The sequence below is a fragment of the Ictidomys tridecemlineatus genome, unplaced genomic scaffold, assembly GCF_052094955.1.
Source record: "Ictidomys tridecemlineatus isolate mIctTri1 unplaced genomic scaffold, mIctTri1.hap1 Scaffold_58, whole genome shotgun sequence".
Taxonomy (NCBI): Eukaryota; Metazoa; Chordata; class Mammalia; order Rodentia; family Sciuridae; genus Ictidomys; species Ictidomys tridecemlineatus.
In genome coordinates, this window is record NW_027523917.1 from 1,318,933 (window position 1) to 1,379,880 (window position 60,948).

Below are 60,948 nucleotides of genomic sequence, written 5' to 3' on the forward strand. Positions count from 1 at the left end.
GAAATCATAGTTCAATCTAAAGTGATTTCTACTAAGAAATCTTTACTTGGGCATTTCTTTTGGTCTCATTTTTCCATTCGGCCAGGAAACAAAATATTCTTCAGTTTTACAGTTCTACAGTTCTACAGTTTGTAAAGTGGCCTCTTAGGAATCCTGTGGTTATACTTCCTCACAGTGCAGATCTAAAAGGCCCAAATCTAACTTTCCAACTAGTTTCAGAGGTCTGGCAGTATTATTTCGAGAAACAGAAAATAATGTCTTGTCCATTCCAAAATGAATAGAACAAAAATGAAGCTCACTCATGGTTTAGTGCCCACAATATTTACAACAATACAGTGCATACACAACCTTCAAGGCACCATCTATCAATGACATGGCCATCCAACAGAGGAGCCAAAACAACTGCAGGGAGCTATCTGAGGTCTCCTGCCATGATCCCAGTGCTGGGGGACAGCCAGTTCTTTAAATTACCTTTCACGAGGAAACAGGAAATGTTTTTCATTGATTTAAATGAGCATTCCAAGTCCCAAACCAAATTATGTTTGGTAAATTTTTGTAGATAAGGGCAACATTGTTCTGTTTGAGTGTAGGACAAGAATATATACATGACGAAGAATTGGGAATGAAGGTGATGGGGCAGAAAACTCTTTGGGATTTTAAATGGGAGCAAAGGTCTCAAAAATGGTAATGGTGGGCTGGGGATATGGCTCAAGTAGTAGTGCGCTCGCCTGGCATGCGTGCAGCACGGGTTTGATCCTCAGCACCACATACAAAAAAAAAGAGGCTGTGTCTTCCGAAAACTAAAAAATAAATATTAAAAAGAAAATTCTCTCTCTCTCTCAAAAATGGTAATGCAAGTGAGTCTATGCTTTAGAATGTCATTAAGATCCATTTGCTCACGTCAGAAATCAGCAAATGTGTGATGTGGTAAGTTTGAACACCTATTGCTGAGATCGGTGAGAAACTGCACAGCTCTGAAGACCAGAGCCTGTATACCACAGGCAGGTTATCAAAAATGTTGGACAATCTGAAGGAAAGCTGGTTCTTGTCTCCAGGCATTCCAATAGATGTCACAAAGAATCACAAACCAAATATGTAGCGGCAGGGGAAAGAAGAAACAAAGGAAACACTATATACATTCTTGGCTGAGCTAATAATGCACATTTTGTTGATTATTATTCTCTGAAAATCTCTACATTTTTAGTGTTTGATTGATGCTTGTGCATGAGGCATACTCACCTCCTGGCGAGTTCAATGTCATTAAATTGACTTTGGGCCCCAGGTAGGAAATTCAGCAGTTAGGTTAAAAAGTGTTCTATAGTATATTTCATAATTATTGAATGTGTCTCTAAGAATTACCAAAGAGTTAATTAACTAATCAGAAACCCCTTATTTCTAACAAGTTGCTAATTTATTCCAATTCTTCTTCCAAGATCAATTTATTTTTCCGTTTCTATACTTATTTATTCAATTTATTTAAGTCAGGCTTTCACTCCTTCTCTTTTGAGTATTGCCTTTAACTGTTCAAAGTTGGCCTGAAGTTGAGCCTCTGCCTTAATGCCAGATAAAGAGTCCTGAAATTTTCATCTTATTTCTCCTGCTCAAACACTCTTTTCTGTGTGCACTTCAATTTTAACAGAATAATACTCAAATTCTTTGGAGTCCAATTTTTAAAATAGATCAAAATGCCAACATATCATGCAGTACAGTAAGAGTCTACATTGAAGGAAAATGAAAAGCCAACATGCCTTCCACTCTGCTTGTAGCACATGAAGTTGCTGGATTCAGATGGACTTTGCTCATTATCACATTCCTGGTGCTCAGTAGCTAATCCTTTCTAAACTTTACATCTCCTTTAGCTTATATCCCACCCTTTGGGTTTTGTTGCAGATTCTGCTTTTTTTTTTTTTCAATTTGCCCTTAATATTCCCTAGTGGAACTCCACAAAGATTAATATGGGACTGTAGGAAAATTTTGTACGAGCCATCAATGGTGTCCTTCCTTTACAACTTCTAAAGTTTTCTCTGTCTTTCTTCTTTTTTTAACATGTTTTAGTTGTAGTTGGACACAATACCTTTATTTTATTTATTTATTTTATGTTGTGCTGAGGATCAAACCCAGGGCTTAATCATGCTAGGTGAATGCTCTACCCCTGAGCCACAACCCCAGCCCTCTACAATTTTCTTTTGATATCTTAAACCCAGATGGTTGAAGGAAGCCTCTATTAGGCTTCCTTCTATTTGCAATTTGTGTAGACTTGACTTGCTCATGTCCTGCATGGGCGAGGAGGGTGGGTACCCCTAGCAGTGATGGGCTGGCTGTGCAATAAAAGTTATGAAACTAATATATCAAGAAATTAAAGACAAACAGGCAAGAATATATGTAAGCAGTTGCATGGTCAGTTGAACCTACTAGAAGGGTCTAGCTTCTAACAAAGAAGAAGCCTGTGCCTGCTTTATTTATAGTGGTACAGATCAAAGGGGATCAGTATGTATAAGGTTTCCATGTGGGAGGAGTCTTTTCTTGGTTCTTGCTTCTCCAGGTGGCAGGGATGCCACAATAAACAGGTTATTTGTCCTTTGGCAGGTGATGCCCATCTCCAGGAGGCTCTTTGATCCTAAGGCTATCAGTTAGGACAGCATGATCCAGGCATTCTTGTGGTGGAGATAGGGGGGGGTATTCCACCTAGGAGTTTCTGAAAGAGTGTCCTCTCTGCCTTAATGACTAGAACAAATAAATATTTATATATAATTATATATATTTTATATATATAGCCTTCAACAGACTTGGTCAAAGATGATTCTTTATCTCAATACTCTGAGTCTAGGAAATTTAGAATGTTACAATATTTGTTTTATGAGTTGGAATTTTTAAAGGAGTCATTTGACTGATAAGAAACCACTTGGAAATAAATTCAGTACTAATATATAGTCACTGTAAATGAAATAAAATCCACAATTATAAATAAACCCATGGCTATCACTTGGATAAATGTCCACCAAAAGCCTATGTCTTAAAGAATTGGTTATCAGCCTTTAGTGTTTCAGGGAGATGGTGGACCCTTTAGGAGGTTGGGCCTATTGGAGGGAAGTTAGGTCATTGGAGCAATGCCCTTGGAGGGTAATTGAGATCCCAGACCTTTCTTGTCTCTCTGGGATCTCTGGCAAACTTGCAGGAGTGCTGCATATTCCCACCATGATGGACTGCCTCACCTCAGGCCCAAAGGCCATGGGGCCATGCAACCATCTGAAACTGTAAGCCAAATGAACCTTTCCTTATTAATGAAGATTATCTCAGTTATTTGGTCACAGCATTGGAAAGCTGACTAACACCTATTAACGTCAACTGATTCAGTTAATTCCCAAGATGATTCCACCTGGGAGTCCCTACATGAGATGGCACTCCTTTGTGTGCAAATATGTTTGTATGAAAACAGAAGAACTCTAAATGTGTCACCATGACTCTTACCTAGCTATGCCTACTTCTCTCCTAAGAGGCCTCATATTTTAAGGAAGAAAGTCAGCCACCGGGCAGAGATTATTGTCTGGCTTATAGAGCTGAGTACTGCTGTCTGCATCAATAGGGAAACATTTTAACATTCGAGCTCTAGAAAGAGTTTGAAAATCAACTAAAATCAAGACCTTTATCCCTGGCTTTCATCACCTTTTTCATTAGCCCGACCCTGTGCAGTTCCTTTTCCATTTCTATTATTTTCAACCAAGGCCTTGGGTTTCCAAATCTTTATTCTTTTGAGCCCCTAGATATTTCTTCCCATTTTATTCCACCGAACTCCACCTCATACTCAATCTGTCCACCCCAGGCTCACAAGTCCTTGCCTGAAGTATGGTCACATCTTTTTGATGAAGCCAGAGCTGCATCCTGTCTGCATTCCATCACTTCTAAGCAATTCCTTGTTCTTCCTTCTATAGGGGATTGTAGGCTGATTATTAAATCAGATTCTTGCATATACCCTGTACTAAGATTTACTTCCCATTTGATCCCCAACTGGGGTAATTTTCAGATATTTAAAAATATTCACACATGGCTTAAAGCTTTGACAGCACCACTAAACCTCACCATCTTCCACCCATGTCAAGATACAATCAACATCATAGCCTCTCAGTTACTTGCTTTTCTCCATTTCTTTCATCCATCTACTCCCATGGCCACACCCTAAAACTTGCCATCCCCAAAACTATCCCTTTTCTGATGCTTTATATTTCAGTACCTCATTCCTTACCCACTTTGTTTGGTGATGTTTGTCACTCATTCTCTTCCCTTCAGTTTTTGGACATTCCCTTTTGCACACTCTATCAGCAATTCTCTGATCTTTCACCTTTTTCTATTGAGCCTAGACCTCTTCATAAATTCCACTTTTCCTGTAACTCCATTAGGCTTATCTCATTATATATTTCATTATATACTCCAGTTGTCAAATCTTGCTAAAGAAACCCACAACTTAAAATATATAGCATCCTACCTCTGGACTCTCATCAGATACTGAACATATAATTGGATGCTATTTTACCATCCAAGTGACATATATTATGCTAAAAATTGAACTTACTCTATCAAAATTTGGTTAAACCTGAGTGAAGAATTTGTTGTTGACTTTCACAAATTGCTGTTTGTAAGATGTTTAAAATCATTATCTTTTTTGCATTTAAAAATGAATAAATGTCATGCTATATTTGGCATGTATCTTCTAGACCAGGAATGGAAAATATACTTCTTTGTCATGTCAATTTCAATTGCTTAGAGTACCAGTAACTCATTTGTATTGACTACTGAACATATAATGAATAATTTGGTTAACAGGATTTGGACATTAGAGGATTAGAGAAGGTAGACTGTTTTCCAAGCAGTGCTTAGATGATATGTATTCAACCATCAGGTTTCAGCTTAAACAGTATTTCCTCAATGACAATTTATCTTGAAACTTGATCTAGATCCTTATCATAGCTCTTAACTAATATCCCTGCCCTAACAGACTAACAGGTTCCCTACGAGAACTTTTCTATCATGCTTACCATGGTATCCTATGCTTAAGTGTCTAGCAAATGCTTAATAAATATTTGCTGAATAAGCTGCATGGTTCTAACCTGCAAACCTGCTTTGCACATACTTTTTCTAGCCAACAAAAGCCATTTGTTGTCTCCCTAAAGACACCATATATCCCAATTTTCATTCCTGCCATATGCTCAACACTTATAAATGAACTTTTATTAAAGATACTTCAATGCCATTTGTTAGACACTTTAATATTTTACATGTTTTCAATGTACATTGTACCAAAATTTCTATAAATAAATAACTTTGTACATAAAAGTAATACTTCCTCTTTCACATTGCCTCTCAGGAGCAGCAAATTCACATATTTTGTGGAAGTAACATTTATCAGTTAACAGTTGAGGACAAAACAATGGATCAATGATGACCTCTGGAACAATGATGACCTCTGACAGGAAAATCTGATATAGGCAGCCATTTGGCTAATATCTCCCTTCAGCTTTTTGGCTAAAGAAATGTACTTTGAGATTTTCTTAAGGACCTTATTTGTTTCAATGTAATTTTCAGTGAATTACATATTGGCACTCACAAGACGGTTAACTACAGGTCTCAAAAGTGCAAACACACCCAGGTCTAGGGCTAAATCTTACGTAATCCACACCCAGTCCCATCTGTGTGAAGGAAGGGCATGGGTGGGCCTGCTCAGGCTCCTCAGTAGACATGAGCTAGCCCTGGAAGGTGAGAACTTGATCTTTTTTACCCCCAATGTAATATTATATTGGCAGAATTAAAACGTCACTATTGAAAAATCCACAGGTACCAACACCAGCAGCCTTTGCCTTAATAAAAAGCCTCAGCTAACAATCCGGCAACATGGACAAGACCACATTTGCTTTTAACAAAAAGTGAGCTTCAGAGAAGGGAGAAAGTCCTACCATCCTAACCCATAGTTTGTGGTGGATTAGCAACCTTCACTCCACCCCTCAAATAAGCAAGCCTCCAGGGAAAAGCCCCTCACAGCAAAGACACATTGCAGGAGCCACCAACGCAGGCCAAACATGACTACAAAGAGCACACAACACCAAGGACTCCCTGTCATTCCAAACCCACAAGGAACCCCAGGAAACAAATGTGGTTTTTGTCTCTAAATTCCCGCCATGCACTAAGGCACCAGAACTCTTCCTAACCCCCCCTCCAAGGAAACAGCAACCTTATAGGAAAATAATATTGTCAAAATTGTATAATTCTGTTGTTAACCATGCACTAAAGATTAAAATAGCCTCTGTCAAGGATATATAATATATAGGAAATTTCTGAAAACTCTTATGTACAACCGTATCAAATACTTTTTTCTGCCTTTTGTACACAAATAGCCTCTTGCATTTCTGTGCTTCAGATGTGAGTCCTCTGCCCGGCTTGTACTCCACATGGAAGTGACAACTATGTACTGCTCAGCGACGCTGACCCTAAGCTGCCTCCCGGGCTCTCCTTCCCGTGGACACTGGTGTGACAGGAGCTGAGGTAGACAGAGCCTAGCTTTGAGGGCGCTGACAGCAGTGGTCCCCTCCATTTCCCAGGGAGCTATCCTGTCAGTGGAGTGGACTCAGGACTGGAGTCACATGCATGGGGGAGGTGGCCATTGTAAAGGAGCTGGGCTTTGCTGAGTGCTGGGCTTCGCTGGGGACAGCAGGAAAGGCCAAGAAGGCCTCTGGGAGCTCCGTGCTGCCTGAAGGGAATGCAGGGCAGGGCTGCAGGTCTGCGGGGTCTGTGTCACACAGACTCACTATAGAGTACAGGCGGAGCCCCCTGGGGAAAGAGAAGGCCTTCAGAGCCAAGTTCCAGCATGACCATCTGTGGTGGCTAGTGCAGCTGCCAGGGAGGCCAGGAGGACAGTAAGGGATCACCTTTTACATCTAGGGACACTGCCAGCTTCCTCAAGGATGTCAGCATTCTGTCGTGGTTTCTGGGGTAGAGGGACCCATCCCTGGCCCCGCTGGGAGGCTGATGTGGAGAGTCTCCTTGGTCGCCCTGGCTGGGATCCTGGCCACGCAGTGCACTTGGCTGTGTGCTGTCCCTGAATGTGGGCTGAGGGTGGGGGGCCTGCTCCTTGGAGTAACTGTCCACGTCAGCATTGCAGTCACTGCACACGAGAGGGCCACTGGGTTCTGAAGGAGAGATGGGCCAGGTCAGAGCAACCCCCACAGAACAGGCCACCCACGCGCACCCAAGTGGGGTCCTGCCCCTCGGCCCTGCAAATGCCTTCTCCCCAAAGACCTTCACAGAAAAGGCTGGGCACATGCCACACTGTTAGTGGAGATGGGGTCCTTCTTGCTCACATGCCCCAGATTAAGCAAATCTTGTACTTAGAGAATGTAGTCATGCTACTGTGATCAGAGGCAGGCAAAAAAAAAAAATAGATAAAAGAAAAACCCCAACAATTGAATTAGGTACCATGCAGGGTTAAAAGTTTTCTGAACAATTAGAAATTTAACCTCAAAACAGCCTTGGTGAACTGATACTAAAACCCCCTATGTTGCTTATTATTCTGGAAAATTCTTGCTCAGGTTTACTGTACCATGAATAGTAACTAACAGACACACTCCTCTAGAATTAAAAGGACACCAGGCAAGAGCTTCCTGTTTATATACTAAATCCCAAATTTAGAGAGTGCTAGACGGAAATGTAGGTGCCTCCCCTCTTCATTTAGTGAGTGGGTCAACCCAGATTTTGATTTCAAAAAGGCATTGTTTTTCCTGGTGGAAGCATCACCTACCCATCTTAGGTGGACCAGGTGTTCCAGTGGCTTTTTCTGTTACTTTCCAGGGCTCTTTACTGTATCTAACACAGAGCTTGGGCTGCCTCCGCATGATGCTGTGGACGTCAACCTCTGAAGAGGCCTGCATCTCTCAGACACACACCTGCAACAGACTCCCCAGGTTAGAAACTGCAGAGGACGTCTCAGTGAGCTTGCGGAGCAGGATGGGTGGGGCTGCTGCTATAGTCTCTCTATCAGTGGTGAGTTACTACTGTGCCACCATGAAGCTGGCAATGGGCCTGTTTTCTAGTACCACTTTCCCAGCAGTCCTTGAGCATCTGCAGCCATGTTAGAGGAGCAGCTCTCTCAGGCCCAGCCTACAGCTCAGCAAGCGCTCATAATCTCCCACCAACTGAAATAGCGCCCCCTGCAGAGATCTTTCCCTGCGAGTCTAGAATACAGAGCAGGTTTAGGCACTGCCCCTGCACTTGCATCCCTTGGTACCTTCATGGTGCTGGAGCCCCCACAGAAATCCCAAAATCCAGGGATGCTCAAGTCCCTTATATATAATAACACACCATTTGCACATAACCTAAATACACTGTCCCATGTAAGTAACCTGTAGATTAAGCATTGGGACTAATAAAATGTAACTTTGTGTGCACAGCTGTTGGACTGTGTTTTGGGGGAATAATGGCCAGGAGAAGAAGGCTGCATGTTCATGCACCTTCTCTGCCCTGGATATTTCTAGTGTGTAGAGACTCGAACCCACAGATACCAAGGGCCAACTGTGGAAGCACAGCTTGGTTTCAGGGCCTGGGGTTTCCCTTCAGCTGTTTCTGACAGTGATCCTACCTTACCCCGACTGGGAGGCTTACTGCTAAGCCCGATGGTGACCTTCCTGGGAGACAGGATGTTGAAACCTCTGCAGAGCTTTCACAGACCAGGACTGAGCCGAACAGCAGAGTCCTAGGCCAGCAGCTGCCTTGTTCACCTAATGCTCCCTCCCACCTAATGCCAGACACCTGAATAGGGAGCTAGAGGCCATCTCCACCGATGGAGGACAGTCACCTAGATAGAGCTCCATCTCACTGTGTCAGAGGCCTTACCGTTGCTCTCAATGTGCTCTTTGGCCCAGTGGCGACCCTCAGTCCTGATTGAGGTTTCTTGCCAGTCAGAAAGGGTCCCCTGAGAAGAGAGGTAGCTTGGAACATCTTGTGGCACAATGGTTTCATCTGCAAGGAGATAAGACAATGAAGTATTCAGGATTTCGGTGACAACAGATGCAGATGTGCATTCACTGTCAGGCCCCGAACAGGATCCCCTGGCAACAGCCATCCAGGCTGTGCAGAGACCAAGAGTCAGTGCAGGTAGGAGGCCCTCCCAGACCTGAGCTGAACCTGAGCCCAGGTCAAAAGCATGTGAGACCACAAAAGATGGGGAAGAGTGACAGGAAGGGAGACAGAACTAATAAATCCACAGCACTGTGATGTTTCAGGGACAATCCACTTTCGCTTATGAAGAGGACATCAGCAGGAAGTTTTTTTTTTTTTAATTTTTACTTGTCAATAGACCTTTAGTTTATCTATTTATATGCTGTGCTAAGGATCGAACCCAGTGCCTCACTTATGCCAGGCAAGTGCACTACCACTGAGCCCTAGCCCCAGCCCCAAGGCAGTTCCATTTCTGGCTCTGCCCTGAGTATGAACCCAGTGTCAGCAGGACCAAGGCTTCAGGTCTCCAGAACCACATTCCTAGAGGTCCTGAAGTTCCCAGAGCATGAGAGCTTTTGACAAAGAGTGTGGACCTGGCTTCTCCTGCCCTGGAAATGAACGGCCACTGTGCCCACCTGTGTTGGTGATGCTGTAATCCTCGCTCTTCTTCCTGGTTTGGTAGATGATGCACACCCACACCAGCAACGTCAGAACAATGCTGCACACCATGGCGATGGTGAAGATGCCATGGTAGTCCTTCCTGCAGCTAGGCATGGGCAAGATGCTCAGCTGGCTGTGAGTGTGCTCCATGCCTAGCGTGTTGGACATCTCGCAGGTATACTGGCCCGCGTCCTCCAGCACCATGTTCTGGACCACCAGTAGCTGGTTGCCAGGGGTGAAGTGGTGCCTGTCGGTGAGGCTCAGGGGGCGGTTCCCCTTGAGCCAGGTGATGCGGGCGGAGGGGCTGCCAGTCGCTGTGCACTGGAGGGCCACTCTCTCCCCCACAGACACGACGAAGTCTTCCAAGGGTACCACCAAGGATGGGGTCTCTGCAAGAGATCAAGAGATGGCATGCTCACTCTGGGGCCTCAGTGCTGTGGGTCTGCTTGTTTCTCTAGACATGGCATAATCCCACCTGAGGGCTTTCGTCAGTGTGGCAAGCTTTTCAGAAGATGGCTGATCTCTGGTCGTAAAGGTTCCTGTTCTCAAAATGTCCTGTGTCCCTGTTCTTGACTAAGACCACACTCCTCCTGCATGCTCATTGGTCACCAGTTACTCAAGGCTCTGACACCACACTGGCCTTTATTCTTTTTAAAGAGATAGGAGCCAGGGTGGTGGGGCACGCCTGTAATCCCAGCAGCTCAGGAGGCTGAGGCAGGAGGATTGCAAGTTCAAAACCAGCCTCAGCAATTTAGCAAGGCCCTAAGCAACTCAGCGAGACCCTGTCTCTAAATACAATATAAGGCTGGGGATGAGGCTCAGTGGTTGAGTGCCCTGGGTTCAATCCCCAGGACCCCAAACATTTTTTTTAAAAGAGTAAAATACTCCTAAAAGCAGCCCCAAATTTCAAACAGTAGCAACACCTTCCCATAACCCCCAGGGTCCACAGAGCAACTCTGCAGGCCTTCCCCTCAGGGCCATTTCAGACTCATACACATGCACGTGCACACATACCCCCCAGAGTACACCAAGGGTCAAACCTAAGACAGTCAGGGTGGCATTCGCTGACACAGAGCCTGCTGAGTTCTGGGCGGTGCAGGTGTAAACGCCAATGTCATCTATTTTTACATTAGTGATGATAAACACGTCGTCATCTTGCATGACATGCATGCGACACTCCTGAGCCACAGGGAAATATGTGCCTCCGTCCTTCTGCCAGGCAATCTGGGGGTTTGGGTGGCCGGTGGCCACACACTCAAGGGGAGCCATGGTGCCAGTCTGGATGGCAATGTCTCGGGGCATTTTGTTAAATGATGGCAGCACTGGAAAACACACACAAAGGGGGAGGTCAGAGGACAGCTGGCTGCAAATTCTGGGAACACCTCTGGGCAGAGACCCCCAGTGTGAGAGGGCCACTGCTCGATACCTCCCCGCACTGTGCCACCACCATCCCAGGACTGCTGCAGCCACCTCAATCAGGAGCAGTAAGCTTTCCAGAGAAAGTGGCAGCCTCCCCCCACCACGGCCTGGCACTTCCTCCACCTGTCCACTCCAGCTGGGGATGGAGTCTCAAGCTGTGGCTGACATTCTGCCTACTGCACCTCATAGGAAATGGGTCACACAGGTGGGACCATGGGAGTCGGGGACTGAGGCTCGCCTGCCTTTAAAAGCCACCAGGACAGAGCCTAGGAAACAGAAATACCTGCTCACCAAGCTGCAATCACAGAGAGAAGGTCCATGCATCCCCAGGGCAGCCTGAGGGCCATGCTGCTGAGCACACATAGGCAGAAGCACTGGGCTCACTGGCTCAGGCTCAGCAAGCAGTGGGACGCCAGAGTCAGTGTCCAGCTGAATGGCAGGCATCACCACGCTTCCTGTCCAAGCTGCTCTGATCAGCCAGTGGCACTCCCCTGTCATCCCAGTGGCTCAGGAGCCTGAGGCAGAAGGATAGTGTTCATAGCCAGCCTCAGCAACTTAGCAACTCGGTGAGACCCTGTCTCTAAATAAAATATAGGAAAGGACTGGGATGTGGGTAAGCACCCCAGGACCTCATTTACCTGGTGTAGATAACAAATGCCCTGGCAGAGAGTCACTTAGTTGCCTGAGTTTTGAGGTGGCAGTGAGGCCTCTCTCTAAGAATACGCCAAGACAACATGAGTGTGGTCAAGTTTGTTCTGTGGTTGGCGGGACTGACTGAGCGCAGCCCACTGGCACTTCTGATGACCTTCGAGCCAACTCTGTCACTGGCACTTTAATGATTAGAAAAATCTCCCTGTGTTCTCAGGTTGCGGGGAGATGCCCACTCACACTCCTTCCGTCCCCCTCCCAAAATAGCAGCCCTGAAGAGAGAAGCTCTGACAAGCTGGTTTCTGAGTACAGGACCTTGTCCCACCCTTCCCCACACCTGTCCTGCTCTCTGCTGTCTTGAGAGGTGGGGACCTGCCCCTGCCCGGGCTGGCCTGTGCTTCCACAGCAGTGCCACCCACTCAAGGGCACAGCTTCCCCAGGGTCTGGGATGTGGGACCTAGAAACTGGACTGCGTGGTTCCAGAGAAGTTTAAGGCTCAGCTCTGCCTCTCACCCGGCCTCCCAACAGTCACCCAAAGCCCAGGGAGAGGGTGCTTTAACCTGCAGAACCTGCCCTGGGCGAGCCCAGGGTACAGTGCGGTCTGATCGCAGGTCTCGCCTTCGTCCTCTCTGAGGTGGGAAGCTACCAGGGCAGGGTGCCTAGGAGAGACCAACAGGGGGCACCTACCATTCATTGTGAGCCGGGCCTTGTTAGAGTAGGTGGAGCCAAAGTGGTTGGTGATGACACACTGATAGCGACTCTCATGGCCAAAGGTGATCCTACAGAGGTGCAGGGTGGTGGTGTACTCCATCACTTCCCCATCCTGCATGCGCACTTGGGAGAAGTTCTCTGTGTCGGCGTTGGCCAGAACCTCATTGTCCTTATTCCAGGCAAAGGTCATGGGGGAGCTGCTGCTGCTGCTGGCTGCTGAGCACGTGAACCAGATGTCCTTGTCCACCACAGCTGTTGTTGTCTCTGGCTGGGTGAAGATCTGTGGCTTTGGGAAGTAGTCTGGGGAGAGAAGGGCCACCATGAGGAGATAGGGACCAACTGCTGTCACACTCGCACAAAACTGGGCCAGGGACACCAGGCCCCACCCAGGTGAGGCTGTGTGCACGCCCCTGGACTAGAAATGAGCCACCAGTGCTCGGTCACCCAGCCCTCTGGAAGCTTCCTAGAAGCCCACACCCACTGCACCTGTTGACACAGCCACACAAGAGGTGCCACTTGTTGTGGCCACACAAAGGACTCTGGCACAATGGCTTCCAGAACGTTGGGACTCCCAGAAATCTGAACTCCCTTAAAATGATGAAAGTACTGCAAAAAAAAAATGGTCAAAATCAATGGTTCCGATTTCTGGAAAATCAAACACAATGATCCACAGGGTGTGGACTCAAGAAAATGGAAGCCTCTTGGAAATAGATAGGAGATCTCTGGTGTTATGAGTTACCTGAGTCCCACCTGCCTCCACCCCACTCTGTGACAGCCTTGAGACTCAGCAGTTAGCAACAATTGAGGAAGCAGGTGGAGCTTTCCCAAAATCCCCATCTGAGCAGTGTCACTGTGTGACCTGTCAGGCCAAGACCTGGAAAGCCCCACTCATGAGGAAGGCTCACCACAGGAAGCCCTGTCCCCAGGCAACTGATGAAAATAGTGGCCACTGTGTAAACATACCACTGTCCAAGGTGACCGTGCCCTTCAGGGTGAACAGGACAGTGGTCAAGAAACTGAAGGAAAGTCAGGTGGAGGAGATGCCAGCAGCAGGCCCTGTGAGGTCCACCAGAGTCCTGGGAATAAGGAAGTGCATGCCCACGTGCAGGGTGGATACACACCCTTGAAAGGCCTCGGGGGAGCCCTCGTTTCTTGCCTGGGCTGAGATGGCAGACATGCACAAGCAGGAAGTGAGAGCACATGCCAGCATATACATACCCGGCCTGGGTGAAGGACACAGAATTTGCTGATGGGTGTGACTTAAGGACTTCTATGTCCAACACTGGCTACTCACTAGCAAGCCAAGCAGGAACTCAAGGGGTTGTACAGAGCAGGCTCCACAACACTCATCTAGGAGAGTCCCTAAAGGAATGTTGACGGGCCAGTAAGCCCTGGGGGAGGACGGGAAGATCTGACTCTGGACTTGCCATGTCATTTTACTTTTTTGTTTTTTGGTACTGGGGATCGAACCCAGGGTCACTTGACCACGGAGCCCCATCCCCAGCACTATTTTGTACTTTATTAAAGACACGGTCTCACTGAGTTGCTGAGGAACTCCGCTAAGTTGCTGAGGCTGACTTTGAACTCGAGATCCTCCTGCATGGGCTTCCTGAGCAGCTGGGATGGGGCCTGTGCTACCACACCCAGCATATTATTTTATCTTAAATGTCTAATTTTCAACAACAAATTATGAAACAGGACAAAAAAATGTCAATACAAACTGTCCCTGAGGAAACTGAGATCTTGGACTCATTAAACAACATCAGCTATTATAACAATACTTTTTTTTTTTTTTAATTTATTTTTTTTTATTGTTGGTCGTTCAAAACCTTACACAGTTCTTAATACATCATATTTCACAGTTTGATTCAAGCGGGTTATGGACTCCCAACTTTACCCCGTATACAGATTGCTGTATCACATCAGTTACCCTTCCATTGATTGACATATTGCCTTTCTAGTGTCTGATGTATTCTACTGTCAGTCCTATTCTCTACTATCCCCCCTCCCCTCCCCTCCCCTCCCCTTTTCTCTCTCTACCTCTTCTACTGTAAATCATTTCTTCCATTTGTATTATCTTGTCTTACCCCTCCATTACATAGTTCTTGATATATCATATTTCACATTTTGATTCAAGTGGGTTATGCACTCCCATATTACCCCTTATACAGCTTGCAGAATCACATCAGTTTCACTTCCATTGCTTTACATATTGCCATCCTAGTGTCTGTTGTATTCTGCTGCCTTTCCTATCCTCTACTATCCCCCCTCCCCTCCCCTCCTCTCCCCTCTTCTCTCTCTACCCCCCCTACTGTAATTCATTCCTCCCCCTTGTATTATTTTTCCCTTTCCCCTCACTTCCTCTTGTATGTAATTTTGTATAAACCTGATGGTCTCGTTCCATTTCCATGCTATTTCCCTTCTCTCTCCATTTCCCTCCCACCTCTCAACCCTGTTTAATGATGGTCTTCTTCTTGTGCTCTTCTTCCCTAGTCTGTTCTTAATTACTCTCCTTATATCAAAGAAGACATTTGGCATTTGTTTTTTAGGGCTTGGCTAGCCTCGCTTAGCATAATCTGCTCTAATGCCATCCATTTCCCTCCAAATTCTATGATTTTGTCATTTCTTAATGCAGAGTAATACTCCATTGTGTATAAATGCCACATTTTTTTTATCCATTCGTCTATTGAAGGGCATCTAGGTTGGTTCCACAGTCTTCCTATTGTGAATTGTGCTGCTATGAACATTGATGTAGCAGTGTCCCTGTAGCATGCTCTTTTTAGGTCTTTAGGGAATAGACTGAGAAGGGGGATAGCTGGGTCAAATGGTGGTTCCATTCCCAGCTTTCCAAGAAATCTCCATACTGCTTTCCAAATTGGCTGCACCAATTTGCAGTCCCACCAACAATGTACAAGTGTACCCTTTTCCCCACATCCTCGCCAGCACTTATTGTTGTTTGACTTCATAATGGCTGCCAATCTTACTGGAGTGAGATGGTATCTTAGGGTAGTTTTGATTTGCATTTCTCTGACTGCTAGAGATGGTGAGCATTTTTTCATGTACTTGTTGATTGATTGTATGTCCTCCTCTGAGAAGTGTCTGTTCAAGTCCTTGGCCCATTTGTTGATGGGATTATTTGTTATTTTATTGTCTAATTTTCTGAGTTCTTTATATACTCTGGATATTAGGGCTCTATCTGAAGTGTGAGGAGTAAAGATTTGTTCCCATGATGTAGGCTCCCTATTTACCTCTCTTATTGTTTCTTTTGCTGAGAAAAAACTTTTTAGTTTAAGTAAGTCCCATTTGTTGATTCTAGCTGTTAACTCTTGTGCTATGGGTGTCCTATTGAGGAATTTGGAGCCCGACCCCACAGCATGTAGGTCGTAGCCAACTTTCTCTTCTATCAGATGCCGTGTCTCTGATTTGATATCAAGCTCCTTGATCCATTTTGAGTTAACTTTTGTGCATGGCGAGAGAAAGGGATTCAATTTCATTTTGTTGCATATGGATTTCCAATTTTCCCAGCACCATTTGTTGAAGATGCTATCCTTCCTCCATTGCATGCTTTTAGCCCCTTTATCAAATATAAGAAAGTTGTAGTTTTGTGGGTTGGTTTCTGTGTCCTCTATTCTGTACCATTGGTCCACCCGCCTGTTTTGGCACCAGTACCATGCTGTTTTTGTTACTATTGCTCTGTAGTATAGTTTGAAATCTGGAATCGCTATACCACCTGATTCACACTTCCTGCTTAGTATTGTTTTTGCTATTCTGGGTCTTTTATTCTTCCATATGAATTTCATGATTGCTTTCTCCATTTCTACAAGAAATGCCGTTGGGATTTTGATTGGCATCGCATTAAACCTATAGAGAACTTTTTGTAATATCGCCATTTTGATGATGTTAGTTCTGCCTATCCATGAACAGGGTATATTTTTCCATCTTCTAAGGTCTTCTTCAATTTCTCTCTTTAGGGTTCTGTAGTTTTCATTGTATAAGTCTTTCACCTCTTTTGTTAGGTTGATTCCCAAGTATTTTATTCTTTTTGAGGATATTGTGAACGGGGTGGTTGTCCTCGTGTCCATTTCAGAGGATTTGTCGCTGATATACAGGAATGCCTTTGATTTATTCGTGTTGATTTTATATCCTGCCACTTTGCTGAATTCATTTATTAGCTCTAACAGTTTCTTTGTAGACCCTATTGGGTCTGCTAGGTATAGAATCATGTCATCTGCAAATAGTGATAATTTAAGTTCTTCTTTTCCTATTTTTATGCTTTTAATTTCTTTCGTCTGTCTAATTGCTCTGGCCAGTGTTTCGAGAACTATGTTGAACAGAAGTGGTGAGAGAGGGCATCCCTGTCTTGTTCCAGATTTTAGAGGGAATGCCTTCAATTTTTCTCCATTCAGAATGATGCTAGCCTGAGGCTTAGCATAAATTGCTTTTACAATGTTGAGGTATGTTCCTGTTATCCCTAGTTTTTTGAGAGTTTTGAACATAAACGGATGCTGTACTTTGTCAAATGCTTTTTCCGCATCTATCGAGATGATCATATGGTTCTTATTTTTAAGTCTATTGATGTGGTGAATAACATTTATTGATTTCCGTATATTGAACCAGCCTTGCATACCAGGGATGAATCCTACTTGATCATGGTGCACAATTTTTTTGATATGTTTTTGTATCCGATTTGCCAGAATTTTATTGAGGATTTTTGCATTTAGGTTCATTAGAGATATTGGTCTGTAGTTTTCTTTCTTTGAAGTGTCTTTGTCTGGTTTCGGAATCAGGGTGATGTTGGCCTCGTAGAATGAATTTGGAAGTTCTCCCTCTTTTTCTATTTCCTGAAATAGCTTGAAAAGTATTGGTATTAGTTCCTCTTTAAAGGTTTTGTAAAACTCTGCTGTATACCCATCCGGTCCTGGGCTTTTCTTAGATGGTAATCTTTTGATGGTTTCTTCTATTTCCTCAATTGATATTGGTCTGTTTAGGTTGTCTATATCCTCCTGACTCAATCTGGGCAGATTATATGACTTAAGAAATTTATCGATGCCTTCACTATCTTCTATTTTATTGGAGTATAAGGATTCAAAATAATTTCTGATTATCTTCTGTATTTCTGAAGTGTCTGTCGTGATCTTGCCTTTTTCATCCCTTATGCTAGTAATTTGAGTTCTCTCTCTTCTTCTCTTCGCTAGCATGGCTAAGGGTCTGTCAATTTTATTTATCTTTTCAAAGAACCAACTTTTCGTTTTGTCAACTTTTTCAATTGTTTCTTTTGTTTCGATTTCATTAATTTCAGCTCTGATTTTAATTATTTCTTGCCTTCTACTTCTTTTGCAGGAACTGGGGGTGGGGCCGGCTCTGGCCCGCAACCAGCCGCTGGGCCTGCTCTGCCGGTGGTCACAGTTCCGCCTACTTTGCAGGCACTGGGGGAGGGGTCTGTCCTGCCCCTCAGCAGGCCGCTAGGCCTGATCTGCTGGTGGTCACAGTCCCGCCTACCTTGCAGGCACTGGGGGAGAGGATGGGCCTGCCCCACAGAAGGCTGCTGGTGGGTCGCAGGACCCCGTTCCCTGCAGGCGCATGTGTCAGCTCTGTCTCTCCGCAGATTGCTGGGCCTGACCTGCCCGTGGGTCGCTGGTTCTCCTACCTTGCAGGCACTGGGGGTGGGGCCGGCTCCGGCCCACAACCAGCCGCTGGGCCTGCTCTGCAGGTGGTCACAGTCCCGCCTACCTTGCAGGCACTGTGGGAGGGGACGGGCCTGCCCCACAGAAGGCCGCTGGTGGGTCGCAGGACCCCGTTCCCTGCAGGCGCGTGTGTCAGCTCTGTCTCTCCGCAGATTGCTGGGCCTGACCTGCCCGTGGGTCGCCGGTTCTCCTACCTTGCAGGCACTCAACAATACTTGAAAAACTAAAACTATGTCTAAGAGAATTAAAGCATGAGAACACTTTCTTACCTGAGAGAAATGATCAATGAACAGAAACTATAAAAATGAACCACATACAAACCATGGCATTTACAAGTATAGTAACTGAAATTAAAAATCCATCGTTAGGGCAGATACAGCTCATTGGTAGAGTGCTTGGCTTGCATGCACAAGGCCCTGGGTTCAATCCTCAGAACCAAATCAAAACAAAACAAAATCCACCCTAGGGCTAGGGCTGTATCTCTCTGGTAGAGCCCTTGCCTAGGATGGGTGAGGCCCTGGATTCAATCTCCAGGACTACATAAATAAAAAACCTAAGTAAAATAAAGGTATTGTGTCCATCTACAACTAAAAATATTTTAAAAATCCATCCTAGAGGGCTCAGTAGCAGAACTGAGTTTGCAGATGAGTCAGTGAACTTGAGACAGGTCAGCGAAGATATCCAGTCTGAGAATCAAAGAGAATGAGGAAAATACACAGAACTTCAGAGATCTGTGCAAGAGCATCCAGCATGACAACACACAGATCATGCAAGTCCAAGCACAAGACACAAGGAGGAGGGAGAGTATGTTTGAAGCCCTGATGCACACAAACTTATAAACTGGACGAAAAACAGCACCCACATATCTGAAAAGTTTAATTAACTCTAAGCAAAATTCATTCAGAAGGCCTAGGTTCATCATATTCAAGTGTTAAAGGCCAAAGACAAAGCATTTTCAAAACAGCACAAGAAAAACAACTTATCACATACAGGGGATCCTTGAAAATATTTGTAGCTGATTTCTTATCGAAAATCAGGAAGGTCAAGAGGGAGAAATATTCAAAGTATTTAAAAAGTCTGGAAATCTCAGGTGCAGCAAAATTATCTTTCAAAAATAAAGATGAAATTAAAACATTCCCAGATTTTAAAAAATATCCAAACTGAGAGAATTTACTGCTACCAGACCCAACCTACAAGAATTACCTGTGGTGGTGCATGCCTGTAATCTCAGTGGCTCAGGAGGCTGAGGCAGGAGGATCGTGAGTTCAAAGCCAGCCTCAGCAAAAGTAAGGCCCTAAGCAACTCAGTGAGACCCTGTCTCTAAATAAAATACAAGTTAGGGCTGGGGATGTGGCTCAGTGGTTGAGTGCCCCTGAGTTCAATCCCTGGTACCCCCTCCTCCAACAAAACAAAACAGTAAACAAATTAAACACTCTGATCAAAAGGCAAGGAGAACCATAATGGATTAAAAAACTATGACCCAGTATACACTACCTACAAGAGGCAGTTTAGATCCCAAGACAATTAAACAGTCACCCAATATGAGACAAAATATTTTATCATGCAAATGGGTCAATCCATCAGGAAGACATAAAAATTATAAATATATGCACCTAACAGAGCTTTACAAAATGTAGAGTACAACCTGTCAGAACCGAAGAGAAGAACAGACAATGTAACAATAATACTCTTATTTCCAATGAAAAGCTAGGCAGAAAAACTAGGCAGATGGACAAGGAGAAAGAAGACTTGAACAACAGTATAAACCAACTATTCTAATATACACCCGTGGAACTCTCCTCCGAACCATAGCAGAATACTCTTTTGAAATGTACACGGAACAATCTCTAAGATAAGTCAATATTTTAGGTCAAAATATAGGTCCAATAAGTTTAAAAAGATGGAAATCACACAAAGTATCTTTTTTGATGACAATGGAACGACTTTTAAATCCACAGTGAAGAGAGTATTTGGAAAGTAACTTGTTGAAATTAAGCAGTGCACTTCCGTACAGCAGAGAAGAAGTCACAGGGATGCTGGAAGATGCTCTGAGTTAAATGAAAACAATGTGTTTAGTTTTCAAGTCTCGGAAGCTGCGACTAAAATGGTGCTCGTGGACTTATTGCTGAAAATGCCTGTATTAAAGAAGTTTAGGACTAATAATCCAGTTGTTTAACCCAGAAAAAGAAGAATAACTACAACACCACAAGCAGGAAAAAGAAATTAATCACGATTTGAGCAGAAATCAAAGAAGGAGGACAGGAAAATGAGAAAATCACTACAAAACAAAAATTGGTTCTTTGAAAATATCAACAAAATTGAAAAACTTTTAGCTCGACTAGTAGGCAGGAAGGAAAAACAAAAGGCACAAAAAAGGGCACCCTACTACTGTCCTTCTTCCAGCCAAAGGAAAATAGGGAACACACTAAAAACTGTACCCAGCTAACCAGATCACCTGTCTGAAATGACAAACTTCTAAAACTGACTCAAGAAAAAGCAAATTCTGGCTCAACACTAAGGAGACACTTTAGAATTTAAAAATTTTTAAATGTAGAATTAAGAAATTCCTATAAAGAAAAGCTCAGACTCAAGTGAATTCTACCAAACATTTAGAGAGAGAACCAATCCAAAACTTCCAAAGCATTTTTTTCCTCTTTCTTTTTTTGGACAAGTAGATGTAAAGAGAATATCTTCCAACTAATTTTATACAACTATTACTCTAACAACAAACACCTAAGAAAAACATCACACACACACACACACACACACACACACACACACACACACACATCCCAACAACAACCTAGAAAACAACGTCTTTTATAAGTATAGATGCAAAAACTTCAGCAAAAATCCCAGCAAACTGAAATGTACAGCACCTAAAAAGAACCACATACTCTAATCAAGTTAGGTTGATCCCAGGAAAGCAAGGTTTACCATTCAAAAATCAATGTACTAGACCATTATCAATAAAACAAAGGGGGGGGACCCTATACAATCATCTCAGAAACACACACACATAGATTTACACACAAGACAGAATCCAATAGATTTTCATAATAAAAAATTAGGGTTAAGAAAGGAACTTATTCAACCTCATAAAGGTCATCTTTGAAAAACCCACAGTTAATATCACACTTAGCTGGGCTCAGTGGCATGCACCTGTAACCCCAGCAGCTTGGGAGGCTGAGGCAGGATTAAAGCCAGCCTCAGCAATGGCAAGGCACTAAGCAAATCAATGAGATTCTGTCTCTAAATAAAATACAAAATAGGGCTTGGGATGTGGCTCAGTGGTTAAGCACACCTGGGTTCAATCCCTGGTACCTGCCCCCCACAAAAAATCATTGTAAATGGAATTCTTTTCTTGTTTGTTTATTTAGTGCCTTTCAATTGCTGAAGTTGGCTTTGAACTTGCAATACTCCTAACTAAGCCTCCCAAGCTTCTGGAATTATAGGCATGCACCACTGCAACTGGCCCTAAAAATATTTCTAAAAAATTTTTTTGCACAACTGTCTAGAAACTGAAAAACCACCACCACAATTCACAGACTAGAAAATTTTATTTACAAATCATAGACTGGATGAGGTCTAATATTCTGAATATTCTAATATTCAGAACTGACAACTCATAACAAATATAGAATTCTGAATGTGCTAATATTCAGAATTGATAACTCATAACAAAATAGAGAAATGAATAAATGACTCGAGTAACTATTTTTCCAAAGAAGCTATGCATGATCCAATGAGCATCTAGAAAAATTATTCAACATCATAAGTCATTGTGGAAATGTTAAGACTACCATGAAATTCTACTCTGTTCCCACTAGCAAAATCTAAAATAAAAAAGATAGCAAGTGTCTGAAAGCACGAGGAAAAACCAGAATCCCGTACATTGCCAGCAGGTGTGTAAAATCCTGAAGCCACTTTGAAAAAACAGTTTGACAGTTCTTCGGTCACACCTAGAGCTGCCACAGGACCCAAAGATTCCATTCCCAGGTGCAATCCCAAGAGAATTCACATAACTAGTGCATGAATGTTCACACCAACATTAATCATAAAACCCCCAAAGTAAGCACCATCAAATATCCGCCATCTGATGCATGGATGAAACAAAACCTATATCCATACAGCAGGATGTCACTGAGTCACAGAAAAGGAACTGATGCTTTAAAACTATGCTCAGGGGTTGGGGCTGGGGCTGGGGCTCAGTGGTAGAGTGCTCACCTAGCATGTGTGAGGCACTGGGTTTGATCCTCAGCACCACATTAAAAATAAACAAATAAAATAAAGGTGTTGTGCCCAATTATACTTGAAAAAAATATTAAAAATAAAACAAAACTATTCTCAGGCCCCAGATTCAATCCCCCCACTGGGGGAGAAGACCCAGCAAAGTGAGAAAAGGAGAGTTCCTCAGGCCACATGCTGTCCACCAGCACTCATGTTAACTGTCCAGAGCAGGCAGGTCACACACACCCATGGACTAGTGACCGCCATGGCTGGTGGCCAGGAGAAGAGGGAATGCCTGCTAAGGCATGGGGTTGTGGTTTCTTTTAGAAGTGATGAAAATGTTATAAATCAGTGATGACACAAATTTCGAAGACTCTAAATCCAAAGTTCATGTTTTAAAGAGACATATTTTTATGACATGTAAAAATTATATTTGTAACACACACACACACACACACACACACAGAGCTTTACTTAGCAACAATTCACATACACTTAAGCTCACCCATTTCAAGTTCAAAACTGAATGGTCTGTGGTGCATTCAGGAGTAGGTGTCATCATGACCACAGTCAATCTTAAGATATCTTTGTCACCTCATTGAGAAGCACTTTGTAGCTACTCCCCTTCTCTCTCCATCTCTCCCCAGGCTGGAGCACCTCCTAGGGCACTTCCTACCTCTACAGATCTCCCTGTCCTGGGACTTCCCTGTGACTGGGTCATGGAATCTGCGGTTCTTTGTCAGTGACCACTTTCCCTTAGCTTATCATTTTCAAAGTTCATCCAGGCTGTGGGAGGGATGGGACAGGTGGCATTTTATGGCCTGATAATCCTGCAATGTCTGGCTATGCCACCTTCCTCTATTCATCCATCAACTGGTGGGCACTTGGGTGCCCATTTTTTGGCTATTATAAATAGTGCTGCTGTGAACACACATGTGGAAATGTTTCCGTGAAATGTGAATTTGTCCCAGGAGAGGAACTGATCGTAACTGTTAAAATGAGGAACTTCTAAGGCTGCCTTCCAAAGGAACTGCCCATCTTGTACTGTCCCCCAGCAGTGGTGGGACGGGGATTTCAGGTGTGTCCCCTTGTTTGCCAGTGCTGGCTCCTACCTGGCTCTACCTGCCATCTTAGAGGGTGTGAGCTGGTCATGCTTTCTATTTTTTGTTTTTGTTTTTTTAAAGGCATGGGAGAGCGTACAGAGCTGGAAACTTTGATATCCTGACAAGTGTTTTCATGATTCCCATTAACACCAGATGGTTGGGGTTTTTTTGAAGTGGGGGTGGGGGGAAGCCTGAACTGAATCGAAGGGGTGGGCCTGAGAGAGGTGAAATCAACCACTCTAATCCAGAGTCTGCCAGTGCCTGAGGTAAGAGGCTGCTGCAGAAATCCTCCCTGGAAGTCCTCCCTGGATGGTCCGAGGGAAAGGCTGCCCTGTGTCAGGAGCAGGAGGAAGTGGCAGACAGTCTTGTTCCAGGGCGCTGTGGAACGAGATTAATGGTCTAGGGCTCCCTGAGCAATGGGTGATGAACCACGGACGGCACAGCCATTCCGTGCCTAGGGAACCAGAACTGGGCACAGCCTGGGACCCGTTCCCCCCCCCCAAGAGACCCCTAAGAAGGACCAGCACAGTCTGGAGCTCTGCTACCGTGTTCTCCATGCTTACTTCTCCCTGGTCTGAACCAGGCAGGAGGGTGGCCAGGAGGCCACACTAAGCAGGGGTTTGTCTCAGTGGGGTGAAGGGTGAACTCATGGACAGAGGACATTCCTCTTTTATTCCCAGCAGGGAAATGGCTACTGTCAGAGCTAAAAGTAGGTCACAGACATGGCCCAGCAGAACCCCTGTACTTCTAGGTGGGTTTCCGGTTAGGACTGTCCAAGCCAGGATCTGGCAGCAGGAGAGATGTGCAACTGCCCAGCAGGGCCTGATGGGCGTGGAATCCTGTCCTCTCTCCTGCTCCAAGCAAATGCCAGGAACAACTCAAAATCCATCTCAATCTTTGCCCTCGTGTGTGTGGCCGAGAGGCTATGTCATTCCTGTCTGGGCTAGCCCGTGTGTGTGTGTGTGTGTGTGTGTGTGTGTGTGTGTGTGTGTGTGCAGCTGTTCAGCATTTTCTGTACTCTTTGCAACCACACTTGGATTCTGAGCACTCCTGGTCAAAAAAAGATGACATTCTAACAACCAGTAGGAAGGAGCCATCTCTAGCTACCCCTGTATATTTCAGGGGTTTGGCGAAACCGCCAGAGTGCAGGTGAACATGGAGGGACTGCTTTTACTAGAGCGAATGTTCTCCCCAGACCTATCCTTCCTGCGGTGAACCATCATATGGTGCATCAATTCCCAGTGACACCAGGGCACCAGATGTCTCCTGAAACACCAGAAATATCTTCCTGTGACTGATTATTCTGAGTGTCAGTGAGCCCTGCATGCTGCCCTCTAATTAAAAGCACATCCTCCAAGCGTCACAGGAAGCACCTTGTGGTAAATGCCATGTGTGGTTTCAGCGGGAGGTAAACTGCATCCAGGGGCCAATCTGCAGCTGTGGGCTGAGGTTTCCTGAGATCACAGCAATGACTACCACAAGCAGGAGGCCCACCTGGCTTCTTTTCCCTTCATGGAAAAAAAAATCTTCCACGAGGTCTTACCACACACAAATCTTTTTGGTGGTACTGAGAAAATGCTCTGGCCCTTCAGTGACTCTAGTTGGGCACAAGTGGCTATCACGAAGGCCTGCAGTGTTGTGCTTTCAAGCCATGGAGGCAGCCACTTGAGCTGGCACTCACACAGGAAGCTGTCACTGCTGATGTGGCTGAAAGAAAGAAAAAGACACTGAGTGTGAGACTGAGTGGGAACAGTGCAGCTTTAACAGCTGAGAACATTTATTGCCACCCACAGCGTGTGACACCAACACCCGCGAGCTGACTGGGAGATGTCTTCCCCACAGTTTGTTCCTCTCTGCTGGAGGAACAGCGCCTAGAACCTACCTGGAGATTCGCTCCAAGTGCAGCTTCTGACGGGAGTCCGTCAGGGTGGAGCCTAACTCTGCCCTTCTACCGAGCTCCAGGGGGGAGCTGAGACCCCTGGTCCAGAGGCTGCACTTGGCCCTTGTTCTCATACTCTGATTCTGTTACCTTGGGGACACCTTCTCACCTTTTCCTGACCTTGGATACACCTTACAGTGGCAAGGACACTTTCCTGATGAATTCCAAACTCAGTCCCCAGCCCTGGGACTTTGATCTCAACTCTGCAACAAGTTCTAATACGTCTTCTTTTTTCTTTTATGGCTGCTACTTTTTGACTGGCCAAGCTGGGTTCAGGGATTGAACCCAGAGTCACTTAACCACCAAGCACATCCCCAGCTCTTTTTAATTTTTTTATTTAAAGACAGGGTCTCGCTGAGTTGCTCAGTGCCTCACTAAGTTGCTGAGGCTGGCTTTGAACTCGTGATCCTCCTTCCTCAGCCTCCTGAGCCGCTGGGATTGCAGGCAAGCACCACAATACCTGACAAAGCTGCATGTTTTCTTACTTCTGAATGTCAGCCTCCCAGCCACATGTCCCGCCTGCCTGCCCCTCTCTCTACAAGAGCATCACTCAGGAGGTTGGGAGAATGCAGCCCTACTCCATAAATAGTGCTCATTAGTTAACTGCCTCTGCCTAGGGAGCAGGAGAATGTTCAACTTGGGTTTTGTGAGCCTCCAAACAAAACAGAGAATATTTTCTTTTTCATTTCTCAGCAACTGAGGATAAACTTTTCAAACAGAAATCAGAATGGCCATCGGAGCGGACATTCCTTCCTGAGGAGTCACACACCAAGATAAGTCACCCAGAGAGTCTAGGTGCCCTGGTCCTGGGAGAGCCCAGGCTTGAGCTGAAGAGCAGTGGCCAACCTATGAGAAGGGCAGACACAAAGACAGGTGGCTTCCCTGTCATGTCCTTGACACTCAGTGACAGAAATGGGCACAGTAAGCCTAGGAAATCCACACACGTGGTTCTGGCCAATAGTCCAGACTGTTTTTCCAGCTGCTGCATCCCTCAGACCAAAAAAGCAACCATGGGGACTGGCTTTCTGTTCTCTTTCACTCTGAATGTGGTTTTGTTTGTTTGTTAGTTGGTTACTGGGGATTGAACTCAGGGACTCTGGACCACTGAGCAACATCCCCAAGCCCTAGTTTGTATTTTATTTACAGACAGGGTCTCACTGAGTTGCTTAGGGCCTCACTAAGTTGATGAGGCTGGCTTTGAACTCACAATCCTTCTGTCTCAGCCTCCCAAGGACTTCCAATGAGCAAAGAAAGTGTCAAACTAGCAATCAGCAAGGAAGAGTGAACAACCCGTTTCCTCATCATTCCCAGAGGTAAGGTCAGAAGGTACTTCTCTGAAAACTGAAATGATTTATCTTAAAGCCATTATAATAGGGAGGCTAGGCCCAGGGCAGACCATAGAGTAGGCCTGCAGCTTTGGATTGTATTTATCAGGCAGCTGACTTTCTGCATCCTGCTAAGGAGTTACTCTAGGGGTGGGAGGGCAGCTGATGAACAGAAATGGCCCTCCTCACTCCTGTGCAGGGAGGAAAGTGTCCCAGGCACAGCTCCTGTGATTGGCTCGCTGCACCAGGACCTCACCTTCCTGGTGAAGAGCAAGCGGGAACTCCCACTATCAGAATCTCCTCAGGCTCAACCTCCAGGGGCACTTCTACAGTTCTCAAAGGCACTGCGTTGGAAAGCCTGCAGGCAGAGCCTGGGCCAGGGCCCAGGACAGCCTGGCCACACCACCCCATAAGTTAGAGACAAAGGCCAGGCTGAGTAGAAAGAGGGGACTGTGAGCTGCCCAGCCTCCACTGACTTCTGCCCATCTTCAGCACTCGGGCAAAGCTCAACCTCCGCAGCTGCCAACAGACACAACCACCTCTCCTGCTCCCTTTTCCAGCCACCCCAATACTTCACTGGCTAAAAGGGTGCATTTTCATGACTCCAACTAGAAGTGTGTTTCTAATCATTCCTTGTGGAAATTTACCCAGAGGTCCACAAAATGCACACCACAACCTGTCTTGTGCCATTGGGAAAAAAATGGGAATTAACTCTCTGGGCCCTCCATGCAGGGTCCATGCAGCGACTGATGGGAACCCAGGTGGGGACCAAGACTCAGTGCCAGAGCCAGACAGAGTGGAGTTTTGTTGTTGTTTTTATTTTTCTTTGTGAGGTGGGGGTGGGGATGGGTTGCCCAAACTTCCAAAGGGTTTAGTTCTCCCCACTAGACAACAGTCTCCTAAGAACCTAAAAAAGAATCTTTCTCCTTTCTCCCTTCTTTCTCTCCAGATACCCTTTTCCCATTTAATCAGTTATTTCGGACTCCTGACTCATTTGGAAGTTTCACGGAGAGAAAAGTTGTTACAAACTGCACAGATCATACTCACCCATCCCAGGAGGTCTGGACTATTTTTTCTGGCATTGAGGATTAAACTCAGGGGCACTTAACCACTGAGCCGCATCCCCAGCCCTTTTTATTTTTTATTTAGACCAGGATCTCGCTGAGTTGCTTATGGCCTCACTAAGTTGCTGAGGCTGGCTTTGAACTCACGATCCTCCTGCCTCAGCCTTCTGAGCCCAGGAATCTTTTATAAACCAACATTCCCCTCTACTTGCTTTTTCAGTATTCAGCCCTACATCCAGTGCAGAATCATTTGTCAAGAAGAGGAATTGGGAAAATCTGTTCCTCAGAATCTGTCTCACTCACATGGACAAGAGAAGAGTAGCCATGGTTGAAAGTAGGGAAGAAGCCCAGAAGGCTCTCTCCCTGTGTGGCTCTCCACAAAGCCACATGGCCCCAGTGAGCCTGCCGTGAGCTCCCATTTGGAGGTTCTTGATCTTTCTTGGCAAGAGCACCCTTAAGTTCCCAGCACAAGCTCTTCATGGGACAAGTGCTCGAGTACCCCCTCTTCTCAGAGGAATGCTGCCTGCCCTCTTGGGCTCTTTGCCACGGGGATTGGGCCTTTTCCCCATTCCTACCCTCCCTGCCCCAATCAAGGGTCCACCTGGAGTGGCCTCAGGAATGGGATTAGGTCAGGGCACAAAGATGACCACCCTCTGGTATCTGACATTTCGTAGGCATGTCTCAGAATACTCACTCAGTGAGACCTGCAGGGGACTGACATTACAGATGGAACTTACTGGCCACAGAATCAGTGGAATGTGGCAATGGGAAAGGAGTCAAGGCCATCGCTCTGCCTGGGCCATGATAGTGGGGAGCTCCTCTAGCCCCAGTCAGTCACTTGGCACCCCACCTCTGAGCATCCATCAGTGCCCCTGCTGCTCGAACCCACCGGGCTCCTTCAATAAGCCCTTCTCCATGCAGGCTTTTCCCTTTAAGAAAACCCAAGTGAAGAGAATGTGTCCCTGGGGTAACTAAAGGGGTGATCACCCTCTTTTTAGAAAAGAATATACTTGACATTATATAAAACAGCTGTTAGCACACCACAGCCTGCAGGCTGCTGCTGCTGTGCAGTACAAATTCAATGGCACACAGCCTCACCTGTTCCCTTATGTACTATTTATGGCTGCTTTATGCTTTAACAACCTTTCCAAGGAGTTTCTACACAGACCCTGTGGCCCAGGGTCCAAAATATTCACGACATCACCCTTCAAAAAAAAGATTGTCGCTGGGTGTGTGGTGCACACCTGGGATACCAGCAACTCTGGAGGATGAGTCAGGAGGATCTCAAGTTTGAGGCCAGAACTTGTTTTGTCTGCTTGGGGCGGGGGTTGCCCTAACTTCTGAAAAGGTTCAGTTCTTCCTTAGTAATACCCTGTCTCAAAAAGGGCTGGTGATGTGGCTCAGTGGTGTTGCACCCCTGAGTTCCATTCTCAGTACCGCCCCGCCAAAGGAAAAAAATAAAAGGTATTTTCTTCCTATTGATCCCAAGTAAGCACCACTTCTTTTTTGGGGACTGGGGGTAACTGGGGATTGAAATTGAACCCAGAGCACTTAAGCACTGAGCCACATCACCAGCTCTTTTAATTTTTTATTTAGAGACAGGGTCTCACTGAGTTGCTTAGAGCCTCAATAAGTTGCTGAGGCTGGCTTTGAACTTGCAATTCTCCTGCCTCAGCCTCCTAAGCTGCTGGGATGATAGGCGTGCACCACCAAGCCAGCTTCCCCATAGTATTTTTTTAAACAGTTTAACTTGCATCTACCCATAAACGATCATAGCTATTAAAAATGTGAGCGTAAAGCAATTACGAGGGTTTGTTACTTGGAAGTTCTTCCTCATATTCACAAGGGCCCCAGGAAACCTCGGTACTTACAGTTCCTTAAGATTCCTCATCGTGATAAAGGTGTCCAGCTGCACAGACCTGATGGCATTCTCTCCCAGGTCCCTGAAACACAACACAAGGACTTGTGCCAAGAAACCCCAGGTGCCCTTCCAGCCAACCCCGTGTCTGAGCCAGGAGACGCGGAGGTTTTCCGTGACAGCCTTGGTTTCAGGTGACCCAGAGGTGATAACTCCACAGGAGGTGGCTCTCACATGTGTTGACACAGCACGTGCGGTGACACGGGGACCCAACCTGTCTGAAGGGCAGCACAGAGGTGGGTGCAGGCCTGCTCAGCAAGTCAACTGCCACAGGCTCTCCCAGCAGAACCGAGGTTGAACTTGGTGCAGGGGTTGAACTTGGTGCAAAGAGGAAAAAGACTCAAGCCCACCCACTCGAAGGAGCTACCTCAAAAGGATGTGAAGGTCTCAGGGCTGGCTGGTCCCCTTACTCCCAGGGCCAGCCAGAGAAGCTCCCAGTGGGGTACGGTATGTGTCACTCTGCTGGCTGACCTAGTGGGGGTGGCGAGGAGACCAGGGCCCAGGGAGGAGCGGGGGCAGCAGTGACACAGGGCAGCGGAGGGAGGAAGGTATTGTCCGCACACCAGCTGCATTCATGGGAATCACACCAACTGGCCATGTGTTCTGTGACTGCTCTGGCACAGGCAAGATAAGCACCAGCATTGAAGCAGCTGCCGCATCTAAATGGCCTGTTTCTCAGTTTACAAAGATGCCATTCAATCCTAGCTGACTTTGCGGTGGCCACCCTTGGCAGGGCTGGGGGTCAAGCAAGGTCTGGCAAGATACTCACAGGTGCTCCAGGCCTTCCAGCCCCGAGAACACTCTCTTAGCCACGGAATTGATCTTGTTCCCAAACAGAGTCCTGCAGATTCTAAACATCCAGGAAGAGAGAGGGTTGGGGAAAAGGGGGGAGAAAGAATGCACGGTCAGCCTGTCTAGTGAAAGGCAGGGGAAACTGACCTGCACTGAGATCCCAGGGCGGACACACACAGTCCTGCCCCTTCTGAGAGGAAACACTTTTCCCTCTATTAGAATTCAGGAGCAATGGCAGGCTGAAGGTGCATGCACTTTAGGGCCTACAAAGGCCCCCTGCAGACTCCATCTCACTTCGGTCAGAACAGTGATCGTTAAGAATACAACTAACAATAAGTGTTGGTGAGGATGTGGGGAAAAGGCACACTCACACATTCCTGGTGGGACTGCAAATTGGTGCAACCACTCTGGAAAGCAGTCTGGAGATTCCTCAGAAAACTTGGAATGGAACCATCATTTGATCCAGGTATCTCACTCCTTGGTATATATCCAAAAGACTTAAAATCAGCATACTACAGTGACACGGTCACATCAATGTTTATAGCAGCCCCATTCACAATAGCTAAGCTATGGAACCAACCTAGGTGCCCTTCAACAGATGAATGGATAAAGAAAATACAGTATACATACACAATGGCATATTACTTAGCCTTAAAGAATGAAATTATGGCATTTGCAGGTAAAAGGATGGAACTAGAGACTATTGTGTTAAGTGAAATGAGTTCATCCCAAAAAAACAAAGGTCAAATATTCACTCTGATTTGTGAATGCTAGCCCAAAACAAGGGCGGCTGGGGAATAATAGAAATCCATTACATTAGAAAAAGGGAAATGAGGAAAAGGGAAAGGATGGGAATGGGAAAGACAGTGGAATAAATGGGACAGAAATTTCCTGTGTTCATATATGAACACATGACCAGGGAAACTCCACATCATGTCCAACCACAAGAATGGGAAGTTAGACGCCAAGATGATCTGACATATATATGATATATCAAAGTACACTCTACTGTCTTACATAACTAATACGAACAAATAAAATCCATTGGACACACACTTATCCCACCTGGCCCTCTGTCTCCAAGGGCCCCTGAAGGGGGTTGGGGGTGAGGCAGGCAATAGCATCACAAGAGACAGGCTGGGTAGTCTCTCAGTGAGGAAAAACAGAAGGTAATGAAAACACATGGGGGTGTGTGGCAGCCACCTGGGGTTCACGATACTGTTTTGTCTTGTCTGCTGTCATGTTGTGCGAAGGTTTATACATTAGACGGGAAAGAGAAAAGCGGATCTTGGTGCGCAGCTCTAGGTTGACCACCTGTGCTTGGTGTTGAGTGACCACTTAAGGAGGGAACCATGCTGCTTGGATTCCCTCCTCTGCTGGGTTTTCTCCCAGCATCACTGGGAGCTCTGAAGCATGGCTGTGCTGGAAGATGTGGCCATCACACTGCATTGCCCCATCTGGATGGGCTGGCCCCAGTCTGCGGGGCTCCCCTGGGCAGTGTGGAGCATGCCAGCACAGAGGAGCCATGTGGAGATCTTGCGAGGTGGCCTGGGGCTGCCTTTGGAGAGCTTGAGAGGCTGGTCTTGCTGGATCTGCCTCTGAATGGGGAGGTGAGCTACTCCTGAGGTCCTTCCTAGCTCACCACTGGCCAGGCCTAAATGAAGGTATTTTCCCACTATGAGCAGCAGAGCCCTCTGTGACCACCCGGTGGACGTTTCCCTTCCTTGTTCCAGGTTTTGAGCTCAGATAGTCCCTCAAGCCCAGCCATTGATAGTTCTTCAATCTAGCTCTTCCTGGTGCTGCTGGAGTGTTCCTTTCCCCTAGGTGACCTGTCTCTAAATAAAATACAAAATAGGGCTGGGGACATGGCTCAGTGGTTGAGTGCCCCTGAGTTCCATCACTGGTATACAAAGAAAAAAAATGATTGCAGGGACAGTGTGGCAGTGGCTGCCCACCTGGGGATGCTCACTTCAACAGCAGGACCCAGTGTCCTGACAGGCACAGTGTGCAGCTTCTGCTTGGTGACACCACACTATAGGGTTGTCATTCCCTCAGGCACCATCCCATGGGAAGGAGACATTCAACATCAGCTATGCACACATAACACATCAGCTTGGAGTCCAATTCCCACCCAAAGCCATTGGGAATGGAGTTCATAGAACTCTCAGAGAGGCCTTTGGGGCGCCGGCTCTGCCCTCTTCTGCTCTCTTGCCCAGGACGCTGTCGTTCTGTCACTCCCACAGTGAATGCCGTACAAGATGCACAGGTTCTTGAGTCCCTTGAAGGCGCCTTCAGTGATGTGGCTGATGGAGTTGTGGCTGAGGTGCAGGATGCTCAAACTGCCCAGCTTGGCCAGACTCTTCTCATCCAGCCACGTGAGGTTGTTGAAGGACAGGATCCTGGGGAGGTGGAAGGGCTGAAGTCATTATCAGGCCTCACGGAGTTGCTTACAACAGCCCATGGGATCTCCGTGGGCAGGAAGTATCTCACAGTGAATGTGCAGCTAGGTCATCCACCTGGTCTAACAACGGGAATGGCCATGCAGGTCCTCGTGTGGTTAAACTGTGAGGACGGCACAAGGTCACGTAATACAAAACCTCCCTGCTGGTGTCTAGGCTGGTCCTGATTCAGACCTTTCTTGGCAGAGGCCCGACACCATAGGTCCCTTGTGGATAAGATGCTGCCACTCCACGCGCTGGACAGCAGAGGGCGCCATGCATCCCTGCCTGGGACAACCACTGCAGGGCCTCAGCCTCAGGCTGGAGGCTCTGGCCTGAGTGTCACCTACTCTCCCTGTGAGCAGGACAGGACACGCCCCAAATCACCCATTTAGCCTGCATGTGAGACTCCAACCCTCCTCCCAGACACCCTTACATTTCTGACACAACCCTGGCGCTGATCACTTGGCATATGGGTCACCTCTGGTTGAAAAATGGGAAGTTTGGGCTGGGTCAGGAAGAAGAAAAATAGTATCAGTGAAGATTAATGGGTTTTTAAAGGGGGCAGCAGGCAGCCTTCTTTCCCTGCTGGAGAAATAAGTCACGGTGTCTGTCAGTCACAGGACCTGGCAGGAGACCGAAATTATATCCTTACCTGCAATTAAGGAATTTAGCTTAGGGGAGGGGTGGGAAAGCAACCCTCAGCCTGGCTCTGAGGTGACCTGAGAACACGGCAAGCTTCTAGAACTGGTCAAGGCACGCATCAGTGACCCCTGGCCCCTCTAAAGGGCACAGCAGACAGCGGTCCACAGCCAGAAAGGGGAGCAGGGAACTCAAAGCCCCATCAAGGCTCTGAAGCACAGCTTCTCCAAGGAGGTCACACACCCTCTGCCGAGTCGCAGGATGGTGGCTGCTCACCCTAGGAACTAGACAGGTTCAGGACTGTGGGACTCAACACCTGCCCTGCTTCCCCAGGGCTCCTGGCCGAGGACAACAGAGAACCACGCGTCCCTGGAGTTCCCTCATGCGGTCTCTGCCTGAGCAAAGAGCTTGTCATCCAATACCACAAGAGAGATGAAGCAGCACCCTAAAGCACCAGGAGGGCGAATCTAACACTCTAAGTCCAAGGGCAGTGAGCAGGAGGGAGAGGCAGGCTGCTGCATGGCACACACTCTGACCACTGACCCACAGAGACCAAAACGCCAGGTCACCAGAGGGATGCATATGAGCTCTTGATGCGAGGGACACACAACGGGAGGGACCGGGTAAGGACTCTGGCAGTGAGCGCAGCATGAAGTTCCGAGGCCCCCGTGAGTGTGCCTGGAACCCGTAACGCTTGCTCACATTAAGTAACAATTTTTATAGGCCAAGCCTACAACAAGTGGGAAAGGAGAAAACCCTCCCAAACTCTCCTGAAAAATAAAGAAACCCAACCGGACTAAACTAGAGCATTGTAAAACTGAAAACTTCCACCTAGCAAGGACCTGTTCCCCCAACACAAGCAGAGATCTAGAAACGGGTGCACACACGGAAACATGGCCACATTCTCCAACCCTCGGCTACGCAGCTCCAGCTGTGCATGCAGGACAGAGAGGGGACCCAGGTTCCCTCTCCAGGGGTCACCACTGTGGCTGTCAGCTTGGGCAACAGTGACTTCAGGTGCTCTCAGGCCCAGCCTGGGTGTCTCGCCTGGGGATCTTCCAAAGGGATGCGGGGTGGGGGGGGGGCTGTGAGCCTCCATTCACATTCACCTTCTCCACCAGGCACGACAGGTAAAGAGAAGAGCCAGGTCCCCGGGGAAGCTGACCAAGATACAAGCGCTGAGGACACACAAATTTTTTTCACAGTCAGCGGTTCGCCATTGCTCTGTTCATGCTCCCAGTGTGGTTCAAACACACTGTTTCTCTCTCTCTCTCTCTCTCTCTCTCTGATACTGGGGCTTAAACTCAGGGGTGCTCTACCACTGAGCCACATTGCCAGCTTCTTCTTCTTTTTTTTTTTTTGAGATAGGTCCCACTAGTGTACCGAGGCTGGCCTCAAACTTGTGATTCTCTGACTTGGCCTCCCAGGTCACTGGCATTACAGGTGTGCCACACCATGGCCCAGAGGCCTAAGGTACCATCTCTCTCCAAGAAGCTACAGTGAGAAGGGTTCTTTAGGTTGCCCTTCCCAGACAGAGCCCTTGACTTCAGGAGATTTTTTCATACCCAAGAAATCCCTGGGGACAGAGGCTCCTCATGGGGACCGACAGGTTACACCTCTATTAATCCAAAATTAGGATGTAGGAAGGGCCTGGAGCTCAAAGCCCTGACAGTCCTGCTTTGGGCCTGGCTGGCCTGGACATCTATCCTTCTTTCTGCCAGAACAAGGCCACTGGCAGGCCTGCCTCTGAGCTGCCTTTGCCCCCGAGGCCTGCACCCCTTTCTAGTCCACTGCTCTCTGGGCTCTGGAGGATCTACCTCCACACACCAAAGCCGAGAGCACTTACAACTCACACAACTTCTGACAGAAGTTCCACCCGCCTCGGTGGATGTGCAAGATGGAATTGTGGCTGAGGTGCAGCTGGTGCAGGGCCATGAGGCCAAAGAGGGAGCCGCTATTCACTTCCACCAGGCTGTTGTGCTCGAGGTGTCTGCAATGACAGCGCCAGGGTCAAGGGGTCCGACCTTTACCCAATACCCGGAGTGTGCCTGGTCAGCACTCCAATTAGACATGGCGGTCACACTGAGGATGTAAGAGCACAAGGGAAGCTTGGAGACCCCCTGCTGTGCACACACATGATGGAGAGAAGACGGACAGACCCCAGTGGAGGGTCTGAAGGCCAAGACATACTCAGAAAGTTCGGAAGGGCAGGGGACGTTATCCATAAGTCAGTTTTAGCTGAGTCAAAGTGAACCAGACAGATGAGTGGGCAGAGGAGCTCTCAGCAAGGGCAAAGCCAGGAGAGGAACAGAGAGAGAAGGGGAAAAGGGAGGCAGCCCTTATCCTCATCCAACTGATAAAATCTACTGTGCCAGGAGACATGGCATTAGCTCTGGGATCCAATGACTGTATGATTTTTGTTTTTCTGGTACCAGGGATTGAACCCAGGAGTGCTTAACCACTGAGCCTCAGCCCCAGCCCTATTTATATTTTTTATTTAGAGACAGGGTCTCACTGAGTTGCTTAGGGCCTTGCTAAGTTGCTGAGGCTGGCTTTGAACTCATGATCCTCCTCCCTCAGCCTCCTGAGAAGCTGGGATTACAGGTGTGTGCCACTACTCCTGGCTCCATGACAACAAGATTTAAATCTTGATTTTGCCATTTTGATGGCTTAATGAGTCTGAACACCTGTGAAATGGAAATATCCAGAAGAATCCACCTCACGGCGCTATATGGAGAGGGAATACAGAATGTACATCGGGGTTGTGGGCAGTGTGAGGATCTGGCTCCCAACAAACTCATTAAGTATGTACAGTAGGTCCCTGACTTACAATATTCCAACTTGTGATGTTCACACTCTATGAAGGTATGGAGACTAACACACATTCTGCAGAAACTCCACTTGGAATTCCAAATCTAGATCTTTCCTACCTGGTACAATCCTTTCTCAATGCTGGGAGTGGCAGAGAGACGGCTCCCCGTCAGCTCTGTGGTCACCAGAGATAACAGCTGACACTCTACCATGTGTTGTGCTGTAAGCTAGGATGCCCTGGGGACTAGAAATTAAGTGTATTTTCAACTTATGGCATCCTCAGCTCACAGTGGGCTTTTCGGGATATGACCCCATTGAATGAAGAGTATCCGTGTGCCATTCCCTCACGTCTCAGAATCCTCACCAATGACAACTCTGCCCAGACACCTGGTTTCTCTCATGGAAGTTACCGATGCACATTTTGCTCTTTTTTTCTTTTGGTACCAGGGATTGAAGTCAGGGATGCTTAACCACTGAGCCACACCCCCACCCTTTTTTATATTTGATTTAGAGACAGGGTCTCGCTGGACAGGACCTTTGTAAGTTGCTGAGGCTGACCTCAAACTTGCAATCCTCCTGCCTCAGCCTCCTGAGCCACTGGGATTACAGGCACACACCACCATCACCCGCCCTAATTTGTATAAATTCATTCCACATAAAAACGAAATGGTAGAGCCTCACACTGTTTTCTTCTGAAAATTCTCTTCATCCTCAGACCATCATCAACTTAGAACTTCAGATTCTAAATGACAGGCTTGAGGAAGGAAGAGTGTTCTGGAATATGCACCACAGAGCTCCAGCCCAGCTGAAGTGGCAAAGGAGGAGAAGCCACTGGCATCCTGGTCATGCAAAGCAGAGATGCTTCTACACAGTACACTGTGGGGCCTGGACCTAAGCTTCTGGGCTTGGTTTAAGTTATAAAGACAAGTAGTGAAGGAAAGAAGTGGGTAAAGATATTGGTGCAGGTGTGTCAACTTGGAAGTAACCAACCACAAACAGGAAAACCAATAGGAACTGCTGAGACCCAACTGTCTCCTGAGAGAAGAACAGGGATGGGGAGGGAGGTGGAGGGAGGGGATGGACAATGGGTGGGCAGCAGCTGCTTTGTTTACTATCTGATTCATTCACGCAGAGGCATCAACTCTGATGAAAAATAAACAAATTTAAATGTTGAACGACAGCAGATTGCGTTCCTCTGCCTTTTTTTAAATGTTGCCTTTGTTTCTGGCAGGCCTTGGCTCTGATATTGGACACATCTGGCCAAAGATAACGTTCTCTTGATAAAAGCTGCACATCTTGGGCTGGGGATGTGACTCAAGCGGTAGCGCACTCGCCTAGCGTGCGTGCGGCCCAGGTTCGATCCTCAGCACCACATACAAACAAAGATGTTGTGTCCGCCGAGAACTAAGAAAAAATAAATAAATATTAAAATTCTCTCTCTCTTTCTGTCCCCCTCTCTCTCTCACTCTCTTAAAAAAAAAAAGCTGCACATCTGCACCAAGTGCCTTGATGAGCTCACAAGACAAAAATAAATCTCCTGTGATGAACTATATATTTTGGGTCCACCTGCACATCAAGGAAGACTGTCAAACCCAAAATGGGGAGGGAAGGAGCTTCCTGTGGAGTGTAGGAGTGGAGAGGATGTGGGGAAGGATCTGTTCCACAGCGAGAAAGTGGGGGGTGGGAGGAGGCCCAGGAATGGGGCTCCTTCCTGCAACACCTGACCTGATTCACAAAAACCTCCTCCAAGAGATGTTCCTACTCTGCTATGGAAACACCAACAGATTTGGTTGAGTCTGCAGAAACACTGAGTTGGGACCACAGCAAGGCTCAAAGGACAGGTGGCCTTCTGGGCGCGGTGGAGCAGGACTGTCATCGAGGCAGCTCAGGAGGCTGAGGCAGGAGGATCATGAGTTCAAAGCCAGCCTCAGCAAAAGTGAGGCTCTCAGCTACTCAGTGAGACCCTGTCTCTAAATAAAATACAAAATTTATTGGGAATGGGGCTCAGGGTTCGAGTACAATCCCTGGTACCAAAAAGAAAAAAAACAAAAAAGAAAGAAAAAGGAAAGGTGGCCTGCTCTCCACCTAGTGCTCAGCTGAATGGACACACACAGGCTACCCCACTCCCCACAGAGGCAGGTTGCAGAGGCCATGGCCTCACCCTTGGGCTGGAGGCCTGCCAGGGACCGCCCACACTTACAGCACATGCATATTGGACAACCCCCAGAAAGCGCCATCAGTCAGCTTGCTGATGTTGTTTCTCTGGAGCTTCAGCACCTCCAAGCTGTCCAGGCCCTGGAATGTGAGGCCCTGGATCAACTGAATCTGATTCCGATTGAGGTCCCTGAAGAAAAGAAGCCCACAGGCCCGGAGCCTCCCTGTGCACATTCCATACACACACACACACTCCCATGCCGAGTTTCCCAGCCAGTGAGCCAGCGGATATCGAATGCAAGAACATTTGCAGTCAGGGCATCTGTTGGGATCTCCATGTATGGGGCAGAGTGAGCAAGAGCAGTGGGGGACACCCCATGAAGCACACACATTCACTTGCTGGCTCTAGTACTAGAGAGCCTTGGGGGACCAAAAGGACTCTGGGTGGCCTGGAGGGGCAGGGAAGGACACACAGAGCTAATGGGAAAGCCCTGGTTTCCCTGAAGTATTTCTGCAGCATCTTGTGAACCAACCTCCTCAGCATCATGGAGACCTTCCAGGATCCACACCTGCTGAGCCTCAACAACTGTTCTCATCAATTTAAACCAAATTTCCACTACTGGCTTGTTTTCCTGATATTTACTCTTCTAATATTAAAAGGAAGCCGAAAATCAATCAATCAATCAATCAATCAAGAGCCAGGCGTGTTGGCACAGGGCTATAATCCCAGTGGTGTGGGAGGATTGTGAGTTCAGAGCCAGCCTCAGCAACTCAGAGAGGCCCTAAGCAACTCAATGAGATTCTGTCTCTAAATAAAATACAAAATACGGCTGGGGAGGTGGCTCAGTGGTCGAGTGCCCCTGAGTTCAATCCCCAGTACCAAAAAGAAAAAAAAAAAAAAAGCAAGAGACAATCATAAATCATCCACCTTCTAAGATTTAGGAGATAAAAATTGCCATATTCTGCTTACTGCCTCTAGCCATGCTAACTTCCTGCTAAATTCAAGAAATGTCAAGGATACCATCAAGCCTGAGGTACATATTTTACGGGTACCTTAAAAAACAACACTAAAATCTTTGAGATAAATAAACAGAATGCATGCAGCCTAAGCACTAGCCACATTAGCTAACCAGCAGGATTCCTTATGTCATCGAGGAGGACACCAGCATGGACCCATATTCAGTGGACCTCATCCCTGCAAGATGAGGTGGGCCACTGGCACCAGACCCAGCTCCAATCTGCTTTTACTAGGTGTTGCCATAGGGGCATTAATTACGGTTCATGCAGAACTTTACTGGGGGCGGGTGGGGGAGTAGGGGTTGCATTTGGTGCTAGGTCCTTGAGAAAGTTTGGCCCCCATAAAATTGGGCTACAACCTTAATTGAAGTGCTGGTTTCTGTACTCACAGTTGTGTCAGCCTGGGTACTTGAATGCTTTTATAGGAAGCTGGGTGATCCTGTTTTTGCTCAGGCAAAGAAAAAAGCAGCGACCGTGACAGGTCATCAAATGCTCCCAACTCCAGGGTACCAATGTGCTTGCTGGCCAGGTTGCTGGAATGAGTGAGGAGAGAAAATGTCACAGCCATAGGAGGCCTTCCTCGTTCTGTTACAGACACCAGACCCAGCTGGATCTGAGCTGGGAAAACATGCTAAGACACACCCAGAGGGACAGGTTTCCCGAGGAGATGTCTGTTATCACGAGGCTTCAGAGCCTGCCCTGCCATTGCAGGTGGCAAGACTGTCCAAGGTCAACCTCCACTCAGCCCAGAGCACACAGCACCTGTGGCTAGTGGGCCCAAAAAGGCGGGAATGACCATCAGACACCTTCACCCCCAGCCCTGCTGCAAACCTGCCAACCTCGGGCCACACCTGACCCACCACCCTAGGCTGACGAGAAAAGCCCTACACAAAGCACAAAGTCAGCTCAGAGGCCAGGTCAGATTCCATTCCACAATTTGGGGAATCAGTCTTTAATCCTGAAGTGGGTCTCATTTTTGGACTTACATAATAAGTGTGTACAAGCCAATTCCTTAAAATGATTTTAAATACCTGAAAGAAACCCTCTAGTTAAAGAGACCTAAGCCAAGTTCTTTTAAAAGAAAGCCATACCATGCCTGTAATAACAGTAGCCCGGGAAGCTGAGGCAGGAGGAATGAGAGTTCAAAGCCAGCCTCAGCAAAAGCGAGGTCCTAAGCAACTCAGTGAGACCCTGTCTCTAAATAAAATACAAAATAGGGCTGGGGATGGGGCTCAGTGGTTAAGCACCCCTGGTTCAATCCCTGGTACCCCAGCCTCTGCCAAAAAAAAGACAAGAAATACTTTTTCAGGGCCATCTCCTTTGACCATGCCGAGTGGATGGACTGCAGTGTACAACACAGACATGTGCATCACACTGTGTGCAAAGCATAGCAAGCAGTGGAAAATAAAAGGAAAAAAAATAAATGGAATAAAATAAATCAGTATTCCTATGGGAAGTTACCCCTCAACACCTTTTTTACTTCTTTTCCTAGACAAAATTTTGGTGTTTTTTTTTTTTAAAAAAAAAAAAAAAAAAAAACATCAATAACAACAACAAAAAAAAACAGCACCTAAGTGAAAAAAAAAGAAAGCCCAGGGATTCTTCTACCCTGGGGGGAAGGAACAAGGCTCCTCTGGATTCTTTACCAGGTAGAGCCCCAGCACAGGGCACATGAGGATTCTCTAAAAATTGGGCTGGACTGTTTGTTCTTGACATTCCAGATTAGAGAACAGCCTCTGGGATGAAGATAGAGCAGCCACAAGCTGCCAAAAGAGAAAATCCCTCCTGCTTTCTTGCAGGGACAGAAAGTCAGTGCAATTCTGTTTAGCAGTGGTGATTTCTTGGTTCTGAGAAAGGGAGTGTTGAGCAGCAGCTGGACACCTCGGGACAGTCTCCACTTGAGACTTAACAAAGGCCGATTTCGGCATCTTGATGCAGCCTGAAAATGACTTGGAAAATCTAGGGGCCAAGGTTCATCTTCCCTGAAGGGATTGTTCATGACCACCTCTAAACAGGACTTGCAAATGAGCTCCAAAATGACGCAGAAACAGTGATGACAAAGGGAATGGAAACTCACTCAGATTGGAAATGTCTCTTCAGATTCTTCCCCAGAGAAACACTTTTCTACCCACAGGCCAGGGGTGCTGCAGGTTTTATCATTTTTACTCCTGTCTACCATCCACACTGCAGGTAAGATGGGGCCTGAACACAGGTAAGAGACACATCAGCACAGTCCTGAGAACACACAGAACCAGGAGCCGCCTTCCCAGACAGATCCTGTGAGCTGTCTGATCACTGTGTGACGCTAGGAAGAAAGAGCCTGGAGAGTCTGCAAAGCACTCTCTCTGCAGTGTGGGCCTCTAAGCTCCCCTGAGCCTTCTCTCCGAGCTCTGCTGGGAAGCAGCCCAGTAAATTGGAGTAAAAGCAGGCTCTATGGTCAGGGCAGACCTCAGAGTCTTGAACTCTTCTGTCTTAGGGGTGAGCTTCCTGGACAGGAGAGTCCACCTCTCCCTGCCCAAGGTGTCCACCTTGGGTGTAACACAGACGAATACTATGGGACTAGAAATGTTCCATCAGTGGGCATCAGAGGCCAATCCCTCCTGCCTTGCACCATCCCCAGGGCTGAAAAATTGTTATGGTTTGGATGTGAGGTATCCCCCAAAAGCTCACGTGTGAGATGGTGCAAGAAGGTCCAGGAGAAATGACTGTTTTGTGAGAGCCTTAACCCAACCAGTGAATGAATTCCTGATGGGATTAACTGGGTAATGGCTGGAGGCTAGTGGGTGTGGCTGGAGGATGGGGCATGGGGGCATGGCTTTGAAGTCTCTTTTTGTCTCTGGAGAGTGGAGTCTCTCTCTGCTTCCTGATCACCACGTGAGCTGCTTCCCTCCACCACATTTTTCCTCCATGATGTCCTGCCTCCCCTCGAGCCCTGAGGAATGGAGCCTGCTATCTATGGATGGAGACGTCTGAAACTGTCAGCCCCCAAATAAACTTTTCCTCCTCTACAATTTTCTGGTTTGGTTTTTTTTAGTCACACAGTAGTGAAAAAGCTGACCAAAGCAGAAGTGAAATATGCAGACTGTGTACAGACCTGGGCAACGGAGGCCTCCAGCTGATCTAGAAACAGAGGGACAGTCCCAGCCACAGAAGTACTTACAGCTCACTTATGTACAGTCCAGGGGGAAAGCATCCGCTCCAGAATTCCATGATATTACTCAAACTCAGATCCAACACTTCCAAGGAAAGGTAGGCCTTCAGCTGGCTCCCGTTCATGCTGTGGATCCTGTTGTGTTGCCTGAAACACACAAGTGGAGGTGACTCGTGCATTTCTTTTTGCAGAGTAACTACAAGAGCCAGGCATACTGGCGGAGGCCTGTAATCCCAGTGGCTCAGGAGGCTGAGGCAGGAGGACCTTGAGTGCAAAGCCAGCCTCAGCAACTTAGTGAGGCCCTAAACAACTCAGTGAGACCCTGTGTCTAAATCAAATATAATAAGTGTAAGAATTCTCTTTCCTATTTTACTAGTTGTTTGCTCTTTCATAACATGATCCTCTAGTGACACTCAAAATGAGTTTTCCTGTTGTTCTTCCCATCCATGATCAGCTGCTGGCTTCAGAGAGTATGCTGGATTTTCTCATATGGGACAAGCTGTTTTCAAAAGTAGGGGGCAAGAACACAGGGTTGATCTCTAAGTACACAATCATGGCATGACCTGCATCTACCTACATACCCACCATAAAGGATGTACCAGTGCAATTGGGCAGCTCCAAACCAATAGCCTTCTGCAATCTTCAAGACCCAGTCCACTGCCATGAGATAAAAGGCTTGTAGGCATGAGTCCATGTTTAGTCATATGGCTGTGTGCAGTATTGGGGATTAAACCCATGGTCTTATTGATGCTAGGAAAGTGCTCCACCACTGAGCCACATCCTCAGCCCTCTCTGGTCAGTTTAATCCAACTTCACAAATCACTACGCACTTTCACAAATCACTACTGACACCTCCAATGTGCCAGGCATGGACACATACAGGAGATTAAACACACACTCAACACACACACACACACACACCCACACACACCCACACACAGATAAAATCATGGTAATCCTCATACTTTGCTGGTGGGACTGCATTTGACCCAGTTACCCCACTCCTCAGTATAATACCCAAAGGACTTAAAATCAGCATACTACAATGACACAGTCACATCTATGTTTATAATAGCTCAATTCACAAAATCTCAGCTATGGAACCAACCTAGATGCCCTTCAAAAGATGAATGGATAAAGATAATGTGTTATATATACACAATGGAATATTACTCAGCCTTAAAGAAGAATGGAATCTTGGCATTTGCTAGTAAATGGGGAGAAATGGAGACTATTATCCTAAGTGAATGAAACACACCAATTCCAAGAAAAACAAAGGCTGAATGTTCTTTCTGATATGCAGGTGCTAATTCAAAATGGCAGGTGAGTAGGGAAGAATAGAGGTACTTTGGATTAGGCAGAGGGGAACAAAGGGAAGGGAGGGTGTTTGGGGGGTAGGAAGGATAGTACAAGAATGGGACATTATTACCCCATGTGCATACATAATTACATGACTGGTGTGATTCCACATCATGTACAACCAGAAGAAATTATACTCCATTTATGTTGGATGTTTCAAAATGCATTGTACTGTCATGTAAAACAAATTTTAAAAAATAAAATCATTAGAAAAAATTTTTAAAAATAAAATCCTGGGACTCTGCAAAGGGAGAGAGGAGCTCACTGCTGGGTCTCACTGGAATCAAATCCCCTGCAGCTCTAATGGTGTTGTTCCTCAGTTTTCTCATCTAAATGATGCAGCCGAAACCTGTCATTTCTGGAATATGGGCAACCCAACTTAAAACCATGCTAAAGGGATAGCAGACACTAAGGCAAGTGCTCTGAGGGTGTCCTTCCCACCTAGGAAGGCACTGTCCACTATGATTTATTTTCATCTTTAACCCTCGAGGCCTCTGACAAACCCCAAATCTAACCAAGGGACCAGCAGCCATTAATCAGGACAAAGGTAACTAATGCTAAGCGGGGCAGGGCCATGGGCCTGTTGTGAACATGGCTCTGCCTTTCAGATTCAAACTGGGTCAGGAAATGCATGAGAATCTGCTTGGTTGCCAGGCGCAGTGCTGCCTCTCATCTCAGTGGCTCTGAAGGCTGAGGCAGGAAAATCACAGGGTCAAAGCCAGCCTCAGCAACTTAGTGAGGCCCTGAGCAACTCAGTGAGACTCTGTCTCTAATTAAATACAACATAGGGCTGGGGATGGGGCTCAGTGGTCGAGTGCCCCTGAGTTCAATCTCTGGTACCCACCCTCCTTTCCCCACCTTAAAAAAGAATCTGCAAGGTAGCAGTGCTGTCCTGAGGGTTCTAGGCACACACTTCTGCCAGGTTGAGAAAAGAGGGGCAGCTGTCCAGCCAATCGGAGCCAGGAAGCCTGCCGTCGCTTACCAAGTGGCATCTCCTTTAAACCAACACTTGAACATTGGTTCCAACAAGGCAGGAACGAGGACCTCTTTCCCTGAATTTTGGGGGCCTCCCTCAGCTCCTTTTGTTGTTGTTGGTGTTTTTTTTTCTTTTCACAAGTCTCCCAGGCCCTAAATTCAAAACTAGATTTACAAGGGCCCAACTCTGCTGACAGGGGGAGCCTCCTTCTAATGAAAAGACCCTTCCCTCAACCTCCCCTCAAAGTAATTGCATTCCTTTGTACAAGGAACTTGAGGCTCCATGGACTGGTATTGTTTTTGGGGGGGTGGGGAACTGCATAACTGTATATATAGAATCCCTAGAACTGACAACAACAGAGAACAAATGTCCTGATCAAAACGTGGGCAAAGGGAACCTGGGGCTGGGGCTCTTGCCTAGTATGTGTGAGGCACTGGGTTCGCCTCAGCACCATATAAAAATAAATAATTTTTTTAAAAATTGGCAAAGGACTTTATAGACATTTCTCCAAAGAGGACCAAGTAGCCAACAAACCCATGCAACCATGTTTGATGCATGTTTGGTGCATGCCTGTCACCCCACTTGGATGACAGGCATGCACCACCATCCTTGGTGCCTTTCTTATTTTTTGAGACAGGATGTCACTAAGTTGCTGAGGCTGGCCTCAAACTTGTAATCCTGGGCTGGGGTTATAGCTCAGAGCTTGCCTGGCATGTAGAAGCCCTGGTCCAATTCCCAGCACACGACATACACACAACTTGTGATCCTCCTGCCTCAGCCTTCCAAGAGGCTGGAGGGAGGGTTATAGGTGTGCACCACTCCACCTGGCTCATTTCCATATTTCCTAACACATTTGCTTATTGATTAGTCTTCTTTTAGTCTGGCTGGTGGATGGTCCAGCAGGCAATTCCTCCACCAGAAGAATAGTATGGTTCTTTATCGTGAGGAAAGAAAACATACCCACCTCAACTGTAGCCATAGATTCTACACTGAATACAGACACAGAGCTCCACCATCTGAGAGTACCACTCAATTTTTGAAGACAACTATTATTTCACACTTCCAGGGATAAATAGCATGCTCAAGAGATGATTTTTCACCTGAATCTTCATGATGTCTGAAAAGGCTGGGCCTTCTGCTACATATTAGGAAGTTTTAACAGCAGGGGAGTGAAGAGAAAGGAAAAAGGCCTCATTTATTCTCACTCCTTAGGCAAGAATAAATAAATGCTCCAGCCCCCACACAGGTAGGCACACGTGTGCATGTGTAGTCATTTTGAAGAATGCTAGCAACTATTTATTACTCAGTATGATTTCACCTGTGCCTCAAGACTAATTACCGACAGTCCCAGCTCAGGTCCCAAGGCCAAGACTAATTTTCCAAAATTAAAGTCTAGGTCTCTTTCCCCCCTTGCTTTCAGGCTGATCCCTTAGGGAGACTTTAATTATTCACCCAGCCCCGGGGGGTAGAGGCTTTGGCTGCCTCCCCTACAAGACCTGCTCTTAAATTACACTTTAATGTGAATTGATCTCTGCACTATAGATAGTGTAAAGAAGATTGATCTCTTCTCTCTCTCTCTCTCAGATTGATCTCCTCTCTCTCTCTCTCTCTCTCTCTCTCTCTCTCTCTCTCTCTCTCTCTCTCTCTTTCTTTTTCTAGAGGGTTTGCTAGAGAGTTAGGTATTCCCATTTATTTTATGTCACTAGCAGATCCAGCCAGGAAGAGGGCTCAGGCTGTTGCTGCCAGTGATCTCTCCAGCTCCTCACTTGCCTCACTATGAGAGAGGTCACCCACAGGACAGCAGGTTGCTTTCCTCCCAGGCTGTGTTCTCTGGGACTTACAATTTATCAGGATGTTAAATATCGCATCCCTTTTATTTAATCAGTTTTTCTTCAGCTAAGAGTTCACAGAAAATTAGAGGACTTAGAACCATCTTAGCTATTTTTATTTAATTTATTCATACTCTAAGTCTTCCAGGTACATTTGTTAATAGGAGAGAAAAATTTTCCTCAAAAGCAAATGACAGCCATGCGCAGTTGCTCATGAATGTAATTGCAGTGGCTGGGGAGGCTGAGGCAGGAGGATGGCAAGTTCAAAGACAGCCTTAGCAACTTAGTGAGACCCCAACAACTCAGCAAAAAATATTTAGACATAAAATATTTTTTTATGAAAAAGGCTGGGATGTGGCTCAGTCATTAAATACACCTGGGTTCAATACCTGGTACAAAACAACAACAACAAAAAGCAAATGACATTTTCAGATATGTGGACACCAGAGGCTGAAAGGAAGGGAATACAGGAAGTGAATGCTGATGGGTGGAGGGTGTGAAGAGGGTCTCTTTTTGGGGTGGTAAAAATGTTTTAGCATTAGATACTGGTTATGGTTGGACACCATTGAGAAGGTACTAAAAGCTGAACTGTATATACCTCAAAGTAGTTAAAATGTTGAGTTCATTAATTTCATCTCAATAAAAAAAATCCAAAGAGCCCAAGTGCAGTGGTGCACACCTGTCATCCCAGGCTGAGGCAGAAGGATCATGAGTTCAAAGCCAGCCTCAGCAACTTAAGTGAGATCCCCTGTCTCTAAATAAAATACAAAAAAGGGCTGAAGATATGGCTCAGTGGTTAAGGGCCCCTGGGTTCAATCTGCAGTAACCACCCCACCCCCCCAAATTTTTTTTCAAAATTAGAAATATTTCAGCGTGTTTAAACACACACACACACACACACACACACACACACACACACACACCTAAGGATTTTTGACAGCAATTTCACAAAGTCACAAGTAACTGTGTCAACCTGGTTTTTGTTTTTATCTCCCACCTGGTGGACACAGGTCGGGGAGAGCAAAGGAGGTGGCAGGGTGAAGAGGCAAGTTCTGACAGGTACCATCACCACCTGGAGAGGAGGTCGGGCAGACACAGCCAGGGTGGCCTCTGCATGAGGTTCAGAGTGAAAATCAGTTTTCAGCCTGCTTTCCTCCCAGGACTGAAAACCAATCAGTCCTCCACACCACAACCAACCTCCTCCATGGCGTAAGTGCAGAACTGCCGCAGGAAAAGCAGAAATGTTTCTTTAGCAGAAATGTTGCTTATGCCTCAGACAAAATTACTGTTGCCATGGAAACTGTAACTTGAGTTTCCTGAACTTTGAATTTAAAAAAAAAAAAATCTCAAATGTGAAATTCGACTGACAGACACTGCTCCCAGTTAACAAAAGGCTGTTTCTTTTTCTGAGAACTATTTTTATGAAATTAGTGACCTCGCTTCAACCCAATCCTATTAAAAGCTTTCCTGGAGTTTTCTGCTTCCTGTTATTAAGGATAAATGGCTCTGGTATCATCCTCAGGACAAGATGCAAATAAATCTGCTCTCTGACAAATACTTTAATTGAGTTAGATCCCTTTAATCAGAAAGTATTAACCAATTGAAATTGTGCTGTAGGACCCAAGTTCCCAAAACTCTAGAACTCTATCTCTCTGTCTCTCAAAGCCTTGATACTAAAGTCAGGCACAAAACAAAAACCTCTTCCCAGGAGACCCTTCCAAGGGTGACATCCAGCAAAGAAGGAAACTGGAGTCTGAGAACTCAGGGAAGTGTGACCAAGATGAAGAACTCAGCTCCAGAGGCCAAGTCTAGGATGACAGGTGTCTGTCCAAATGGGAGACAAATCTGCTATTTCTGCTGAAATACACAAAGTACCAAGAGCAGCTACTGGACAGACAGACCAACCATGTCTTCAGTGACATTGCCCCTGCCTTTGACTTCTGGGTCACCCAAGAAATTGCCGCCTGATTCAACAAAAAAGAAAAAAAGGAACTTGTCCCAGGTCACACCTGCATCGGAGGCAGAGAAGGATACACACCAGGTCTCCACTTCTCCTTTCTGCATTAGCCTATAAACTTGTCGAAACAAAGTTGTCTCCTCGAACTCACATGGCTCACAGTAAGCATATTTTGCTTACTTTTCTGATCCTCCACCTACTCAAAAAAGGGAAATAAACAGGGTGGCACATGCCTATAATCCCAGCAGCTCAGGAGGCTGAGGCAGGAGAATTGTGAGTTCAAAGCCAGCCTCAGCAACTTAGCGAGGCTTTAAAAAACTCAGGGAGACCCTGTCTCTAAATAAAATACAAAATAGGGCTGGGGATGTGGCTCAGTGGTGAGCTCTCCTGGGTTCCATCGCTGGTACCAAAAGTGGGGGCGGGATAAAATACTGAGGGACTAAGGACTCTTAGATGTCAGAGTACAGCTCAGTGGTATGGCACTTGCCTAATATGTGAAAGGCCCTGCGTTCAATCCCTACTGCCACAAGCAAGCAAAAATGAAGTTTGTAACTATTAGCACATTTTCAGACAATGTGTCATTGCTCCCACATCACCTTGGAACAGCCTCTGGGACACAACTTCACGGGGCACAGGAGACACCTAATAAATACTCACAGAACATGGGACACATTTTAATTCTAAATTTCTGCAAGGCAACAGTACCTATCAGGAATACATGTTCTTCTAAGCTGATCAATGGTCACCGCTTCATGGATGGAGATGCTAAAAGCCTTGTTGGGTCAGAATGGGAAAGATGTCCTTTGGCTACAAAGTGACTCTCATCCACTCTCTAATCAGACTCTGTTGTTCTCTCCTCCATCCTTCACATAGACCACAAAGGAAACCCAGAAATGCATGCAGGGTGACCGCAAAATCATCTAGACTCCTGCTCCCCAGAGGTCACGCTGATAACCTAACTGTCTGCAGACACTCGGTCCAGGCATCCAGTCTGAAAACCTCCAAAAAGATGAAAATAAAGACCCTTCCATTTCTGTTGTCTCAGAGAAATCACTGCCCAAGTCAGATGGAGACTAACTTCAGGCCAGAGAGGTTGCCAATGCTAACCTGCATTCTCCAAAACTGAATCGGAGTGAGAAGGGAGCCCTTTCCCTTCCCCTTCCCCTTCCCCTTCCCCTTCCCCTTCCCTTCCCCCTTCCCTTCCCCTTCCCCCTTCTCTTCCCCCTTCCCTTCCCTTCCCCCTTCTCTTCCCTTCCCCCTTCCCCTCCCCCTTCCCTTCTCCCTTCCCTTCCCCTCCCCCTTCCCCTCTCCTTTCCCTTCCCCCTTCCCTTCCCCCTTCCCTTCCCCTTCCCCCTTCCCTTCCCCCTTCCCTTCCCCTTCCCCCTTCCCTTCCCCCTTCCCTTCCCCTTCCCCCTTCCCTTCCCCCTTCCCTTCCCTTCGCCCTTCTCTTCCCTTCCCCCTTCCCCTCCCCCTTCCCTTCTCCCTTCCCTTCCCCTCCCCCTTCCCCTCTCCCTTCCCTTCCCCCTTCCCTTCCCCCTTCCCTTCCCCTCCCCCTTCCCTTCTCCCTTCCCTTCCCCTCCCCCTTCCCCTCTCCCTTCCCTTTCCCCTTCCCTTCTCCCTTCCCTTCCCCTCCCCCTTCCCCTCTCCTTTCCCTTTCCCCTTCCCTTCTCCCTTCCTTTCCCTTCCCCCTTCCCTTCCCCCTTCCCTTTCCTTTCCCCTTCCCTTTTCCCTTCTCTTCCCTTTTCCCCCTTCCCTTTTCCCTTTCTTTCCCTTCCCCCTTCCCTTTTCCCTTCCCTTCCCTTCCCCCTTCCCTTCCCCCTTCCCTTCCCCCTTCCCTTTTCCCTTCCCTTTTCCCTGCCCCCTTCCCTTTTCCCTTCACTTCCCCCTTCCCCTTCCCCCTTCCCTTCCCCCTTCCCTTTTCACTTCCCTTATCCCTTCCCTTCTCTTTTCTCTCTCTTCTCTTTTCTCTCTCTTCTTCTCTCTTTCTCTCTCTCTCTCTGGTTCAATACCCAGTATCCCTCCCCTCCAAAGAAAAATGTCAGAATTACATTTTTCTTTTATGACATTCAGAGATGACGTCAACTGTCCAGGTTAGGGTGAGCCACCACCCAGCCCCTCCCCAGGCTTTCCTGAAGAACCCTCAGCAGCCTTGAAAGGGTTTAGCTCCAGAGCATGTTTCACAAGGCTGCTCCCTGAACACAGGGCCCGCAGCCAGCCAAAATCCAAGATCGACACACTAACCCGAGATCTTATTAATAGTGCCTTCCTGCCGAATCCCCCTGCTCAGCCTGTTGAGTTCCAGGGTTTCAGAGAAAAGGACGCACGCAGGTGAGCAAATTAATTATAAAACCAGCAAAATCAAGATAAAGTAAAAATGCACAGGGCTGGACAGGGAAGGGAAGGAAATTCAGTAGGAAGGGGGTGCTCTGCTCGGGAAGCTGCCAAAAAAATCTGGTGGAGCACATGGCTGGACTCCCAGCTAGGAAGACCTATCAGGCTGCAGGAGTAGGGCCAGGCTAGGTGCCTCGTCCCCAGCAAAGGCAAACGGCTCAAATGATCACAACCCGGGGCTTCCTCGCTGTGTTTTTTTGGTTAAAACCTTTTATGTACTTGTTGGTTCCCTCTGTAAGAACACCCAGATTTCAATTCAGTCTATGATTGACCATGACAATGAATTCCTCTTTTTCTGCTGATTTCTGAGGCCAGGGGGCACTTTATTATTATATATATATACACACACATATACATATATATATACACACACATATACATACATATTATATGTATGTATATGTGTATATATATTAGAGCCCTAAAAGTAAACTGAGTCTCAGTCCCAAATTCACTGGCACAGAGCTGAGCCTGCTATCTTATAATTCACACAGCTTCCTTTAATTCCAGTTTATTCACCTGAGCTGCAACTTCATGGGTCAGAGAGCAAGTAGAAAAGTCCTAGTGTCCCCCAAATGGGAGACAAGTCAAGTGGCTCAATGGTAGGGTACATGCCTAGCTAGCATGTGTGATGCCTGAGGTTCCATCCCCAGCACTGCCAGAAAAAAAGGGGTGTGGGGGGCAAAACCTCCAGCTTTTGATTCAGCAAAACCCCAGAACAGCAAACAAGGCATTTTCTGTGTTGAAGGTCATTCTTCACCAGTGAGCAAGCACGCCACCACAAGTTCTCCTGTTCACCACAAGTTCACCAGTGTCAGAAAGCCAATGCCACGGCCCCACCATGGCCCAGAGCCCCCAGATGGCACTACTCACAGAAAGAGAGAAACCACGTGTGGAGAGGCAGCACTCAGGGACGGTATGGCTATCAGCTCATTATTATGGAGGTACCTGTAACAAAAGCAAGAGGGAATAGATCATATGGAGCACTTAAGTTAAGGGTTTAGAAACACAAATATACAAGGCCAATCAAAACCACCATGAGCCAGGCGTGGTGGTGCAGACCTGTCATCCCAGCAGCTTGGGAGGCTGAGGCAGGAGGATCGTGAGTTCAAAGCCAGCCTCAGCAACTTAGTGAGGCCCTAAGCAACTTAGTGAGGCCCTGGCTCTAAATAAAATATAAAAAGGTCTGGGGATGTGGCTCAGTGGTTAAGTACCCTGGGTTCAATCCAGCTACCAAAAAATAGATAGATAGATAGATAGATGACAGATAGATAAATAGAAACCCCCTGCTGCATTCACCACAGGAGGTGTGAAATAAAAGAATCCACAAGTGAGTTTTAAAAGAGAAAGAAGTTCTACAAAGTCACAAAGCCTAACTATTCCTCACACCCCTGGTATGAAATTAACACTAACATCAAGTTCAGAAAAGAAATAAAAACTTACAGACATTGAGTAGGGAGAATAGGCCCAGATACAGGTTCAGGTCAAGTGCGGCCCCAAGTCCATTCTGGTTGGCTCAATCAGTCAGGAACGGATCTGGGGAGGAAAGACTGTCCCCTCCTGGTTGCTCAGTGCTCTGCCTGAACCACAGGGCAACATGCAGGAACAGAAAGCTGCAGCCCAGTGGCTCACTCCTGTGGGGTTCTGAGGTGCTGGTGACATATGGGACCGATTATTTCAATGCCTTCACTATGAAATAACAAAAGGGATGGACTCAGAGATGCTCATCCATTTGAGGTTCCAGCTTCCCTGGACTCTGATGAATTCTCTGGATGGTCTTCCAGGAAAACAAACATATACACATGTTTTCTGCATACAGACATTGTGAAAACCCTCTGCAGACAGGATGTGCTCTCCAAGTTCCCTTCCTGCTGGAAGGTTCTAAATCTCTCTTTCCACTATTGATAACTCTTAATGAAAGGGAAAGCCCATGGACACAGCTTGCCTTGTCTGCCCCCAGAGGCTGTACAATCTGGCCTCCTTACATAGACATGTATTTACAAATCTGGGAAGAGAATCCAAAAATCAGACTTGCAATGTGAGCCCAAGAAACCTCAGGAAGGCAAAGCAGTGTCCAGGCATTCTGCTGGGTGACAAGCTGGAAAGAAATTGTACTTGAGATGCAAAGTCAAGGGAATAAAACTGGATTATCTTGTTCTCGATTTTTTAAGGGAGGTACATCTTACACACAGGGCACTCTCTGAAGACAGGCCACTGGCATGACAGCTGTATTCATACGAGTCGAGAACCCACATTTGTCTGAACAGAATAATCTGGTTTTCTGCCATCTTTTACAGATATGAATAGCAGAAGTGAAGAAGAAAGACAGAAAGAAAGGCCTTGAATTATCCCATTTGCTTTCTTCAGTGCCAAACCCGGTTAGGGATGAGGCTTGACAATTACTGGGCCGTAGGAAACAGAATGCCTGTTTCAATAACTTCATGACTGAAGCATCTGGCAGAGAGAAAGCAGATCTGTATCATGTGGCAAATCCTTGTTTGTGTGTTGAAATAGGCAATTAATTACTTTAACAGTATGTTATCTGACGGCCCCCTGAAGCAGATGGTTTCTCTTCTACCTTTTATCTCTCCCAACTCTGCTTCAAGATCCATTTCTCACTGTGGTACTGAAAACTCTCCATCAGTCTTAATCATGACCAGGAAAACTTCACAGTACCTATGAACACACCTTTCACGAGAGGACACCCTCCGTTTTTACCTGAGCAAGAAAAGCTCAGCTCAGGAGCCTGCTACCACCAAGGTTTCTCCTAGAGATTGACTCTAAAACAGAAGAGGAGGTAATAAGAAGAGTAGCAGATAACTTAACCAAAGGCTTACTATCTACCAGATGAGCTCTAAGAGGTTTTCAGCCTATGGACTCATCTTTTGGACCCTAGAAGTGGGTACCAGGAATGTTTCCATTGAAATATGAGGTATTAAATAATTGGACCAACATCACTAGCAGAAAATAGCAGTGGCTCAAGAAATCTGGCCCCAGAGTCTGGGTTCTTATCTACTATCCTCTGTTATACTATCATTATCTCCCCAGGGGCACTCGACCACTGAGACTCATCCCCAGGCCTTTTTTGTATTTTATTTAGAGACAGGGTCTCTCTGAGTTGCTTAGGGCCTTGCTAAATTGCTGAGGCTGGCTTTGAACTTGCAATCCTCCTGCCTCAGCCTCCTGAGCTGCTGGGATGACAGGCATGCATCACCACGCCCAGCTTGTTTCTTTATGATTGTAGCGAAACCCCTGTATGAATTATGTAAAGTAATCATCACAACAACTTTGTGTTAGGTTCCAGGTACTACTGCTGTTTCCTATATGACACTCATTTCCCAAGTCAGTTTAAATAACCGGCCAGGGGAACATGGCCAAGAGATGAACAGTGACCTCAAATCAGAGAAGAGCAAGGAGCAAACAAGCCAACAAGCATGGAGCTGGCCAGAAAGCTCCTAATACCTTAGGTAACATTGAAGTCGTTTTTCTGCATTGATTTGAATTTGAACCTAAAACTGAGTATGTAAAATCTCGGGCTAATGAGCCTTGTCTCAGGCCACCTAATATACATAAGACAAATCACTCCACCCCAATTTCACAGAAATAAAGGAACATGGAAAAAGGGTGTGATGACATTTCCCATCTTGACAGAACTGCTATATGTAGAGTACGCAGGGACAGTGGGGGCAGGGCTACCAATTAATGGGGCATCCATCTAGATGAGTATCCCCAAGTCTACAGGCTGGGTCAGAAATAGCAGGCTCTAATCTCAACAGGGCCACCCAATGTAGGAACAAGACAGTTGAGCTCAGAGGAGGGGAACTGAACAGATTGCTTATTTTGGGATCATTTCTACTTAAAAAAAAAGAAAAGAAAGAAATTGCTGGTGCAATGCAAGTCTACTTGCTCCACTGAGCACTGGCTCACTCTCCGATTGCTCTATCCATCTCCTATTGAAAGGAGAATGAGATCCTCCAGAGGCCACAGAGGCAAAACTCAGCTTTGAGACTCTGAGAGCTTCTTGCCAGACTGAAATAGAGACTGATCAAAAATAGGACACAGCCGGAGCTTTGAGGGAAAAGACATTTTCCCTCAAAGGGATTTTTAGCCGTCTCCATGAAGTTAGAAACTTTCGGGATTAAGGAGGGTATCAGATGCAATCTTTTTACTATCTAGGGCTATGCAGTCTCACACCCCATCCCCTAACCTTAACTTCTTCCCTCCAGCCTACAAATGAAGCTGATTTTCATCAAAGGCCCTAAAATTCTTGCTGAGATATCTGGCTTCTATAAAACTTTTCCTGATGATTCAGGACCAAGAAGTGCCTCAAATGTATCAGACAATGAATCACGGCCCAACCCAGGAGCTGGAAGGAGGTGTAAGTTAGGTCAGTGGGGGCTGCGAGAGTCGCCTGACCCCAAGGCAGAACCTGGACAAAACCTGACCCACTCAATTCTTAAGGTCAGAGGGGACTTGTGGGTCCCTGAGTTTTCTCTCCAAACTTACACTCACTTAGCTCAGTTCAAGGGAAAAGTTACATTTAAATGTTACAAAGTACATTTCACAGTACATCATCATTTATTATCTTAATAAAGTTTGGCCTTTTATCCAACAATATAAAACCCACCCAAGGAGTATCCTGGGGTTATAGCATTTTTTTTTCTTGCCAGACTTATTGATTGAAGAGCTGATAGAGGCACACAGTAAAGATTTCAAACCATTTCAAAAAAGAATACATGGAGTATACAGTGAAAAATAAAGTTCCCATATCTTTCAGTCTCCTGGCCTACCTCCAAGGGGAACCTCCTGCTGCAGGCTATGAGAGATGTGCATGTGTTTTTATTTTACACAAATGCTTCTATCTTGTGGGCTGTTCTGTACTTCTCTTTTCCCCTCAGTAATATATCTTGAGGAGGTCTTCACAAGTCTTTCAGCCAGCTGCAGAGTAGTCCTCTGCTGGTATGAGTGGTTTAAAAAAATTTTTTTGTTGTTTAAAATTTACTGGTTTATTTCGCCAATTTGTTCTTGGTAGGCAGAATGGTTGTTACAATTGCTTCCAACTAGAGATACAGATCCAACTACTAATAATAGAGTCAGGAGGAGGGCTGGAACTTTGGTTTCCCTTCTTTTTTCCCCCCCTTACTTATTAATCTATTTATTTATTTATGGTACTAAATAAATGAACCCAGGGCCTTATGAACCCAGGGCCTCATTTGTGCTAGGCAAGTGCTTTACCACTGAGCCAAAGCCCCTGGTTCTTCTGTTTTTAGCTTATTTTGAGACAGGGTTTCCTAAATTGCCTAGGATGGCCTTAATCTTGCCATCCTCCTGCCTGAGCCTCTGGGGCAGTTGGGATTACAGGTTTGAATCACCACATCAGCTTGGTTTTGTTTCTTAAGAGGGAGAAAGCCATCAGGAGCACACAGGTACATGATTTCAAGAGAATTAATAACTGAGGTTATGCTTTAGCTACTGGAGAATAATGCATACTAAATAATTGCTTTAGCAAGACTTCATGATACATAATTTCTAAAATTATTTTTGTATAAATACAAAGAATATATAGCTCTCTCTTGGTATCTGTGGGGTTAATCGTAGAAAACCCCCTCCACCAAAATATGCCCAAGACCTTTATAGAAAACTGTAGCAGTATTTGTATAAATCCTATGCATCTTCTCATATATACTTTAAATCACCTCTAGGATACTCTGAATGTTATCTAACATTTCATAAAGGCTATGGAAATAGTTGTTACATTGTATTTTTAGGGAATAACTACTAGGAGAAAAAAGTTTGTATATGTAATTTTTCCCCAATATTTTCAATCAGAAATTTGTCGAATCCATGGCCATTAAACCCATTGACATGGTGAGGACTGGCTGTGGTCACTTTAACAAGTGCATACAATAATCAGGGTGAACATGGACCAAGTGCCAGAGTCTGTTGCAACCCTAAATGGCAAGCCAACCCTTTCAGGAAAATAAGAATTATCATCCCACCCCAAAAGAAGAAACTGAGACAGAGTGGCAGAAAAAGAATTTTTTCAATGTGATTACACAGCTTGCATTTTTTTTTGTTTGTTTTTGTTTGGTTTGGGAGTTTTCTTTCTCTTTTATTTCTTTCTTTTCTTTCTAGTACTAGGGATTGAACCTAGTACTAGAACAACTACACTGAACGACTGAGCCACATCACCAATCCTTTTTCTATTTTATTTAGAGACAGGGTTTTTCTGAGTTGCTTAGGGTCTTGCTAAGTTTCTGAGGCTGGCTTTGAACTTGCGATCCTCCTGCCTCAGCCTCTGGAGCTGCTGGGATGACAGGCATGAGCCACTGAGCCCAGCCAGCTTATATTTTAAAGTCAGATCTCCTCCTCCTCAAAACTTGCAGTACCTTTGTTTCGCTTTTCAATCAATGAAAATAATACAAGTGCCAACCTTATAGGGTCTGGGCAGGTTACAGCTGAAATAATGAAACATAAAGGTTTAGGATACAGATATGTGGGAAATGCCTAGCAGGTGGTAGTGATTCACAGCCAAAAACAGTGCCTCAGAGCAACCCCTACCCCACCTGCGCCCAACATACAACCACCATGTGCTCTCCTCATGCATGCGCATGCACGTGGGGAGGCAGCGGGCAGCAGCCTTAGATGCTGGCAGGACAGCGAGCCATAAATACCTAATAGCAGACACAGGCTAGGCTTCCTTGCCCCTCAGAACATTTTAGGTCAGTGGCTCTGGTGAGCACATAGGGGTATCCATAGCAAGAAGTTTCAGCCAGGCAGCAGTAATGTGAGTTGAGCACTGTTTTCATGGAGGACTGTATAAATAGCCTTCCTATTATAGAAGAGCCTCAGTGTCCAGCACTGAGGCCCTCCCTGGTGAGCCCTCAGGGCTGTGGGCAGTGCAGACCATGTGGCTTCAAAGCAGCTGTCTAAGTGCCCCCATCCTCCAAGAGCCTCCAAATGGATTTCTCCCTCTAACCAACCCACAGTATTATGTGGTTCAAGGGCCTCCAAAATTAAACTGCTGCTGAGCCACCCCATGCTCCTTTGCCAGCCCTGGCTCTGACACTCCTTGGGGTTTGGAAAAACTGGCTGTCCCCTGGGAAACACTCAGGCCCAGCTAATTCTGATGCAACAGGGTATCAACTGTGATCCTTGAGGGGTTTTTTTTTTCTTTTTTTGGTTTGTTTTGTCTTTTCTTCCACATCCTTTCCCATCTCCTACCACTCATCCTGACACCTCTTTCAATCTCCAGGAGTATCAGAATTCCTGCAGGAAAAGCCCCACAGGCTTTCAGTGAGGAGTTCTGCTGCTCCAGGCACCATCTCCAGAGAGTCCAGGGAGTGGCACCAGGGAGAGAAGGCAATCACAGTAGGTAAAAAGTTCAACCTGTCAGTCTCCAAAAATGTGTTTATAAACTAGCACTCAGCCAGGGCTGCCCAGTTCCAAAAGTAGCAAAAGAGAAATGATACTCAGTAAGACTTTGCCATAGCCAGGGCCAGAGCATCATCTTCAGTTAATAACTACAATGATACTGATCGTGTGTCACTGTGTCGATGGCACAGAGGAGGCAAAGGAAACACTGAGGAGCTGTCACTTGTCCAGGGACACAGACTCAAAACGAGAACCCCAAGGGGCAGAACCAGAACTCAAATGTCAAAATCCAGTTCTACTTGCCACTAAAACGAGGGTTTCCACCCCCACTTCACCCTACTGTGTCTGTAATTGATGACCTCGGTTTTATAAGGCCCACTCAGGAAGGCAGTGCTGGGGGTGGGGGGATTCCACTCTTAAAACAAGGAAACTAGAGGTTAGTGGTCAAGAGAGCCAAACTCAATGGAAGTTGAAAGCCTGTGTGAGCAAGGAATAAGAACTAGGGAGCTAGCAAGATCAATGCTGAGAGCACCGTCTGAAGCATCCACAAAGAATGTGTTAAAATAATGTTTCTTTTTTAAAAAATGTCAAAGTGATGGCGGGGTTGGGAGACTGAGGCAGGAGGATCACGAGTTTAAAGCCAGCCTCAGCAACTGAGAGAGGCCCTAAGCATCTAAGTGAGACCCTGACTCTAAATAAACTATAAAAGAGAGCTGGGGATGGGGCTCAGGGGTTAAGCTCCCCAGGGTTCATTTCTAGTAAGGAGGAAAAAACATAATGCAAAGTAAATTCCATTATGAACAAAATATCAAAAAAGTTTAAATCCAGACAGGGTCAGCAACAGTGCTATGTCAAGCCATGCTGGAGTTTTGGGCAATAGGAAAATGATCAGTACTACTGATTCTGCCTCAGTTCAAAGTTTTTATGTTTTGCTCCTCGTAGATATTTGAGGAAGGGGGATTATTGATTTTTTCTTAAAGCATTGCATGAAAATAGCCATTACCTTGATTGCTGAGTTTGGGGTGCCCTCAAAATTTCTATGCCAGAGTCAAGCACCCCACCTTCCCCATTTTCATGTCTTATTCAATCCTGTCCCTCCAGCACCCAGGACAGTGCCTGGCATAGAAAAGGTGCTCAAAGAAGTGTTAAGTAGAAGCCCAGATGATGTCAGAGAAAATGCCCCAATTTTAATTTTTGTTCAACTTTAAAAAAAACCACAGCCAGGCTTTGGGGCCATTATTAGGTACATAAGAATTACTTGAACTCAAGCACTTGTAGTACCATGACAGTCAACCTGAAAAGTGAGATGACTACCGAGTGACAAATGGGAAGGTAGGATATACAGCATGGATACAATGGGAAAAGGGGTAAATCATGAACCATGCAGAGGAGCACAAGATTTCAGCACACTACTCATAATAATTTATGTCAATTTAGAACTTATGAATTGTTTATTTCTGAAATTTTCCATTTGATATTTTCAGACTGTGGTTGACCACAGACAACTGTACTGTCATTTGTCAGTAAAGGCATAATGATGCAAATACCCCTTCGCACGGGCTTACACTGCCCATCTCGGAGAGTAAGGAATGCTGCAAAATGAAAGGATTTTCTCCAAGATCTCTCCACCCCTCTACCAACCAAACAGAAATTTAGGGAAAGCACTCACACTTCCTGTTGATTTGGCAAGTCCTCAAAGCCAGCAGGGTCAATCTCAGAGAGTTTGTTGTAACTCATGTTTCTGGTAAAGAAAGGAAAAAAATAATCTATACTTGGCATTGTGCCCTAAATTGACAAATTTTGTCCTTCCCCACTTAACCCTTCCCCCCAAAAATCCAAACACTCTCCCTCCTAATTCCCATTGTCTCATGCATTATTTTAAGTAACATTATTGCTACTGAAATTAACAAATATACCTCTCCTGCCCACTTGCATCCGTAAACAAGGCACTGAAAGCCAGGCAATGAACATTCTGACCACCTAAGGCAATGGATTCAAGCAATATGATTTTATCACCTAACAACCTGTAAAGAAATCCTAAAGTGAGACAGACCCCTATCCACATTAAGGTGTCCTAGTCCAAATACTGTGCACCAAATACTTTGAAAAGTCCAGGGCTATTCTTTTATACATACATGGAGTCTAACTTCCCATTCTTGTGGTTGGACATGATGTGGAGTTTCCCTGGTCATGTGTTCTGTCCCATTCATTCCACTGTATTTCCCATTCCCATCCCTCTCCCTTCCCTTCATTCCCCTTTGTCTCATCCAATGAACTTCTATTCTCCCTCCATCCCTTATTGTGAGTTAACATCTGCATATTGTAGAGAACATTTGGCCTTTGGATTTGGGGGATTTGCTTATTTCACTTAGCCTGG

At 46.2% G+C, this 60,948-nt stretch overlaps 1 protein-coding gene across 1 annotated transcript; it reads right to left on the bottom strand.

Annotated features, from left to right (window-relative positions):
* Positions 1–6,870: 6,870 nt before the first annotated feature.
* LOC144374101 (leucine-rich repeats and immunoglobulin-like domains protein 1) lies at positions 6,871–60,350 on the bottom strand. Its single transcript, XM_078037047.1, is given in 19 exon segments — positions 6,871–7,175; positions 7,784–7,899; positions 7,901–7,928; positions 8,875–9,000; positions 9,615–10,028; positions 10,680–10,961; positions 12,394–12,717; positions 24,978–25,141; positions 29,634–29,705; positions 30,450–30,530; positions 32,728–32,871; positions 35,399–35,542; positions 38,564–38,707; positions 39,924–39,942; positions 39,945–39,996; positions 39,998–40,067; positions 42,695–42,832; positions 52,071–52,145; positions 60,241–60,350. Coding segments are annotated over 19 exon segments (2,808 nt in total).
* Between the last annotated feature and the right edge of the window lie 598 nt (positions 60,351–60,948).